The 72089-nt window shown below is 47.5% G+C and overlaps 1 protein-coding gene and 1 long non-coding RNA gene across 2 annotated transcripts; both read left to right on the top strand.

The window, feature by feature from the left end:
- The first annotated feature begins 31535 nt into the window (after positions 1–31535).
- Positions 31536–36618, top strand: LOC140736564 (uncharacterized). The gene is made up of 3 exons (XR_012100982.1): positions 31536–31649; positions 34900–34993; positions 36525–36618. It is a non-coding gene; the product is annotated as an uncharacterized lncRNA (long non-coding RNA).
- Positions 36619–36700: 82 nt separating this feature from the next.
- Positions 36701–54072, top strand: LOC140726059 (von Willebrand factor A domain-containing protein 7-like). The gene is made up of 13 exons (XM_073042008.1): positions 36701–36740; positions 37375–37555; positions 38227–38396; positions 39378–39490; positions 39961–40077; positions 40556–40732; positions 41901–42036; positions 42386–42538; positions 43287–43379; positions 44813–45081; positions 51457–51590; positions 52050–52203; positions 53632–54072. Exons 1-13 carry the CDS (start codon positions 36701–36703, stop codon positions 54022–54024), a joined length of 2130 nt encoding a protein of 709 aa, XP_072898109.1. The 3' UTR covers positions 54025–54072.
- Positions 54073–72089: the final 18017 nt, after the last annotated feature.

The following is a 72089-nucleotide window of genomic DNA, read 5'->3' as shown; positions in this document are numbered from 1 at the left end:
TGTAGCATATCACTGTTATAATCGGTGGGAATGAGAGTTACCTTTGCCTTCCTGTCAGCTTGAACCAGTCTGGCCACCCTCCTCCGACTTCTCTCATTAACAAGGTATTTTCACGCACACATCCAGTTTTTTTTTGTTTTTCACATAATTCCCTGGAAGCTCTAGAGAGGGTTACGTATGAAAATCTCAGGAGCTCAGCAGTTTCTGAGATACTCAAGTTACCCTGCTCGGCACCAATTATCATTCCACAGTCAGAGCACATTTCTTCATCATTCTGATGTCCTCCTTAAAAAAAATTTACCTTTCATCCTTAACTTACAGTTTTAGTCTCACCCAAACTCTGAAGAAAAACCTTGCATTCTCCCTCTCTACACTCCTCATTATTTTATATGCTTCTGTCAAAATTCCCCCCATTCTCCTACAATACAAGGAATAAAATTCTAACCTAGTCAACCTTCCCATATAACCCAGGTCCTCAACTCCTGGCAATCTCCTTGTTGTTTTTCTCTGTATTCTTTCAATCTTATTGATATCTTATCTATAGGTAGGTGACCGGAAATACACCCAATGTACCAAATTAGGCCACACCAAGTGATTATAGACCTTGTCTCTCAGTAACTTCCCTACAACAGAAGTCAGAGCATTCACTCCTTTAGAACAATAAATGTTGATTTCACTATTGACTAGAAATGAGTAATTTAAAAACAATGTGCACAGTCAGACTCTGTCATGCTTTAGGACATTTGCTTCGTGTTTTGGTTGGGTTGATGCAAATCGTTTTTGTCCTGCCGCTGATATTCTGCTGCTGCTGCAACTTATTTTCTGCTACTTATCTATTTAATACTTTTTTTTTTACTACTGTCTTGTTTTTACCTACCACTTTATATAATTGCCTGAGAGGAAGCTGAACAGAGTTTCATTGTACCTCTGTATAATGACAATAGAGATCATTCAATATAATTCAATTAATTTTTAGTCAAGGTCTTTCGAAGTTGGGAAGAACAATGAGCTCATGTGCTGTTGGAGGAGTCATTCCTCCTCTGTGAGCAATACAATGTCAAACCATAGGCAAAGCAAGCAGTGTTAGTTGTGTCCTTAGGTTTGCTGTGAAAAAGTCTTTCCCTTGGTGTTTAATTGAATCAATTTGCATGTTATTAATCAGAAGTTATTTTAAGAAAACTAATACAAGTATCTGGGAGTACAGTTAGACGAGAAGCTAGACTGGACTGCCAACACAGATGCCTTGTGCAGGAAGGCACAGAGGCGACTGTACTTCCTAAGAAGGTTGGCGTCATTCAACGTCTGTGGTGAGATGCTGAAGATGTTCTATAGGTCAGTTGTGGAGAGCGCCCTCTTCTTTGTGGTGGCATGTTGGGGAGGAAGCATTAAGAAGAGGGACGCCTCACATCTTAATAAGCTGGTAAGGAAGGCGGGCTTTGTCGTGGGCAAAGTACTGGAGAGTTTAACATCGGTAGCTGAGCGAAGGGCGCTGAGTAGGCTACGGTCAATTATGGATAACTCTGAACATCCTCTACATAGCACCATCCAGAGACAGAGAAGCAATTTCAGCGACAGGTTACTATCGATGCAATGCTCCTCAGACAGGATGAAGAGGTCAATACTCCCCAATGCCATTAGGCTTTACAATTCTACCGCCAGGACTTAAGAACTTTTTAAAAGCTATTATTAATGCTTTTGAGATAGTGATTTAGATGCATATCATATTTTTTACTGAGTTAAGTATTGTATATAATTAGTTTTGCTACAACAAGTGTATGGGACATTGGAAAAAAGTTGGAATTTCCCCATGGGGATGAATAAAGTATCTATCTATCTATCTATCTATCTATCTATCTATCTATCTATCTATCTATCTATCTATCTATCTATCTATCTATCTATCTCATTGTCAATGTTTTGTCCACTTTGCTGACTGAGGAGTTAAATTCACATATTGCTGAAGGGCAACATGGTACTGTGGTGGTTAGTATAATGTTTTACAGTGCCAGCGACTGGGGTTCAGTTCCTGCTGCTTTCTGTAAGGAGATTGTATGCTCTCCCCATGACTGCGTGGGTTTCCTCCGGGTGTTCCGGATTGCTCACAGATTCCAGGACGTATGGGTTAGGGTTAGTAAGTTGTGGCCATGCAATGTTGGTGACACTGGTGGGTTGCCCTCCGCACATCCTCGATAGTGTTAGTCTTCGATACAAATGACACATTTCATTGTATGCTTCGATATACCTGAGACAAATAAAGCAAATCTTTAAATTTTGAAGGCAGCTGCAAAGAGAGGAGAGTCTTTTTGAGGGTGAATGTCAGCTTTGCAGAAGACTATCTCTAACGACCATCTCTTTAATCTCTGTTCCTACAACAGAGGGAAAAAGCATACCAGTCATCTCATTGGCAGTTACAGCAGTAATTTTGTTCCTGATCATTACATCAAATGATTTGCTTCATTTGCAAAATGCGACAGAGAACTAACAGGTAAGTGGCTGAACAATGACCATGTCCATAATGTATTCTTCCATCTATTCTACTCTCTTTTCCTCTCCAACTCCATCTTTCCAATTGACACAGGATTTTCAATGCTCCATCATTACCTACAAAAGCCTAGACCAGAACTCCAGAATTTCCCAACCCTCTTCAACATCTCCTTTGTCTAAAATACACTGGGATCATTCCTTTGCACGATGATTCTATTAAGGGATCAACAGCCAGAGTTCTGCATCATTGATTCTCAGACAAAAGATCAAATCCCACCTCTGTGCTTGGGGAATTAAATTTTAAAAAAGAAATCTGTCTGGAGTTGATGAACAGTAAGAGACTTAGTAAGAGGGGAACATCATAAAACTCTGTCAGAGCAACTAAAGCTCTTCATGAAAGAAAATCTGTCATCTGTGACTGCGTATAACTCCAGACCCATCGTGTCGGTGACTCTGAACTGCCTCCTCAGCTCAGGGGTAGTTGGGCATGGACAATGAACACGGTACTGCCAGTAATGGTCACTTCCCTTGAGCAAATAAATAAAAATATCTGTCCTCAACAACTCATGTGACTCACAGATAAATTCCTCAAGTCTTCAACAACTGCTTATGTAGCTCACAAATAAATTCCTGTTTCACTTCTATTCCTAAGAAGCTCCTGGGATATTTCAGTAAATGTAAGAAGCAGAGAAAGACGTCTAGCATTTCAACTCTTTGTTTCATTAAAGTCTGATGAAAGAATGTTCCCCAACATGACTCTTTGACTCCAAGGATGATAAGATTGCATTCATCTTTATTCAAGATTCATTAATTAAGAAAGGCAGTAGAGATAGCCCAAGAAATTACACAGCATTGAGTCTTACTTCAGTGGTTGGTAAGTTGATGGAAAAGATCTTGAAAGGCAGGACTTATGAACATTTGGAGAGGCATAATATGATTAGGTATAGTTAGCATGGCTTTGTCAAAGGCAGATCGTGCCTTATGAGCCTGATTGAATTTTTTGAGGATGTGACTAATTACATAGATGAAGGTAAGGGAGTAGATGTAGTGTATATGGATTTCAGCAAGGCATTTGATAAGGTAAGCCATGCAAGGCTTATTGAGAAAGTAAGGAGGCATGGGATCCATGGGGAACTTGCATTGTGGATCCAAAATTGGCTTGCCCACAGAAGGCAAAGTGTGGTTATAGAAGGGTCATATTCTGCATGGAGGTTGGTGACTAGTGGTGACCAGCGGTGACCTGTGCCTCAGGGATCTGTTCTGGAACTCCTTCTCCTTGTGATTTTTACAAATGACCTGGCTAAGGAAGTGGATGGATAGGTTAGTAAATCTGCTGATGACACAAAGGTCGGAGGTGTTGTGGATAGTGTGGTGGGCTGTCAGAGGTTACAGCCGGACATCGATAGGATGAAAAACTGGGCTGAGAAGTGACAGATGGAATTCAACCCAGCTAAGTGTGAAGTGGTTCATTTTGGTACATCAAATATGATGGCAGAATACAGCATTAATGGTAAGTCTCTTGGCAGTGTGGAGGATCAGAGGGATCTTGGGGTCCAAGTCCATAGGACACTCAAAACTGCTGCGCAGGTTGACTCTGTGGTTAAGAAGGCATATGGTGCATTGACCTTTATCAACTGTGGGATTGAATTTAAGAGCCAAGAGGTAATGTTACAGCTATTTTGGACCCTGGTCAGACCCCACTTGGAGTACTGTGCTCAGTTTTGCTCATCTCACTACAGGAAGGACGTGGAAACTATAGAAAGGGTGCAGAGCAGAGTTACAGGGATGTTGTCTGGATTGGGGAGCATGCCTTATGAGAATAGGTTGAGTGAACTCAGCCTTTTCTCCTTAGAGTGGCAAAGGATGAGAGGTGACCTGATAGAGGTGTATAAGATGATGAGAGGCATTGATTGTGTGGATAATCAGAGGCTTTTCCCCAGGGCTGAAATGCCTAGCACAGGAGGGCACAGTTTTAAGGTGCTTGGAAGTAGGTACAGAAGAGATGACAGGGGTAAGTTTTTTTACACAGAGAGTGGTGAGCGCATGGAATAGGCTGCCAGTGACAGTGGTGGAAGCGGATACGATAAGGTCTTTTAAGAGACTCCTGGATAGGTACCTGGAGCTTTGAAAAATTAAGGGCTGTGGGTAACCCTAGCTAATTTCTAAAGTAAGTACTTTTGAAGGGCCTGTATTGTGCTGCAGGTTTTCTATGTTTCTATGTTTCTATCATTGCTCTTAGATCTCCAGAAGATGCATTAAGACTCACATCAGTGAAGGGATCTGGGAAGGTGCCCATGAGAAAGAATCAGAAGGGAAAGGAGCACTGTAAGAAGTGCCATGCACCATTTGGAAACCAGGTTACAAATGCAGTGAGTGTAACTATTACTCTATTTTCACCAAACATAAAAACACAAGACATTACCTCTAAAGCTAGGCAAACAAGGGTGCAGTATCAGCCCTTTCTCCAGTTACAATTACAATCAAACCCAATCCAAACCCTATGGCGCGAGATCTACAGCCCCTCTGGCAGTATAGTACTCCCTTTGCAAAGCACCACACAACAGCAGTCCCTCACTACTTCCCTGGGAGTATTGGCCTCAGTTTTTGCAGTTAGAACATGGCAGGTGAGTCTGAACTCAGAACCCTCTGTCCGAGACTCAGGAATGTGCTCTCCACTGGGTCCAAACACCACGCTCTTACTGAAGTCAAATTAAATCCTAACAGGACTGGAGGGTTTGAGTTACAAGAAGACTCTGGATCAGCTGGGCCTTTTCTTTAGGTGTCAGAGTCAAAGACAAAGAATTTCATGTCATATGTTGCTGATACTAATCGTGATTCTGATTCTAAGTGGTGACTTTTTAGAGGTTACATAGAACTGAGAGGGACATAAACATGAATGGTCACGGTCTTTTTCCACAGGGTATGGGAGTCTAATACCAAAGGGCACACATGAGAGGGAAGAGATTGAAAGGTGATGTGAGGGGTATGATCTTCACACAGAAGGTGGTGGGCATGTGAATGAGCTGCTAGAGGAAGTGGCTGAGGGGGTGCACTTGCAATGTTTAAAAAACACTGGGCAGGTTCCTGGATAGGAAAGGCTTAAAGGAGCATAAGCCAAATGCAGGGAAATGAGAGGAGCCCAGGTTAGCACTTCGATCAAAAAGGATGAGTTGGTCTACAAAGACTCTTTCTGTGCTGCATAACTCAATGACTCCAATAAATGACTGGTACAACTCCAATAATCAATAATGAGAGGAATATTCTATTGGGACTCAAACAAAACAAATCCTGGCCCTGCTCATATCACTTGATTCATTTCCATTCCTGTTTCAGGAGAAAGCACATAAGAATCTGGACACAGCACTGGACCAATATCAGATGGAAAATATTTATGAAAACTACCTGTTTGATGAATCCATATATGCCAATGTATAATCAGATAAGGAACATAAGATAGATAATCAGGGAATGAGTAAAATTCCACTTGTGAACAATTCATTCTCCAGTACAGTTTTTATTGCAAGTCAGAATCTGAGGCCATTCCCATAAGATCATATTATGAAGCGAAGGTGCTGCCAAATTGATTCTTCACTACCTTTACTTCCATGCATTCTCCTTCAGAACAATCCCTCGCTGTTGGAAGTAAGCTCCACACCTCTCCATCATCAATATCAGGTGACTAGGTTGGCCCCACTGGAACTAGGAGAGAAGAAGTTGCATGACCTGATGGATGGGAGAGACGTGTGGCCCCCTTGCCACCACCATACCTTTGTGATTGTGTGAGAACTTGGTTCTTTCACCGTCAGCCCAATTGGTCCATTACCCACCATCGCTCCCAGCAGCTGCACACTGGGTGACCCCCTATGGCGCGTGCGTGATGTTACGGTATGGCAACAATGAATATAGAATTGAGACAGGTTTTTGTAATAAACAAATAAGCAGTTTATTAAACTCTGCTCAACAAACATGAAAAGTAAACAAACGACTAACTTAACCGGAAGTTAATTGCTATACGGCAACTCGAACAGTGCTTAAAACGATAAATGCGAACACAGTTCTTAAAATGGTAAATGCGAAAGTCCAAATGATTTATACAGTCATTTAGGAGAGACTTTCCTGAAGTAACGAATTCCCCGACGACGTGACGTTAATGATGATCCCAGCCGAAATATGTCTTGCCTGGAAGACTCACGATGAAGGAAATAAAAACGGCTTGAAGAAACTGACCTTTTCCTTGGCGAATAATACTGCACCCAACCCTTTCTGCTCTCACAAGGCAGGGGCTATCTCAGATACAGGTTACTATTTCCTGAATGAAGATCCAGCAAGGTCGATCCTGTATTAAACCGCCAACGACACCAACTTTACTCGATCCCTCGGGTTTCCGTACTTCGGTAAATCTTCACTCTCCAACTTAGACTGTAAGATTAAATCAAAGATACATCAAACATAACTGGCAGTGATTTTCAAAACTGCTGGCACAACGATAATGTACCTTACAGTAGAAATTAAAACTCCACTTGAAAATAAAACTGCGTCATGAAACCAAATACGCAGCATAACGGAGTAACGGATGACTTAAACGACTTCCCAACAAAAACTCCTGCATCACAGCAGGCTTTCCCTGTTTTATACCTGTTGGAACAGGCCATCACATAACTCACACTGGCAGGGAAATACATCACGTGATGTCACACTGGTGGGAAAAACATCACCCCACCATCGCAAGACCATTACATCATGCTCATAAGACAGTCACAACATACCCACGGAGTATGTAAACACCTCCCTCCAAAAAAAATTGATCTGTCAAGAGCAAAACTTTAACAATTATTTACAAAAAAATATAAATGTATAAAATCTACAACATAGTATTATCATACAGCACCTTACAAATGACTATACAGTAGAAATGTTACAAATGTTAAAAAAATCACTCCACAAAAAAATTACATTGTACATTCAACATCTAGACAGTCAGCAATCACATTACCTTTACCTTTAATATGAGTAATCAAAATATTATACTCCTGTAACATCAGACTTTTGCTGCTAAATTGGAGCCTGATTTATTTCCTTAACCATTTTCTTTAACCAAGCCAGACCTACAACATAACTAGGGTAAGTCACAGTGGCATGTCCAAATTCACTTTTAGCTAAGTTAGTAGTTAAGTTAGCTTTTGAAAGCCTTTCAAATAGTTTCTCCACCGCAGTAATATGTGCTTCCCAAGTATCACTTCCTGTAACTTAATCGTCAATATAGGCACCTGTATCTTATAACCCACGAATCATAGAATTGATCATCTGCTGAAAAGTACCTGCAGCATTTTTCATCCCAAAAGGAAGAACATTTTATTCATATAACCCAGATGGGGTTACAAGTGCAGAAATCTCTCTACCTTTATCCATCAATGGAACACACCAATACACTTTTAACAAATCAATCTTTGTAAGGAACTTTGCTTTGCTGACTTTATCCACACAATCATCCACTCTAGGGATTGGAAATGCATCTGTTTTCATTACAATGTTCACCTTCCTGTAGTCAGTTCAAAACCAGATACTGCTGTCTGACTTAGGCACCATAACACAAGGTGAACTCCAATTCAAATTAGAAGGTCTAATAATATTATTCTCTAACATATATTTAATTTCTTTCTCAGCAAGTTCATATTTTTCCATGTTCATCCTGTATGGATGTTGCTTTATGGATCTGGCACCTCCAACATCTATATCATGTGAAGCTTCTGTGGGTCTTTTAGGAACGTCTGGAAATAAATCTCTATATCTAAGAATTAATTGCTTCATCTGTTGCTTCTGCTCTGGCTGTAAATGAGCTAATTTCTCATCAATATTTCCCAGAATTGTTGAGTTTGGTAATCTGGCAAAAATAATATTGGGTTTAGAATGAGTTTCAGATGAATCATCCATTAAGTTCCTTGTGAGATCAGACTCATTATTAACAGTCATAGTAGCAGACTGTTATATAGTCACAACAGTCATAGTAGCAGATTGTTTCTCATAATATGGTTTTATCATATTTATATGACAAAGCTGGGTTTGCCTTCTTCGATCTGATGTTTTATCACATAATCCATGTCATTAACTTTAGACATAATTTCATAAAGACCATGAAATTTAGCTCGTAAAGGGTTTGTTTCCATTGGGAAAAGAACCAACACCTTATCTCCAGGCTTAAAAGACCTCATTCTAGCTTCTTTATCATACCAGGTTTTCATTTTCTCCTGGGCCAGTTTAAAATTTTCCCTGGCCAAGCTACAAGCTTTATGTAATCGATCCTTAAATTTTAAAACATAATCCAGCAAATTGGTGTGTACCTCTTGATTAATCCATTGTTCTTTTAATAAGGCCAAAGGTCCTCTAACTCTATGCCCAAATACAAGTTCAAATGGACTAAAACCTAATGAATCCTATACTGACTCCCATACTGGAAATAAGTGTATGCTCTCATCCCAATCATTTTCATTTTCTACACAATACGTCCTAATCATAGTCTTGAGGGTAGAATGAAACCTCTCTAAGGCTCCTTGCAATTCTGAATGATATACAGATGAGGTAATCTGCTTAGCTCCCAATTTATAAACTATCTGTTGAAACAATCCAGATATAAAATTATTACCTTGATCAGATTGTATTTCCTTAGGCAACCCAAAATAAGTAAAGAATTTTATAAGAGCTTTTGTTACAGTTTTAGCTGTTATATTCCTAAGTGGTACTGCCTCTGGAAACCTAGATGCAGTGCACATTATGGTCAGCAAATATTGATGGCCAGCTTTAGTTTTTGGTAATAGGCCTACACAATCTACAATAATTTTTGAAAATGGTTTACCAAATGTGGGAATAGGTTGCAGTGGGGCCACTGGAGTAACTTGATTAAGTTTACCCACAATTTGGCAAGTATGACATGTTCTGCAAAATGTCACCACATCTTTTCTCAAACCAGGCCAGTAAAAATGTTCAAAAACCTTGTTTCACAGTGAACAACCTTCTATTCATCACTTGCAGGAATTGTAGGTGATCTCCACTTCCTCATCAACACTCCTTTCACAAAATAATATCCTACTGGCACCTTATCAATTTCACTGTCTAGGAGAGCTTGTTCCTTTAATTTGATAATCTCAGGTCTCTACTCTGCTCTGCTATCATCTCCTTCCAAGACAGAGACAAATCTTCAAGGTCAGACTTACTCCAAGAATCTTGATCAAACATTGAAGGTATGAAAGTTTCTGACACATCTTCAAAATTCGAATCCCAAGTTGAACAGTCATGGGTAACAACCTCATCCTCTACATCAAGCTTTTTAGCCACAGCTCGAAATACAACACAGGAGGAATCTGTGTTAGAATCCATCCGTGGTTCCTCTGACTTTATCACAAATGCACTTTAGGTAAAACTTGTCCATCTGCTAAGTCATTTCCTAACAACAGAGAAACGTCATTCACAGGTAAGCTGGGCTGTAGTCCTACTTTAACTGGTCCTGTAACTAACCTTGACCTTAAATTTACTCTATGCAAATGTACAGGCATAAGGGCACTCCCAACACCTCGTATATAGTTTACCTCACCAGTGTCAGACTCATCACTAAACTTTTTCACACTGTCTAACATTAGTGATTGAGAAGCTCCAGTATCCCTAAGGATTTTTATTGGCACCGGAGTGGATCCCTCTTTCAAGGATACAAATCCTTCAGTTATAAAATGATCATATCCACTCTTAACTTGGCCAGACACTGACAAAGCTTCATTTATTTTTATCAGACCCTGTGGATTTACAGGTATTTCAATATGTTGCACACAAGCATCTGGGACTACTTCCTTGTCCTTCTTCAATAGGAAACAGTTAGCTATTACATGGCCAGGTTTCTCACAATAGTTACGAATGGGACCAAACTGTCTTTCCTTCACATGTTTTCCTTCCTCCTTACCTTTCTCACTTAATTTCTGGTTTACCTTGATACTCCGTGCTATTTTTCCTTTTAAAAGTTCTACTCTGAGGAAATTTATTCTTATGGATTACAGCATACTCATCAGCTAATTTAGCAGACTCCTGCAATGTAGCAGCATCTCTCTCATTTAAGTATGTTCTTACTTCAACAGGGATGCTGCTTTTAAATTCCTCTTATAATTTATTATACTAGCCATTCACATTTTTAGAGGAAACCCATCTCTCAAAACACATAGTTTTATCGTAGGCAAATTTCACGTAAGTTTCTTCCATGGATTTCTTCAAATTCCTGAATGTTTCTCTATAAGCTTCTGGAACCAGTCCATATGCTTTCAGTATATGCTGCTTCATAATATCATAATTTAGTGCTTTCTCAGCAGTTAAAGCTGTGTAAACTTGTTCTGTCTTGCCTTTAATTACACTCTGTAACATCACTGGCCATTTCTCTTTCGGCCACTCTGAAATCTGAGCAGCAGTTTCGAAATGTTAGAAATATTTATCTACTTCTGTTTCATTAAATGGAGGAGCTAATATAACTTCTCGACTAGCAACAACCCGTTTCCTAGAACCAGAAGACTGATACTCAGACCTTAATTTCGCCATCGCAAGTTCACATTCCCTCTGTTTATTTGCAGCTTCTAACCGACTTAGTTCCAAGTCAGCTTACAATTGTTTCTGCTTCTGTTTTAACTCAGCTTCTATTCTAAGCATTTCTAATGCTTTACTTTGCTCTAATTTCATTTGTTCGATTTGTAACTGCATTTCCAGGTTACTTATTGGAAACATATCTACCACCGCTTCATCAAAATCACCTGACTCTACATAGTGTGACGAGATTTTTCTCTGAAATACAGGCTTTGTTGTAGCCTTCGAAATACCTTTAAGTTCCAACCTGCTAGCAATCACAGATACATCACTCTTTTTCACCTTCGCCAATAACTCCGCGTCTGGCGATGCCAGAAAGTCATCAATATTCATTGTTGCCGAATACCACCCACAATCCACTCAAACAAATGAATCAGGTATTTCCCTTTTCCAAACCTGATGGTTAAGAATATAGAATTGAGACAGGTTTTTGTAATAAACAAATAAACAGTTTATTAAACTCTGCTCAACAAACATGAAAAGTAAACAAACGACTAACTTAACCAGAAGTTAATTGCCATACGGCAACTCAAACAGTTCTTAAAGCGATAAATGCGAACACAGTTCTTAAAATGGTAAATGCGAAAGTCCAAATGATTTTTACAGTCATTTAGGGGACTTTCCTGCAGTAACAAATTCCTTGCTGATGTTATTGCTGATCCCAGTCGAAATATGTCTTACCCGAAAGACTCATGATGAAGGAAATAACAACGGCTTGAAGGAACTGACCTTTTCCATGGTGAATAACATTGCACCCAACCCTTTCTGCTCTCACAATGCAGGGGCTATCTCAGATACAGGTTACTATTTCCTGAATGAAGATCCAGTAAGGTCAATCCTGTATTAAACCACCAACGACACCAACTTTACTCGATCCCTCGGGTTTCCGTACTTCAGTAAATCCTCACTCTCCAACTTAGATTGTAAGATTAAATCGAAGATACATCAAACATAACTGGCAGTGATTTTCAAAACTGCCGGCACAACGATAATGTACCTTACAGTAGAAATTAAAACTCCACTTGAAAATAAAACTGCGTCATGAAACCAAATACGCAGCATAACGGAGTAACGGATGACTTAAACGACGTCCCAACAAAAACTCCTGCATCACAGCAGGCTTTCCCTTTTTTATACCTGTTGGAACAGGCCATCACATGACCTCACACTGGCAGGGAAATACATCACGTGATGTCACACTGGTGGGAAAAACATCACCCCACCATCGCAAGACCATTACATCATGCTCATAAGACAGTCACAAGATACCCACAGGGCATGTAACAGTGACTATTCACAAAACTACTTCTCCATCTTTCAGATATGCTTCTGCTACTATATGCATCTTCACTTCATAACATCTTTTGTGAGTGGCCTCAGATTTGGTCAGCCATCTGCTTGTTTGGCCTGATCTTCCACTCTCTCTTGCTTGCTGCTGCCAGAGGAAAGTGCAGGAGTCTTGGATTCCACTTTACAAGGAATGATCAGTGAATCTTGTGGCTTTGGACTCATTTTGGGGGGCATTGAGGTTCATGTTGCATGTATGTCTGGATTCTGGATACACTGTTTTTTTTTTGCTACTTTGAGTGGTTTCATCATGCTGTAGAAACCCACCAAATATTAAAAGGCTGTGATAGAGTGAATGTGGGAAGGACTCTTCGAAAAGTTAGAAAATCTACGTCCAGATGCCCCAGCATGAGATTATATGTTTTTAGAACAGAGATGAGGAGGAATTTCTTTAGCAGGAGTGTGGTAAATCTGTGGAATTTGCTGCCACAGATGCAGAGACCAGGTAATTGGGTATATTTAAATTGGAGGTTGGTAGGTTGATAGGTTTTTGGTTAGTAAGAATGTCATAGTAAGCAGAAGGTAAGACAATGGAGTTGAGATATTTCAGTCAAAATTGAATGGTGAAGCATACTTGAATGGGCTGAATGGCCTGATATGTGATGGATATTCACTGTCCATGGGACCATTTTGCCTAACTCAGCAGCTGACTCTTCAGAGAAACAATGAGTTGTTTGTGAGTAAGTTAAACTTTGAACTAATATTCTTTGTTCAAAGAGTACAGGACAGAAAAAGAGTGCTCAACCAGTTCTCCATGTTCATGGGGTTCAGCTCAGAGTTAACAACCCTGGCAGGTAGAACAAAATTGTTATAGAAACAGCAATGAGCATAACAGTATTCCTGAGGCTCCACCTGGGACTTGCATGACTCTGTATAGCAAAAACCAAGAGGAAGCTACTGACACAATGAAGGCAGCCCTGAACATCACCAGAGATGGAGGACCTTCATTACTGCCCTAAATGCCAGCAGTATAGCAGACAGTAATTCTGTTTCACTCTATTAAAAATAATCTCAAATTCAATCATACATTTCAGTCACAGAGGCATATTTCTACACATATTAGCTCAAACAAGATTGGTAGGAAACGACCACTGTTAGATGATCTCTATCTTTCACAGACAGACAGACACACACACACACACACACACACACACACACACACACACACACACACACACACACACACACACACACACACACACACACACACACACACACACACACACACACACACACACACACACACACACACACACACACACACACACACAGTCATTTTCACTCAATCTCAAAGAAAAACTCAACTGCTCTCCCAGACAATTGTGCAGGTTAGTGCCAAGGAATTTTAGCAGAGAACAGAGAACAAAGCTGTACCATTCTAATCATTGGAGAATCCTGATTGGTCAAGGTATTAGTTTGACCACTTTCACGGTGTTGCTGTCAGTCAAAGATGATGGTCCCCACCTTCTCCATTCTGATTAATGTGCTGTATAGTCAAGCTTGCTGTTTCATTCAACTCAGTTCCTACTAATTTGCCAGCACATTCAGGAAGTGTTGCAATGAACATAATCACAGGAAACAGGTTCTGCCTTTCCATTGCTTGATCCCAGAGAGTGTGCAATGGTGTTGATTTGACACAATGTTACATCCCTGGAATTGGAATCATGATGGTCTAGTCAGAAATACTGAGAAGACTGCAAACCCTAATAATTGCACTTTTCATTTCTTTTCTCAGATAAGGGGCCCAGAATTATTCACAATACTTAAAGTGCAGTCTGAAAAATGCCTATAAAGCCTCATTTTGCTGTTTGATTTTAATCTTCCTGAAATGAATGTTCATACGGAACTTGTCTTCCTTACCACTGACTCAACCTGTAAGTCAACTTTTAGAGAATCCTGCACCAGGACTTCCAAGTTCCTTTGCACCTCTGATCTTTGAATTTTCTCCCCATATAGAAAATACTCTTCATCTTTATTTCTTCTACCAAAGTGCATAAGCATACACTTCCTTACATTATATTCCATCTGCCACTTCTTTGCTCATTCTCCCTCTCTGTCTAAGTCCTTCTGCAGGCTCCCTGTTTCCTCAGCACTATTACCCCCTCCATCTATATTTGTACTGTCTTCAAAATTTGCCACAAGACTAACAATTCTGTCTTTCAAATTATTTACATATAACATGTAAATAAGTGGTCCCAACACCATCCATGTGGAACAACAGTAGTCACTGGCAGTCAATGACAAAAGGCTCCCTTTATTCCTACTCTTTGCCTCCTGCCAGTCAGTAAATCTTCTATCCATGTGTCATTCCTGTAATACCATTGGTTCTTATCTTGTTAAGCAGCATGTGTAACACCTAGTCAAAGGCCTTCTGAAACTCCAAGTGAACAACATCCACTGACGTTCCTTTGTCTATCTTGCTTGTTACTTCCTCAAAGAACTCCAACAGAGTTGTCATGCAGGATTTCCCTGAAAGAAACCATGATGATGGTACCCTGTTTTGTTATGTGCCTCCAAGTACCCCAAATCCTCATCCTTAATAATGGACTCCAACATCTTCCCAACCACTGAAGTCGGACTAACTGGCCTATAATTTTTTTTCTGCCTCCCTCCGTTGTAGTGTAGCAAATTTTGCTGGTGACACTAATACTGGAAAAGCAAATTGTACAGAGGATGTGGGGAGTCTGCAGAGGGATATAGATAGGTTAAGTGAGTGGGCCATGATCTGGCAAATGGGAGACAATGTTGGTAAATGCGAGATCATTCACTTTGGAAGGAATAGTGGAAGTGCAGATTATTATTTAAATGGTGAAAGGTTGCAGCATGCTGCTGTGCATAGGGACTTTGGAGTGCTTGTGCAAAAAGTTGGCTTGCACATACAACAGGTTATTAAGAGGGCAAACAGAATGTTGGCCTTCATTGCTAGAGGGATTGAATTCAAGAGCAGGGAGGTCATGCTGCAACTATACAGGGTACTGATGAATTGCATTTGGAGTACTGTGTGCAGTTCTGTTCTCCATACTTGAGGAAGGATATACTGGCTGTGGAGGCAGTGCAGGGAAGGTTCACCAGGTTGATTCCAGAGATGAAGGGGTTAACTTATGAGGAGAGATTGAGTTGCCTGGGATTATAGTCTCTGGATTTCAGAAGAATGAGAGGGGATTTTATAGAAACATAAAACATTTTGAAAAGGATAAGATAGAATTAGGAAAGTTGTTTCCATTGGTAGGTGAGACTAGAACTAGTGGACATTGCTTCAAGATTCAGGGGAGAAGATTTAGGACGGAGATGAGGAGAAACTGTTTTTCCTAGAGCGTGGTGAATCTGTGGAATTGTCTCCCCAGGGAAGCAGTTGAGGCTTCTTCACTAAATATATTTAAGATAGAGTTAGATAGATTCTTACATAGCAGAGGAATTAAGGGTTATGGGGAAAAGGCAGGTAGATGGAGCTGAGTTTATGGACAGATCAGCCATGATTTTATTGAATGGTGGGGCAGGCTCGATGGGTCGGAAGGCCTACTCCTGCTCCTATTTCTTACGTTTTTATGTTCCCTCCCTTCTTAAAGAGTAGAGTGAAATGCAAATACTCTCCCTGTATCCCTACATGCCCTGATCAATCAAGAATCTATCAACTGTAGAGGTTTCCATGAGCTGTGTCGACAACTCGCTGCAGAGGTCGATAGGTTCTTGACTAATCAGGGCATGAAGAGATGCTGGGAAAAGGCAAGTCATTGGGGCTGCAATAGAAATGGATCATCCATTATGAAATGGTGGAGCACACTTGGTGGGCAATATGGCCTAATTCTACTCCTTTATCTTATGGTCCTTTTTCCGTTAACCAGGGCCTCATTATGTCTTGAAACCCAGCCTTCCCTGATCCTGCTATCCTTGCCTTTTATTCAAGGAAAATCCAACCACAGCTCACTGCTGAGTTGTGACACCATACTATGATGGAAGATTCTGGACAGAACAGCAGGTTGCCTTCCCCTATGCTGATGAAAATCTTTACATTGTTAGGTAGTGATTAAGAGATGCTGTGGAGCATCTAAAAATAATTACAGATCTCTGACTGTGCACTGGTTGTGAAGCAGAAATCAGTAGGTCTGATATCAGTGCAAGTTCCTTTGACACAAAGCATTTAGTCAAGGAAATGACTTTGTTACAAGGCTGGGGAAGGGACAGGTAGTATTGAGGGAACAATGTACTCAATGGATGCAGTGAAAGGGCAGCCCCGTGGTGTTCTGTACTGCTGTTTGAAGCTGAGATGTCCTTTAGTGTACCAGTCCAAATGTGCCTGAATGTGGCAGCACATTTTGGAAGGGTGGTAAAGAAGCTGTATGGGCTGTTGAGGCTGGGCTTGAATGCTATCGCCTTCTAGCTGTAGATATACCCAATGAATTGGCCTCCACAGCATCTGTGGCAACAAATTCTCCATATTCACCATTTCTCAGCCTAACTGAACCCTAACGGATGAAAAATGATGAAACTTGCCAGATACTTAAAGACTGATGGAGCCAAAGTCACTCAAACACTGGCTGCTCTGCTTGCCCAAGACTTATTTGTATTTTCCCTTTTGAATAAATCCCATTCACTGATTCCACACAGACCAACTTCCAAACTCCGCCATGCTTGCAGGGGTAAGTGCCAAGAGGGAGATCAGTGGGGAGGAATGAGTGGACAAGGCAATAATGAAGGGAGCAATTCCTGTGGAAATCGGAGGGGGGGGGGGAGGTGTTTAGTGGTAGGAAGATGGATGAAGTTGCAGAGAATTATGAGCTGGATGCAGAGATCCAGGAGGCGGTAGGTAAGGACAAAAGGAACTACCTCTGATAAGGTAGCAGGAAGATGGGATGAGGGTGGATGAGGGCAGCATCAATGGTGGAGGAAGGGAAACATTGTTCTTTGAAGAAAGAAGATATCAGTGATGTTTTGGAAAGGGAAGTAGCATCCTAGGAACAGATAAGGCAGAGACTGATGGAGACGGAAGATTGGGACTATAAGCAGAGGTTGGACAAAGTTGGATTGTTTTATCTTGAATGTTGGAGACTGATGAGAGACCTGATTAAATTTTATAAAGTTAAGAAACTTTCCCAGTGTCTAAATGTCTCCTACGAGAGGACATTGACAATGTGAAAGAGGATCAGTTCAAAGAAGATGTGCAGGGCAAATTTTTCACAGAGACTTGTGGGGGCAGGGGGGTGCCTGGAATATGCTGCCAGGGGTGGAGATGTGATAGAAGTGTTTAAAAGGCTCTAGCTAGGCACATGAATGTGCAGAGAATAAAGCACATAGAGAATAAAGATTTGAGTACATTGTGTACTCAATGTTAGAGATTAGTTTAGTTGGGCATTTAATTACTGGTTTAATTTGATTGGCAAACCGTTTGGAGCCAATGGGCCTGTTGCTGTGTTGTACAGTGTGTGTTCTACATCCAGGTTAACTTTCTTCCCCCCTCTCTTATATCTACATTCTTAGTTTTGATAATGGCAGAGAGTCAGAAAGAGACCATTCAGCCCATCAAATCTGCTGAGGGCTAGATCTGTTGCATTTAAGACTGACAATCAAATTCTGTATAAGAAAACCAGGTAAGATTTGCAGAGGGTTATTTCAAGAGGCAGTTGAGCTCCACACTTTCTATGCAAGCTTTGCAGGGAGGGATCAAACCACAGCCATGAGGACTCCTGCAGCATCTGATGAACCTGTGATCTCTCGTCTTGCAGGCCAATGTCAGACTATCTTCCAAGAAGGTGAACCCTCGCAAGTCAGCAAAGCAGCAGTGCCCAATGAAGTACCTGGCAAGGTTCTGAAAACCTGTGCCAAGCAAATGGCAGCGGTATTCAGAGACATTTTCAATCCCTCAGTGCTATGGTTGAAAATTCCCACCTACTTTGAAAGGGCATCAATTATGCCAGTGCCCGAGAAGAGCAGCATGAGCTCCCTCAATGACTGTCGTCCAGTAGCACTCACACCTGTGGTGCTGAAATACTTTGAGACATTGGTAATGGCTAGAATCAACACCAGAAAGGACCTGGACCCGCTGCAATTCACCTATTACCACAATAGGTCCACAGCAGGCGTGCTCTCAATAGCTCTCCACGCAGCTGTGGATCACCTCGACAATACAAGTACCTGTGTCCAGATGCTGTTTATTAACCATAGATCATCCTTTAAAACAATCATTCCTACAGTCCTGATTGAAAAGCTACAGAACCTGAGCCTCTGACCCTCCCGCTTCAACTGGATCCTAATCAAAGGATCACAATCTGTGCAGACTGGAAATAACATCTCCACCTCACTGACAGTCAACAATGGTGCACCTGAGGGATGTGTGCTTAACCCACTGCTCTGCTCCCTCTCTACCCATGACTGTATGGCTAGGCACAGTCAAATGCCATCTATAAATTTACTGAAGATACAATCAGTGTTGGCAGAATCTCAGATGGTGATGAGAGGTCATTCAGGAGCAAGATATACCAGCTAGTTGAGTGGTGTCACTGCAACGACCTTACACTCAACATCAGCAACATGAAAGAGCTGATTGTGGACTTCAAGAAGGGTAAGATGACGGAACACATGCAAGTCCTCATGGAAGGATCAGAGGTGGAGAGAGTGAGCAATTTTAAGTTCCTGAGTGTCAATATCTCTGAGGACCTAAACTGGAAGAGACATATTGATGCAGGTATAAATTAGGCAAGACAGCGGCTATATTTGATTAGGAGTTTGAGGAGATTTGGTTTGTCAACTAAAACACTCGAAGACTTCTACAGATGTACCATGGAGAGCATTCTGACTGGCTGCATCCCATCTGGTATGGGGTGGTTGCTGCACAAGACTGAAGCAAGTTGCAGAAACTTGTAGAATTTGTCAGCTCCATCATGGGTACCAGCTTCCGTAATATCCAAGACATCTTCAAGGAGCGGTGCCTTAGGAAGGTGGCATCTGTCATTAAAGATTCCCACCACCCAGGACATACCCTCTTCACTCTGTTACCATCAGGAAGGAAGGACAGAAGCCAGAAGGCACCCACTCAGCCATTCCTGAACGGCTTCTTCCCCCCGCCATCTGACTTCTAAATGGACATTGAGCCCATGGAAACAACCCCCTACATTTTCTTTCTTTCTTTTTGCACTACTTAACTATTTAATAGACATATATATTCTTAATGGAACTCAGTTTCTTTTCTCAATATTTATTTATCATGTGTTTCATTGTACTGCTGTCAAAAGTCAACAGATTTTACAACACATTCTGGTGATATTTAATCTGATTCTGATGTCTGTCAACCAACACCACCCATTAACACGGATCCTTCAGCCAATTAACCCAGCTTTCCCCACTCCACGTGACTTCTTTGGAGATGTGGGAGGAGTCTGGAAGCCCCCAGGGAAATGTCGAGAAAGCCGGGGGAAATGTGCAAACTCCACACACACACACACGCACACGCACACGCACACGCACACGCACACGCACACGCACACACACACACACACACACACACCTCAGTTGGTTGCCTTGGCCTTGGTCAGCATGAACATGTTAGTCCGGAGGGCCTGTTTCTGTACTGAGTGTGTCACAAATAACTGTGGGTCAACTGTCTAAGAAGAATAACTAGATGGCTTGAGTTGCAAAAATAGATTGAGGTGCTTTTATTTACAAAAATAGTGAAAAAACAAAAACCTGGACGTCCACATCAAAACAAGAAAAAGAGTGGGAAAAATACAATACATACACAGCTTGCAATTGTCACCTGTCTGGTTAACAGCCACCCTCAGACCAAACAGAAAAAAAACCCAAAGCCTTGGTAACGCGAGGCTTGAAACTGCTAAGCCCCTCCCCCTAAACCAACCAAAAGCTAATTAACTCAATTATCTTCCATTTCACACAATCTGAAACTCTACTGCCGGTTCTCACAATAAACACATATACCTCATTATAGGGGTCACCATTTCCCGGTTAAATAACTTAAATAAACCCCAAAACTTTATCACAAGATGAGTAATTGGGTAACATAACCCTTGACCCAGTTAAAGATGGCATCCTCCACCATCAGCACACCTGTCAGGTTGCTGCTGCCTCTATATAAGACAGCTCTATGCAGCAGCTCTGTTTCAGACCCAGTGACTGTGGAGGAGAGAAACGTCAGATTATCATGACACTGGCAAAACACTTATTGGAAAGATGAATATGAATAAATTGACCCGAGATAATATAACTGTAACATAGTGCATTTCTTTTTTTTAATACCTGTTACTGCTGGGGATGTTGTGACTGTTGATTTATTGTGATGCGTGCGCTCACCACAATGACAGAGGGGAATAATGTGTGTGGATGACCCTTTGAGTGTTCTACTGAATGTGCCATGTGCCGTCTGTAATCAGTGACAGGCCTTCCTCACAGAGTGACTCTAACCAGAAGTTACTTCCCGTCATACTACCGGCCTTTGGGGGATAATGAAGATCCTTCAGGGCTTCCTTCATTGCCCCTGCCTCTCAGTTTTCACCAGTGTCAGTCATTTAAGTCCAGACTGGAGACTCAGGAATATTGTCACACACAGATGTAGAAGGATTCTTCATTACTGTTCCATAACAGTTTTGTTTGACCATTTGGGATTATTAGTCCCAAGCTGAACCTGGCAGACCGGTGGACCACTTTTAGTCTGTCCTCTACCCTTTGACCTGTTTGCGTGGGTGACCCTACCAAGAGACAAAGCATAAAGCCCTGACCTCAGCCGTCCTAGCTCTTTGGGTCACTGAGGCACACAAGCCTCCAAAGCACGACAGGGTTGTGGATGAGAGAGGAAGTGGCCAGTAGGAGGAGGGTGGGACAGGAGCCTGAGGTGATTGGTGGATGAGGAGGGGTGAAAGATAACATGTTTTGCGGGGGAATGGGCCAGCACATCACTACAAGAGTAACTTGGGGCAACATCCTGGATGCAGCCATCTTCAGGTGTCTCAGTGGTGACCTTCCTCCTGTCAGGAGGCCAGGACTGGCGATGATTGCTGATCACTGCATGAGGTTCATCCCATCCATGTCTGGGCTCCTGGGCCTGAATCTTGCTGGATTAGCAAAGGGAACGAGCTTCACATCCCCACTGCCCTGAACCTGAATCATGTTTTTCATTACCTACATCCGGTGTGAAATTTGTTGTGTTGTGGCAGCAGTTCAATGCAATTAATAAAATTTATATAAATTACATCAATAAATAAGTAGAGGAAAGAAAAAGGAATAATGATGTAGTAGTGTTCATGGGTTTATGGGTCATTCAGAAATCCGATCGGGGAGGGGAAGAAATTGTTCCTAAAACATTGAGTGTGTGTCCTCAGGCTCCTGTACCTCCTCTCCGGTGGCAGTACTGAGAAGAGGGCTTATTCCGGATGGTGAAGGTCTTTAATGTTGTATGCCAACTTCTTGAGGCACCTCTGCTTGAGGATGTCCTCGAGGATGAGGAGGGCTGTGTCTGTGACAGTACTGACCGAGTCTACAACCCTCTGCAGCCTCTTGTGATCCTGTGCATTGGAGCCTCCATAATGGGCAGTGACACAGCCAGTCAGAATTCTCTGCATTGGACAATTTGTGATCCTGTGTATTGGAGTATCTATACCGGGCAGTGACGCAGCCAGTCAGAAATCTGCACACCGGACATTCTGTTATTTTACATTTATTTAGAAATATGGTGTGGGACAGGCCCTTCCGGACCAATGAGCCCCACCACCCAGCAACACCCCCCCCCCCATTTAACACCAGTGTAATCACAGGGCAGTTTGTGACCAATTAACCGGCTACATCTTTGGAACGTGGGAAGGACCCGGAGCATCCAGAGGAAACCCACGCGGTTACGGGTTGAACATACAAACTCCTTACAGACACGGCCCATTCCCACACCGAGTGGGATTAGCATGAGGCTGACCGTTATGCCACTGTGGCATCCCGAACTCTGACATCTGCAGGCGTTTGCGAGAGTCTTTGGTGACAGAGCAAATCCCCTCAAACTCCGAATGAAAGTTGTTGTTTACTCTTATTTGCCTGATTTGATCGAGGCGTTTCAGTGGTCAACTGACCCTGCAGCTGAGGCCTGCAAGCATTGGGCTCCTGGACCCGCGTCACTCACCTCAGTGGCTCTGTGGCTGTGGACTCACAGTGGGGACTCTGCGGTTTGATAGTTAATGTTCTGTGTGTTATTTGTTTACCTTCTAATTGTGCAATTTGTTTTTTCCACACCATTTTCACACCACTGGGTGTTTGATGGCCTTTGTTGTGTGGGGTATTTTTCTTTAAACTGGTTCTCTGGTGTTTCTTTGGTTAGTGGCTGCCTGCAGTAGACAAATCTCAAGGTTGTATACTCGATACACACTTCGATAATACATGTAATCTGGACTTTGAACTTTGATTAGATCACTGTGCTGGACCCAGAATAGATCGTCTGAGATGTTGACGCTCAGGAACACGTCTACTGATGTGTTGACACCAGTCCACTGCAGATTAGATTAGTCTGGAGAGATTGCAGGTTTGAATGAACCAATGTGACAGTACCTAACCAGGACCTTGTATGGAAGTCACAGTTCACTGATGCAGAGTTCAAAACATATTTATAATTTTCTTCAAAGAAAGAAACTGAGAAAGGCACAAAAGACGTGTGAACATAATTTCACTTCCCCAGCAAGACATGAAGTCAATGTGGATGACGAAGAGGGCAGAATGCAGAACTCAAACCCCAGTCCCTCTCTTTCTCTATGAACCCCGGTGTCTCTGTGACCCCCCCCCCCACCTCCATCCTTACACCCCTTCCCATATCTGTGACCCCTTCTGGCCCCTACAACCCTCTCTGAACTTTGATTAGATCACTGTGCTGGACCCAGAATAGACCGTCTGAGATGTTGACACTCAGGAACACGTCCACTGCAGGTTAAATCAGTCTGAAGAGGTTGCAGGCTTGAATGAACCAACGTGACAAGATCCTGTTTCAATAGGTACATTTAATATCAGGGAAATGTCTACAATATGCACCCTGAAATTCTTTTTCTTCTCAAACATCCACAGAAACAGAGGAGTGCCCCAAAGAATGAAAGACAGTAAAATGTTAGAACCCCAGAGGCCGCCCCAGCTCCCCTCTCCCACCCACAAGCAACAGCAAAGCAAAGACCACCCCTCCCTCCCCACCAGCAAAAAAAGCATCGGCACCCCCCACCAAGCAGTCAAACATGCAGCAAAGCATCAATAAAGTTACAGACTTGCAGAACCCCAAAGACTACTCGATCACCCAGTATTTGACATACCACAGAGTCTCTCTTCTCTCTCTCACTAATAAGGGAAGAAGAGGTGTCCCCATTTCACAGGGAGAGGGGAGACATAACAAAACAACACTGATTTATGATGTTATAAGTCTGTTTTGTCACCTTTTTCTGAGCTCTGTACCTCTTGTTCGCCAGCCACATCAGTCAGCAGTGGCGGCACCACCAGCCTTGAATCAGCCCACCTCCAGAACCGCGGAAATCCGGAACCCTGAAGGCGCAGCTGTCTTCCAGTCCGCGTCCTTGGCATATCAAAAAGTGGCCGGTCGTGAGGCCCTGGGAGCAGGTCCCATTCCAGCAAAGAACCAAACTCAGAGAGTAACTCCAGGTCAGGGTCTTCAAAAGAACCTGAGAGGGAAAAGAGGAGATATCAGAGATAGAAATAAAGCTGTTTCCGAAGATGCAAACAAAGGACTCGCCGTTTACAGTTACTGTTCTATAGATTTTCTAAGTAGGCCTGCAGAAACAGAATCTCAGAGTTGTAGGTGGTGAAATATATGTACTCTGATAATAAATTATACTTCAAACTTTTTTTAAAAATCAGTTTGGATTTAATTTTTTCTTTATGGAAAATCTGAAATCATTAAACTGTCTAACTATTACAGTATTTTCAGCTAGAAAATCATGATATTTTAGACATAAGCCATTAACTTGTTAATCGTCAAATGTGAAGTCACAATCTGCAATTGGGGAAAAATCAAAAGCTGACCATTCTTGTACCTCATCTTCAGAAAAACTTTCTTCTCAATGACTACAAAGACTATTTATAAAAGTCAACAGCAAACTTGTATCTACTGTGACGTTTTCTTCACGTTGTTGGATTAGCAGAACTTTAACTTTGTCACTCCACAAAACATTGTCTCCCAGATACTGCTTTCTTATCTTGTTAATTTTGCCTCGCGCAAAATGAAGTGAATCAATTGGTGTCAGGCCACTATTTTGCAGAACCTTGAACAGTGCAGCCAGTTCATCAAAGGCATCACTTAAAACCTGTAAAGCTACTTTGTATGTGATGTTTATCAATTTCTTGTGACAGTGTAGCCACAGGGTCATTTGACTGATCTTCTTCAAAGTATGTGACCAGTGCCTCATAATTTTTTGTTATTGCTGTCCAAATGTGAAATAAAGCTCTTTGAACTTTAAAATCCACCTTCCTCCCCATCCTTCCCCCTTCCTTGTTTATGGATCATCATTGCAAATTCCAGAACTGCTGGATGGGGGAATGTGGAAAGAGGGGGGTTCCTGAGAATTGTGATGGGGAGGGGATATTGTTGAGCAGGGGAGTGATTTCAGGTACTGAAAGTGTATGTAGACTTGTTTACCACCATAGGATATGGAAAATACGAAGCAGAGTCAACAGAGTAGAGAGTATCCCTACCCATTGTAAAACTACACATGTTCATTTGTGTCTGTCAGGTTGAGAGTGTAACAGGAACAGCCCTTCTGTCATCTCACTGCCACACTGCCTTCCAGCTCAGCCACACGTCTCTGTGACTCTAACCACCAGGAGTGGGGATTTCCGAGATTCCTCCCACACGGAGGAAGTACTCCCCACCCCACCCCCAATCCATATAAACCCTCCGGATCCCACAGCAGGATCAAAGCCAACATTTCTTGTCTCCTGACGAAGGGTCTCGGCCCGAAACGTCGACAGCGCTTCTCCCTATCGATGCTGCCTGGCCTGCTGTGTTCTACCAGCATTTTGTGTGTGTTGTTTGAATTTCCAGCATCTGCAGATTTCCTCGTGATTTCTCGTCTCCGTTTGCCCAAATCAGATCAGGAAGAGGTGAATCAGATCTCAGACTGCTGGTGAGAGACATGACCGTTGGGGTTGAGGGGAGGCACGATTGGGTGTGGGGCGAGGGGGGGGAGAGGTGGGGAGACTCTGTTACTAATTTAACTCTGGCTTCTGTTGGTACTTGCAAAGTTACCTCATCATTGACTTGGATTTAAGAAAGGGAAGCAAAGTTCGTAAAAGTTTCTTGGAGTTTTCTGTTTGGTGTTGTCACAGACAGAGTTGTGGAAAGGCAAACTGTAGTGGTTGAAGTGTACACGGCTTAAAATCAAGTGATCATTAAGCAGAATTAGAACATGCATGAGCTGTATGTGTGGGGATTAATGGACAGAGAACATTTTTGGGTTTGTATTAGTTATGAGAACAGAGAACAGAGTCACTTCATGAGTTAGACCTGGGGAGATCATCTGTCATATCCCCAAGCCTATGGCTGATGTGATGCTTGGAGGGTGGTGAGAACGATTTGTAGGGATCAAGAAAGGAGGGCGAAGGAAAATCCGGTGGGACATAGCGAGGTCGTCTCCAGAGAGAGGGAAACAAAAAAGTAACACTGACATTTAATGGTGAGGGACTGTGAGTCACCAGAGTCCTGAGGTTTGGCTGTGACAGCCAACACAGAACATAGAGCATAGAGCATCAAACATGACAACACACTAGAGCACTTCATCCCACAATGCTGTGACATTATTTTAACTTACTCCATTATTATTGTAACCCTTCCCTCCAACACAAATAACCTCCATTTCTCTTTTGTGCATTTAACTGTGTAAGACTCTCTGAAATGATGATAATGTATCTACCTCTGCCACCTCTCTGCTGGTGTGTACCGTGCACTCACAACACTCTATGAAAAAAGCTTACTTCTTGCATCCACCGATCACTTTAAAGCTATGCCCTCTTATAATCATCATTGCTGCTTTGGAAAATAAACTGCTTGCTGTTCTCTGTGACTACGCATCTCATCATTTTATACCACGCTCTCAAGTCGCCTCTCATCCTCCATTACTCCAAAGAGAAAGCCCTCGCTCATTCAATCTTTCCTCATAAGACATCCTCTCTAATCCAGGCAGCATCCTGGTAAATCGAGACATGGCAACATCCTGATAAATCTTTACAGTTTAACAACATTGTTCTATTATCAGGTCAACCAAACCAGAACTCAATGCTCCAACTGAGGCCTAGCCTGCCCCACCAGTCCTTCAAGTCCTGGCAACATTCTTGTAACCATTCTTCAATTTTTAAGTAGATGATTGCACATTATATTGAAAACAGGCAGGTAGGTAGAGGAACTCTGTTGGTTAAAAAAATAAATCCTTAGAAAGAGGTAACATAGGATTGGAAGATGTATAATCCTTGTGGGTAGAGAGAATAAACTACAAGGGTAAAAAGACACTGATGGGCCTCTGAACAATTGGCAGGTTGTGGTACAAGTTACAAGAGGAGTTAGAAAGGGCATGTAAAAAGGGAAATGTTACAATAGTCATTGGGGATTTCAATCTGCAGAAAAATTGGGAAAAACAGGTTGGAGTTGGATCCCAAGAGAGAGGATTTATAGAATGCCTATGCAATGGCTTTTTAGAGCAGCTCGTGGTTGAGCTCTCTAGGGACAATGCAATTCAGGACAGTAATGAACAAGATTTGATTAGGCAGCTTAAGGTAAAACAGGGGATCCCAATCTGTTTTATGCCACGGACCAATACCATTACGATGGTCCATGGAGAAGTATTCTACCTGGAGGATGAGGCAACCGTGGCTGACGAGAAGTCAAAGACAGCATAAATGCAAAAGAGAGGGTTCAAAGTTCAAAGTACATTTATTATCAGAGTATGTATACCATATACAGCCTTGAGATTCTTCTTGCAGGTAGCCACGAAACAAAGAAACACATTAGAACCCAGAGTCACTTCAGCCCTGAGCCAATGGTTACAGCCACAGCTACAGTCAGTTCAATGCTGAAGCAACTTGATTAAATTGCATTAATAGTAAAAACAAAGTAAACAAAAAGACTTTGAATACAAACTGCAGAGTCCCCAAATGTGAGCCCTGCACGGAGCACTAAGGTGACTGAACCTTGCCCAGGAGCTCGGTAGCTTCGGGGTTTGCTCCTGAAACCCAAGGCTCCTGCACCTCCCAGCAGACAGCAGCAGAGAGAAGACAGAGACACCAGTCAAACAGACAGGCAGTGCTGAACACCTGTTCATTTTCTGCTCTCAACCCCGACAGTTTAATTGAAGTGTCATAGTTGAGCCGATGATGAGTTCGTGCTCCACCATCAGGAAACAGAGTCCCTCCAGCATTTTGTGTGTTACTCTGGATCTCCAGCACCTGCAGAATCTCGTTTGTTTGTATTAGAGGAAGACTGGACTTGTCAGCACCGAGACAAGCATTTCAGCCCAAAATACTCTGTCTAAATCATTATTGATCAGCAGTTCTGGTCACCCAATTACAGGAAGGGTGTGGAGGATTAGAGAGTTTCAGCTTTAAGGCAAGGTTGGACACACTTGGGCTGTTTCCTCTGGAGTCTGAGGATGGACTTGGAGGCAGATATTAGATAGACTATGGCATTCCAGATCTAGAGAATAGGTACATGGAGGGGTGAGGCAGTTTGCAGCTTTATACAACTCTGGTTAGGCCACATCTGGAGAATTGCATTCAGTTGTGGTCACCCCATTACTGAAAGAGAAATGAACCACTTCACACTTATCTGGCTTGAACTCCTTCTGCCACTTGTACCAAGATACAGTGAAAAGTTTATTTTGTATATAGGACAAGGGAAAACAATAAGAGAATGCAGAATAAGCATATCAGCTCCACAGAAAGTGCAGTGCAGGCAAGAAAAACAGTTGTTTATTCATTGATTATGTGCCGTTTAGTATGATATAGGCAGTGATGGTCTTGTGGTAGAAATTGTTACAGCTAGTGTATGATGGGATACTTGACTATTCTGGAGCAGCGGGGCTTAAGACTGCTGATGCATGTCGAGAATAACGTTGGATGATAAGCATAGTACCAAGAACTCCAATAAATAAGATATTAGGCCCCTGGAACCAGGAGGGAGGATGTGTCTGGGGGTAAGTTATGAGACTGATAACAGAAGGCAAGAAGAACTGTTAGCCGTGCTGAGAGATAATTGACATGTCTTTTAAGCAGTTGCTCATGTACTGACCATGGGATGCCAAACAAGGTTATGTGAAGTTGTTCGTCTTGCTGTATAAATGAGCTTGGTTTCACCGAAAAATCAGTTTTGGTGGCGGTGGAGACTGCTGCAGACTCTCCATGATATATGGCAGAATATAGTATTCATGGTAAGACTCTTGGCAGTTTGGAGGATCAGAGGGATCTTGGGGTCCTAGTCCATAGGACGCTCAAAGCCGCTGTGCAGGTTGACTCAGTGGTTAAGAAGGCATACGGTGTATTGGCCTTCATCAATCATAGAATTTAATTTAGGAGCTGAGAGGTAATGTTGAAGCTATATAGGACCCTGGTCAGACCCCAATTGGAGTACTGTGCTCTGTTTTTGTCGCCTCACCACAGGAAGAATGTGGAAGCCATTGAAAGGGTGCAGAGGAGATTTACAAGGATGTTGCCTGGATTGGGGAGCATGCCTTATGAGGATAGGTTGAGTGAACTTAGCCTTTTCTCCTCGTAGCAAAAGAGGATGAGAGGTGACCTGATAGAGGAGTATAAGATGTTGAGAGGCATTGATCATGTGGATAGTCAGAGGCTTTTTCCCAGGGCTGAAATGGTTGCCACAAAAGGACACAGGTTTAAGGTGCTGGGGAGTAGTTACAGTGGAGATGTCGGGGGTAAGTTTTTTACTCAGAGAGTAGTGAGCATGTGGAATGGGCTGCCGGCAACGTGGTGGAGGGGGATACAATAGGATCTTTAAAGAGACTTTTGGATAAGTACATGGAGCTTAAAAGAATAGAGGGCTATAGGTAAGCCTAGTAATTTCTAGGGTAGGGACATGTTCAGTACAACCTTGTGGGCTGAAGGGCCTGTATTGTGCCGTAGGTTTTCTATGTTTCTATATCATGTTAAAAATGAAACTCAGAGTCACTCCGGGGGTTCTCAGTTAGTGTTTCCATGACAATGACCATGATTGTTCTTGGCAAACTTTTCTACAGGAAGTGGTTTGCTATCGCCTGCTTCTGGGCAGTGTCTTCACAAGACTGGAGAGCTCAGCCATTATGTGCCCAGAACCAGAACTTAAGATATGCCTCAGATGCTCTGACAGACAACCACCATCTATTCCCATGGTTTCAAGTGACACGGATCAGGGAAACCTGAGTTTGAAGGGGAGATTGGACAAATGGTAGTTTGGAATTATTAATAAATAAATACATATTTATTTTCCTCTCAGGGTAGCATATGGTGACATAAACGTTCTTTGATAATAAATTTCCTTTGAACTTTGAATGTCAGCTACTTGAGGACAGATTGAGGTGAGAGGAATGAAAGTTTAAAGGAGAAGTACAGGGCATTATTTTTTACACAAAGAGTGCTGGGTGCCTGCAATGTGCTGCCAAAGATGGTGATGGAGGCAGAAGCAATAGGCGTGATTGAGAGGCTCTGAAATAGGCAATTGAATGTGTAGATATTGTCCATGTGCAGGTAGATGGGATTTAGTTTAATGCAGCATAGTGAACAGCACAGACATTGTGGGCTGAATGTCGATCTCCCATGATGTTTTAAATAGAATTATCTGTTTTAAAGTGAGCAGGAAACGAGTTGGGAGATGGAGATTGTCAGTTGAGAGTTGTGATGAAGCAGTAGGGTAGCACCGATGGGCTGAGTAGCCTTGTCAACATTCCCATTTGTTCTGTGTTACAGGGGAGAGCTCAAGATGGTGAGATTCCTTCCGCAGGTCTTCCTACTTCTAGTAGCTGCCAGGCACATCTGCTGCTTCATGCCAAACTTCGGAAGTGGTAGCCGAACACATTACAATATTACCAAGACGGCAGCCCTCCAAGCCATCCTCACGGTCTTCCAGCAAGTTCCCAGTCCACGAGGAAACGTTGTGCCCCAGGGTACCTTCCAGGCTGACGTAAGTGAGGGTGCATTAATCTGTGCTCAGTTCTTCAATTGTAAGGTGGGTGGGGAGGCTGTGTAGGGGAGTGAGAGTGGATTACACAAAAGGATTCTGTATTTGCAGTCTGTTTCCCAGAATACATGTGACAGAGACGTTGTTGGGAATGTCATCAATGATGCTTCCATCCAAAGTGGGGATATGAGACTATTAAATCAGATGTGGTCTGACCCAGGGACTGGAACCGTGCACGATGCTCCCGGTGGGGGTCTGACCCAGGGATACGGAGACTGGAACCGTGCACGGTGCTCCCGGTGGGGGTCTGACCCAGGGATACGGAGACTGGAACCGTGCACGGTGCTCCCGGTGGGGGTCTGACCCATGGATACAGAGACTGGAACCGTGCACGATGCTCCCGGTGGGGGTCTGACCCAGGGATATGGAGACTGGAACCGTGCACGGTGCTCCCGGTGGGGGTCTGACCCAGGGATACGGAGACTGGAACCGTGCATGGTGCTCCCAGTGGGGGTCTGACCCATGGATACAGAGACTGGAACCGTGCACGATGCTCCCAGTGGGGGTCTGACCCAGGGATATGGAGACTGGAACCGTGCACGGTGCTCCCGGTGGGGGTCTGACCCAGGGATACGGAGACTGGAACCGTGCACGGTGCTCCCGGTGGGGCTCTGACCCAGGGATATGGAGACTGGAACCGTGCACGGTGCTCCCGGTGTGGGTCTGACCCAGGGAAACGGAGACTGGAACTGTGCAGTGGTCTGGCCCAAGTGCAGAACATTAATACAAGGCTTTTCCTCCACAGGGCCATGACCTGACAGCAGAGAGACTCTTTGCCATATACTATGGAGAGCCGGTATCTGTCCGACGGTTCAGTCAGTGCATGACGGTGATGGGGGCGGCCAACACCTTGGTGGACGTGGTGTATGTGCTGTCCAAGAGGAGGCATTTTGATTCAGAGGCAATCCTGGAGGGCAAGAAGCTGCTACTGAGGGGCAAGGCCAGTGTGGTGAGGGCTATACTGGAGGACAAACGATTCTCTGCACTGTTGTCCATGGGCTCCACTCTCCACACACTACAGGTAGGTCCAGCCCTCGGAGCGGTGGGGAGGGAGCACTGTGGCAGGGGCAGTAATGAGGAGGTTCCATGGGAGGGGGTGAGGAGTGAGCACTGTGGAAAGGGTGGTAAGGTGGGAGCACTGTGGGAGGGGCAGTGCAGAGGGTGCACTGTGGGATAGAAACATCAAAATCCTACAGCACAACACAGGCCCTTCGGCCCACAAAGCTGTGCCAAATATGTCCCTATTTTAGAATTACCTAGGCTTTACCCATAGCCCTCTAGTTTTCTAACCATGTACCCATCCAGAGTCCCTTAAAAGACCCTATTGTTTCCGCCTGCACCACTGCCGCCAGCCCATTCCACGCACTCACCACTCTCTGCATAAAAAACTTACCCCTGACATCTCCTCTGTATCTACTTCCAAGCACCTTAAAACTATGCCCTCTCATGCTAGCAATTTCAGTCCTGGGAAAAGCCTCTGACTATCCACACGATCAACGCCTGTCATTATCTTGAACACCTCTATCAGGTCACCTCTCATCCTCCTTCGCTCCAAGGAGAAAAGGCCGAGTTCACTCAACCTATTCCCATAAGGCATGCTTCCCAATCCAGGCAATAATCTGGACAGTGAGGGGGAAATGCTCTGGGGGGTGGGAGTGAGGTGGGAACACTGTGCGACGGCTGGTGAGGTAGGAGCACCGTAGGAGGGGGGTGGAGAGGAGCGAATCCATGGGAGGGGCTGAGAAGGGTGTGCTGTGGAAAGGGTGGTAACATGGGAGCACTGAGGGAGGGGTGTTGAGGAGGGAACAGAACGGGAGGGATGGTGCGGATGGTGTGCTGTGGGAGGGGCAGTGAGGGGGAATGCCTGATATGGGCGGTGAGGAGGGAGTGTACAGGAAGGGTTATCAATGAGAGAGTGCTGCCACAGGGACGGAGAGGAGGGAGAATGTTGTGCGGAGGAGGGTGGCAAGGAGGGAGTGCCACATTATCATCACAATATTGTGTTGTGAAATTTAAATGATATTAAACCTGCCCATGTTGATAGAAATAAAATGATTCAATTTTAATGTAATTTAATAAATTTTAATTTAATTCAACATGGACCACTCCCTGATGGGTCACTGACCTGGTTCCACCAGCACTTTTTCACCCCTGTCCTCAGGATAATAAGAGTCACAGTGCAATACAGAATAGATACAGACCCTTCAGCCCAACCAGAACATGCTGACCCAGCTAGTCCCAGTTCCCTGCATTTGGTCCATATCCCTCCAGGCCCAGAACATATGTGTCTTAGGCACATATCTATAGTTAGGGTGCCTAAGATCTTTCCAAAGTACTGTATTTGTCAGCGTGGAATGGAATGTGAGTTTGTAAACCTGGATGTTGGGAATGGCCGGGGTGGAGTGCCACAGGAGGGAGTGTAGGACAGGTGGCAGAGAAGGAATGCCAGGGGCAGTGGGTGCATGGGTGCAAACATACCCAGCCCTGAGACATCAGGCAAGGTCATTTGATTCTATGCAATTGGTTTATTGATCTCTCTGGTGCTTCCTGCTCCCTCCGCTCTCCCTTCCCCTTTCCCCAACCATGACCCCCCTCTCCCTGCCCCCTTCCCATTCTCAGTCTACAACAGAGACCCATATCAGAATCAGCTTTATCATCACACACATATGCAATGAAGTATGTTTTTTCGTGGCAGCATTACAGTGCAATATATAAAATTATTGCAGGGCTGTACAAAAGTCTTTAACACCCTAGCTATATATACGTGCCTAAGACTTTTGCACAGTCCTGTACCTACCTGTCCTAGTGCTTCTTCGATGATACTATTCTACCTGTCTCAACCACTTCCTCTGGCAGCTCATTCCAAATACTTGGATTAAAAATTAGCCCTTTGGTCCCTTTTCAACCTTTCCCCTCTCACATTACACACAGGTTTAGTCTGCCCTAACCTGGGGAAAAGACTGGAACCACCCACCTTATCTCTGGCTCTCCTCATCATAAACATCTCTTAAGGTCACCCTCACTCTCCGATGTCTCCTCCTTCACCCTTAACCCCTGTTCTCCTGTTCTAGACCAACACACACAAAATGCTGGTGGAACACAGTGATCTAGGAATAATGGTGCATAGTTCCCTGAAGGTGGAATCTCATGTGGATAGGATGGTGAAGAAAGCTTTTGGTATGCTGGCCTTTATAAATCAGAGCATTGAGTATAGGAGTTGGGATGTAATGTTAAAATTGTACAAGGTATTGGTAAGGCTGAATTTAGAGTATTGTGTACAGTTCTGGTCACTGAATTATAGGAAAGATGTCAACAAAATAGAGAGAGTACAGAGAAGATTTACTAGAATGTTACCTGGGTTTCAGCACCTAAGTTACAGGGAAAGGTTGAACAAGTTAGGTCTTTATTCTTTGGAGTGTAGAAGGTTGAGGGGGGACTTGATAAAGGTATTTAAGATAATGAGGGGGATAGATAGAGTTGACGTGGATAGGCTTTTTCCATTGAGAGTAGGGGAGATTCAAACAAGAGGACATGATTTGAGAGTTAGGGGGCAAAAGTTTAAGGGTAACACGAGGGGGAATTTCTTTACTCAGAGAGTGGTAGCTGTGTGGAATGAGCTTCCAGTAGAAGTGGTAGAGGCTGGTTCGGTATTGTCATTTAAAGTAAAATTGGATTGGTATATAGATAGGAAAGGAATGGAGGGTTATGGACTGAGTGCGGGCCAGAGGGACTAGGTGAGTGTAAGCGTCGGCATGGACTAGAAGGGCTGAGATGGCCTGTAATTGTTATATGGTTATATGGAACTCAGCAGGCCAGGCAGCAGCTATGGAAAGGAGTAAACAACTGATGTTTCGGGCTGAGACCCTTCATCAGGACTTGACGCGAAACATCGACTGCTTCATCCTTTCCATAGATGCTGCCTGACTTGCTGAGTTCCTCCAGCATTTTGTGTGTGTTGCTATGGATTTCTAGCATCTGCACAATCTGTCATGTTTACATTAGTTCTAGTCTCACCCAAACCCAGTGCAAAAAGCCTGCTTGTATTGACCCTATCTAAATCCTCGTAATTTTGTATACCTCTATCAAATCTCCTTTCAATATCCTGTGCATCAGGAGGTGAAGTCCTAATCTATTCAACCTCCTCCTGGAACTCAGGCCTCCGAGTCCCGGTAACGTCCTTGTAAATCGTGTTCTTTCTAGTTTAACCTTGTCCTCCTCACGACGTGCTGAACAAAATTGTCCACGTCACTCCAAGTGCCATTTTCCTTCAGGATTTCTACAGCCACAGCAACTGGGTGGAGCTGGGCTATAAAAGTCCGAACAGGAACCTCATCGATCCCAGTGGGACGATCGGGAATCTAGCAGGTGAGGGGGCCGCGGCCTTTCGGATTAACGCTTGCCGACGACGGTGAATGGTTTCTCACAACTAGCGCAGCAGTTTGGGACATCTAGAGGGTTGAGTTCAATTCCAGTGCCGGCTGTACGTTCTCCCTGTGACCATGTGGGATTCCTCCGGGTATTCCGGGTTCTTCCCACAGTCCATTGACACGGGTTAGTAGGTTAACTGGACATTGTAAATTGTCCTGTGATTCGGCGAGGGTTAAATCGGTGAGTAACGAGTTAGTGTGTTTCGGTGGACTGTTCCGTGCTGTATCTCTAAATGAACAGTAAAGTTAGAATGAGCAAGAGTAAATCCGTGAATGAATCAGGTTTATCATCACTGATATATGCCGTGAAATGTGTCGTTTTGCAGGAGCAGTACAGAGCAATAATGAAGAATTATGATAGATTACAATAAGAAATGCAAAAATAAATAAATAGGATAATAAAGGGAGCAAAATAGAAACTGCTGTTTATGGGTTCATGAACCGTTCAGAAATCTGACAGCAGAGGTGAAGAAGCTGCTCCTGAAAAGTCGAGATTGTGATCTTCTCCCTGATGGTAGCAATGGGAAGAGATAGAGTGGATAGTGCTGACGAGGGGTCTCGGCCCGAAACGTCGACAGCACTTCTCCTTATAGATGCTGCCTGACTTGCTATGTTCCACCAGCATTTTGTGTGTGTTGAGTGGATAGTCAGAGATTTTTTTTCCCAGAGTGGAAATAGCCAATACAAGGGGGCATACTTCTAAGGTGACTGAAGGAATGTACGGCGGGGGGCAGGAATGAATCTATCAGAGGTATGATTTTTACACAGGGAGTGGTGGGTGTGTGGAATGAGCTGCCAGGGAGGGTGGGAGAGGCCAATATATATTTTTACAATTTTATTTAGAGATGTAGCATGGATCAGACCATCCCAGCCCATGAGATGCACCACCCCAGCAAATCAACACATTTGAAGTTCTGGTCTCATTCTCGGGAGGATGTGGAAGCTTTGGAGAGGGTGCAGAGATTTTGCCAGCACAATGCCTGGATTAGAGAATACGGAACTGTTGAGCGAACTAGGACTTTTTTTGGAGCAAAGGAGGATGAGAGGTGACAAGATAATGGCTAACAGCAGAGGACATCCCTTCAAAGTGAGTCGAGGAAAGTGTAGGAGGGATGTCAGAAGTACACCGAGAGTGGTGGGTGCTCAGAATGCACGGCCAGGGTGGTGGTAGAGAGGGAAACATTAGGGGTGTTCAGAAACACGCGGATAAAAGAAAAATGGAGGGTTATGTGGGAGGGGAGGGTTAGACTGAACAAAGTAGGTTACAGGGTCAGCACAAGTTTGTGGGCCAAATGGCCTGTGATGTAGTGTTCTTTGTTCTGGAGAACATTGGTGAGGCCACACTTGGGACGTTGTGGTCACTTAGGGTCTGAGCATGGGGATGAGGGGGACTTGAGGAGGATGGTGAGAAAGGGGGAAATTTGCACATTGAGAGGGCAATGGAGCCAGTGTTCCTGTTCCTGCTGCAGGGAGAGGTGACAAGACCTGCCAGAAATGCTCCAGCCCAGAAAGCTGCCAGGAAAATATCCTGCCCAACATCATCAGTCGCAAACTCATCACCACCGGCTACTTCAGTCTCAACCCCTTCAGCAAGCTCCCGGAAGGTAACAGGGGCGACAGACAGCAAAACCCCAGAGGTGGAACAATGTGGCAGGGGACAGCCGGTCGTAGAAATGGGGAGACGTGTAGGGCCTGGACAGGGTCATAGAGACAGGGAGGGATGTAGGGGCTGAGGGGCGTCAAAAAGATGCAGACGGGTGTAGGGGTCAGGGGTGTCACAGAGAAAGAGGGGTGTAGGAGCCAGAGGGGATCAGACTGCGAGGGGTGTAGAAGCCAGGTGGGGGAGTTATAGAGATGGAGAGGGATGTAGGAGCTGGAGGAGGGTCACAGAGACATGGAAGGGTGTAGGAGCTGGTGGGGGGTTATAGAGATGGAGAGGGATGTAGGAGCTGGAGGGGGGTCACAGAGACATGGAAGGGTGTAGGAGCCGGTGGGGGAGTTATAGGGATGGAGAGGGATGTAGGAGCTGGAGGAGGGTCACAGAGACATGGAAGGGTGTAGGAGCTGGTGGGGGGTTATAGAGATGGAGAGGGATGCAGGAGCTGGAGGGGGGTCACAGAGACAGGGAAGGGTGTAGGAGCCAGTGGGGGGGCGGTTACAGAGACGGGGAGGGATATTGGCATCAGAAGGGGGTCACAGAGATGGAGAGGGGTAAAGGAGCCGAAGGGGGTCACAGAGACAGGGAGAGCTGTGGGTGTCAGAGAGATAACTCTCAGCAGCTAAGAATGTGGTGAATTCCCAGGATTTTCCTCTTTCCAGGCAAGTGCAGTCACGGTGGGAAATGGGATCAGACTGTGCGTGGGTTCGGTGGGATTAACAAGGATACACTCTCGTCTCCTCATGGACACGAACACCTGCGGGCAGCGGCAATCGCTACACAGGCCTCCCTTGAACTCTTCCTGGATATTCGAGATGCAGTCGGTGACCTGAAATTCCTGCAGTACGGATCCGTCTCCTGGGAATATCAGAGCGAATCGGAATGTAGAGGCCAGAGTGGTCACAGAGATGGGATCGGGTGTAGGGGCTGGTGGGGTTCACAGAGACAGGTTGGGGTACAGGGGCCAGAGGGAGTCCCAGTGAGGGCTGTATGGATCAGAGAGATGGGGAGGATGTAAGGCTGAATGGGCTACAGAGAAATCAGGAGTAGTGTAGGGGCTAGAGGGGGTCACTGGGAGGGTTGAAGGGGTGGAGGGCTCACAGAGATGGGGAGGGTGTAAGGCTGGGGGGTGGGGGGGTCACAGAGACAGGAATGGGTGCAGGGGACAGAGAGGGATCACAGAGATGGAGATGGATGTAGGGTTGGAGGGTGGTCACAGACACAGGAATGGGTGCAGGGGACAGAGAGGGATTACAGAGATGGAGATGTGTAGGGGCTGGAGAGAGTAACGGGTGCACGGGACAGAGAGGGGTCACAGAGATGGAGATGGGTGTAGGGTTGGAGGGTGGTCACAGACACAGGAACGGGTGCAGGGGACAGAGAGGGATTACAGAGATGGAGATGGGTAAGGGCTGGAGAGAGTAATGAGTGCACGGGACAGAGAGGGGTCACAGAGATGGGGAATGGTGTAGGGCTGGCTATGGACCTGGGTGAATCTCCCCTGTTCTCTGCAGGTTCCTCTGCGTGGACCCTCCCTCCGGCATCTCTTTCGTCATTGACACCACAGGCAGTATGCGAGACAGCATTGAGGCAGCCAAGCAGAGGACAATCAAAATCGTGCAAAGGACCCGGAATTCCCGATTCCAGCCCTCCTCCTACATCCTGGTACCATTCAACGATCCGGGTGAGTCCAGTGCAGTTCCACCTCTCCCTGCTCACTGAGTGTGTTAAGATGAACTTCTTGCCCCATAATGCCACAAGAATGGTAGAATTAGGCCATTCGGCCCTTTTAGTCTCCTCCATCATGGCTGATTTATTTTCCCTCTCAATCCACACTCACACAGGTTTAAGGTGCTGGGGAGTAGGTACAGAGGAGATGTCAGGGGTAAGTTCTTTTACTCAGAGAGTGGTGAGTGCGTGGAATGGGCTGCTGGCAACAGTGGTGGAGGCGGATATGACAGGGTCTTTTAAAAGGTTTTTACAAACGTTTGTAGATAGGTACATGGAGCTTAGTAAAATAGAGGGCTATAGGTAAGCATAATAATTTCTAAGGTAGGGATGTGTTAGGCACAACTTTGTGGGCCGAAGGGCCTGTATTGTGCTGTAGGTTTTCTGTGTTCTATGTTCTTCTCCCTACAACTCTTGACTAATCAAGAACCGACCAACAACCTCTGCTTTAAATATACTCAATGACATGATTGAAGGGAGGGATGAGGAACGTGCGTGAGCAAGAGAGAGGGAGAAGTAAGAGTGGTAGTGAGGGCGAGGAGGTCAGATGATGTGGTGAGGGTCAGTGAGAGAAGGGACAGGGAGGCTTCAGTGAGGGAAGTTGAATAGTAGCGAGGGGACGAGGTAGTGAGGGTGGGTCCTTTGGGAAGGAGGGAGGGAAGGTGAAAGGAGGAGGGTTGATAGGAAGGTGGTGAGGGGAGAGGGGGAAGAAGAACCGATGTGGAGGGAGTGGGGAGGAGGGTGTGAGTAGGAGGGGTTAAGGACGGGGTGAGGAAGGAGTGAGGAGGAGGGGGTAAGTAGGAGGGAGGTGGGAATGAGGAGGAGGGGTGAGGGGGACTGGATAAAGAGGGAATGGGGACAACCCCCACACTCCCATCCTCATCCCCCCACTACCCCCGTCACTCTGTTCCTGTCACTGATGCTCTCTGTTCCCCAGAGTTCGGGCCAGTATTTGAGACACGCGACCCCGATCAGTTCATTGTCCGTCTGCAGCAGTTAACGGCCGAGGGAGGGGGAGACGTACCGGAAATGTCCCTGTCCGCACTGCAGGTGTGTCCGTGTGTGTGTCTGAGTGTCTGTGTGTGTCTGTGAGTGACTATAGTGACTGTGAGCGTCTCTGTGTGTCTATGGTGAGTGTGAGTATCTGTGAGTGAAAGTGTCTGCGAGCGACTGTGTCTCTAGTGACTGTGAGTGTCTATAGTGACTGTGTCTGTGAATGTCTGTATCTGTGAGTGTTTGCGGGTGACTGTGAGTGAAAGTGTCTGTGTCTATAGTGACGGTAAGAGGCTGTGAGTGACTGTGAATGTCTGTGAGTATCTGCGAGTGTCTATGGTGACTATAAGTGACTGTTACTGTCTATAGTGACTGTGAGTGCCTGTAAGTGACTGTGAATGTCTGTGAGTGTTCTGTACATTTGGGATGTGTGGGTTCAGTGTGTGTAATCATGGGGTTTCTCTATGTATGGGATCTCTTCCTGTCGTCCATGCCCTCTAATCCTTGACTTCTGCCCTCTCTTGCAGCTGGCCCTCACCCACTCGCTGCCTCTCTCCTACATCTACGTCTTCACCGACGCTCCAGCCAAAGATTTTCATCTGGTTTCCACCGTCCAGGCGCTGATCGAGCACACCCAGTGTAAGGTAACCTCTCTGCCAGAGAATGCTGTCCTGTCCTCCCAGTCAACTGCATATCGGCACTGGCCCTGTGGGCCAGGCCCTGGGGTGGGGTGAAGCTTCACCCGCCGTGCTCAACATGAGGAGATGGGGCCAGGGTGGGTCGGGTGTGGATTGATGAGTTACCAAGTGCCTTTGATATGTAGTATCGTGTCCACTCTACAATATGACACTGTAGGTCAATGCCATGATGTCATATCGTGTTTCAATTGCCTGACGTGGTATCATGTGCTGTGATCCTTTTGTATATCCATATATGGACATGAAGTTACATATTGTATCAAGATTGAAGTTTGTGTCAGCTGTACGTAGACTGAAATGTATTCTCCGTGACATCGTGTGCAGGATGCATGATATGGAAGCGTGACCAATGTTCCCGTGATGATGTCACGTGCGTGTTGTATGTTCTGACCCTCTGGGACTCACCCCTCACTTCTCCCCCTAGGTTTCCTTCCTCCTGACCAACGTCCTGTCCCGCAGACGGCGCGGCACTGAGCCCAATCCCGAGATCGCACTGTACCAGGGTCTGGCCCGGGACTCGGGGGGGTTGGCGGTGCAGGTGAGCAGGAACCAGATTATGGACCTGACCGCCATCGTCGAGGGATCCATCACGGGAGAGCTGGTAACATCGAGTCCCCTTTTAGTGACTCCCTACCTCAATCTCTCCTCATTCCTACATCCCTCTGCCCCCTCACCCCGTCCTCACTCTCCTCCCTCATCCTCAGCCTTCCTCCTCACGCATTCCTCACCCCATGTCCTAAACTCCTTCTCCTCACTCCACATTTGTTCCTCTTCCACTCTTCCCTCACTGCCTTCCTATTCAAACCTCCATCACCTTTCACCCTCTCCTCGCTCCTCCCAATGTACACTCCTTCACCTACTCCACTCCTTCCTATTCCCTCCTCCCTCTCATCCAATCTTACTATACCTTCCCTGTCCCTTCATTCACTAACCCTCAAAACTTTCCTCCTCACCTTCACCACCATCCTTACCTCTGTCTCCCTCTCCCTCACCTCATTGTTACCCTCTTCCCTCCTTTAATCCCAACCCCATCCTATGCCTCTCAGCCCACCTCTATCTCCCCATTCTTTCTTACCTTCCCTCTCCTCCACTCTCTTTCCTTCCCTGTCCCATTCCCCCTCCCCCTCCTCTCTATCCCCTCCCTATCCACTCTGCACCCTTTGCAGAATGGAGGAGAGTGAAGCTGTTGTTGAGAATCATGGGGCAACAGGGAGAGATTGTCCCATGGCACAATGAGCAGCCCTGGAGGTGAGACACAGCTGTCTCATCAGGATTCTCGGGATCAGGGTCTGACCAGGAATTGGGAAAACGGGAGATGCCCCTATCAGGAAATTGTGTGGAATTGGCAGGCGGGTGGGAATATGCGGCTAGAGTACACAGAGAGGCCAGAACCAAAGTTGGCAAAGTCACAGTATACGGAGTTGGAAATCCCAGAATGGAATTTTGTTACTCAGCCGTGAGATTGGGAAGGGAGGGAGGGTAGCTTTGGGAGTCCCTGTTGGGACACTTATTCCAAGGTGAATGGGTGGCAGTGTTGGTAATTAATGGGTATAGTGACTTGAGAGATTTCCAGAATCATCTGCAGGGCAGAATGGCCTGGTCCTGATGGGATTGTTTCCCGGAAATGGAGTCACAGCAAAACTCTTCTTTACATTTCCCCCTACTTGAACAGATTGGATTGGTCAGTTTGAGGTTAGTTGGAGGAGAGAGTAGTTGAAAGGGACTGGGTCAGAGGGCAAAGGTCGGGGTATCATGGTATCCTGTTTCAGGTCACCATCCTTCAGCGAGACGGAAACACGGATCACCTCACAAACGTCTTCCCCTTCCATGTGGACAGAGCACTGAGGAACGTCACCATCTTCCTGTCTGGTAGTCCGGCCAACTTCCACATCTCCAGTCCAAGAGGTGAGGAGGGACTCAGCCCCTACACCCCTCCACTCCCCATCTCTGTGACCACTTTTGGCACCAACACCCCTCTCCATTTCTGTGTTCACCTATTGCCTCTACACCCCTCTCTCTGGGTCTCCCTTCTTCAGCTCCTACACCTTCCCACCTCTGTGACCCCCTCCAGCCCCTACACCCCTTCCATTCACGATAATCCCCCACTGCCATCCATACCCTCCTACATCCCTCGACATCTCTGTGACTCCCTCTGGCCCTCACACCCTCTCCATCTCTGTGACTCTCCCTGAATGATCCTGTTCCAGTTATGAGTGACCTGTCCTGCTGATGACTGACTGGCCTCTCTCTGCAGGTATTCAGCAGCCTCACACTAGCTCCACGGGAGCACTGGCAACTATTGAGTGCCTGGGAGACCTCTTCATCGTGATGCTGAACGTAGCGCCCGAGCTCGGAGAATGGAGCCTCACTGTACAGTCGGGGACCCCGTACACGGTGAAAGTGACAGGTGTCTGCACTCCACCCTGTCCGATCCGGTCTGTCTCTCTTCTGAACTTCAGTGTCCTGATTTAACTCCATTTCCAGCCTCTCTCTGACTCCTTACCTCTCTCTCGCCTTCCTGTCACTCTCCCTGACCCTCTCTCACTTTTCTCCTTTCTGCCTCTCCTTCTCTCTTCTCTGCTTTTCCACATTCTTTCTGTATGCTGCATCACCCTTTCATGTCTCCCTCTTCCTCTCTCTCTTTCACCCCATCTCCCACTCATCCCCTCTGCCCCTACACCATCTCCCTCTTTCTCCCCTTCACTCTCACCCTCCCTCTTTCTCATTTTCATTTCTCTCTTTCTGTTGCTCTGCAGCTCTTTATCCTGATCTTTCTTTCCCTCCAGCAGGGAGTGTTGGAGGGATTACAGTGTGCAAAGAAGACTGTAATGGGAGTATAATGGACTGCCATGTGACTGTAATGGGGAATGGACAGTGTAATGAGGAATGTAATGTGGGTGTACAGAGGGACTCTAATGGGGAAATAACAGATTCCATAACAGGGATATAATGGGGAAAGTATGAGAGTGTATAAAGGGGTTATAATGAATCTGTTACAGGACCTATAACGGGGAGTTACTGGGACAATGAGAGTTTGGTACATCCTGTAATTGGGATGTAAATAGGACAGTAATAGGAGTGTAACAGGAACTATTACAATACCTGCTCTGAAAAAACAACAATATTTAAAATATTATACTATATTATACCCCCAGGTCAGAGTGTCGTGGATTTCCTGTACGAGTTTGTGGAGGCTTTCGAGGGTCCCCACCCCGGGTTGGTCACCGTGACTGGCCGACCCTTGGCAGGTAACCAACAGCGCCATGCCGAGATCCCCTGCTGCTACTCCACCCCACCCACACACGCACTGCTCCCCTCCCTCACACATCCTATCGCCACACACACGTGTTTACTCCTGACATCCCGGGATGAGAGCTGTCGTCAGCTGTTCCCAGAGCAACTCTCCACCCTTGTCCTCTTCATCATCTCCTGAGAGGGAGAGAGAGAAAAAAGGGAAAGAAAGAGGAGGAGAGGGAAGGAGAGGGAGAGAGAAGGAGAGGGAGGGAGTGGTGAGTAAGACAGAGAAAGATGGGACAGGTAGGGTGATGAGAGAGAAAGGGATTGAGAGATGGGGTGACAGGGAGGGAGGGAGAGAGAGAGAGAGAGAGAGAGAGAGAGAGAGAGAGAGAGAGAGAGAGAGAGAGAGAGAGAGAAGAGGGGTGGGGAATGGGGGAGAGACAAGGAAGAGACTCCCTGTCCTTTTATACCAGGGGTTCTTAACCTTTTTTATGCCATGGAGCCCTTTGCCAGTCCGCTGAAGACTATGGACCCCTTCTCAGAATCAAGTACTTCAATATTTAATGTAAAATACACAAGATTACTAAAGAAACCAATTCTATTGAAATACAGTCATCAAAATATATAAAACTCTAATCTGTGATATAGTAATTTTTGTGTCTCTATTAACACATTAAATACAGGAGTATACATTTAAAAAAGCACTATTTTAAATAGTATACTCTACAGACAGGAAGACGATGATCACGTTAGATCTACCGTAATTTCAGTGAGAGGTTAGTAAATATAACAACGTAAAATTTTCCCAAGTTCACAGAACCCCTCAGATCTGTCCAGGAACCACTGAGGGTCCATGAACCCCACATTAGGAACCCATGCTTTAAACTCACTAGGACTCCAAATGCCATTCATGGGAAGGTTTGTGATACCCATAACACTTCAACCAGGACGTGAATGAAAAGGAATTTGAGAAGTTCACCAGACATTCGATAAGCCAGGGTCTGTGCTGGTCCGGCATGAAACCCTGTCACCCCAGTCATGGAGATGAGGATGGAACTCAGTGTCAGACACAGTTCCAGGGATCGAGCACTGGCTTGGACCGAGACAGAGTGTCACAGTGGGTGGAGAACCCGGCTCTCTGGTACTGTGTGTATGTGTGAGACCAGTCGCCCCTGATGGTCTGTGTGTGTGTAGGGGGCAGGATGGGTGGTTAATCAACAACTGTGAATTCCACCTGCCCCCGGAGTGTGAGGGTGAGGGATACAACCGAGGGGGGAGGAGTTGATAGGAAAGTGGGGGTTATGAAACACGATTAAGCATAAATGGGCAGTTAATGGTCAGCAGGGATCCGTTGTGCCCAATGTCTGTTGTCGTACAGGGCATCCAAGCCGAAGGGAATTGGTGTCAATGGGTGTTTAATTATTGTCTCTGGTCCTTGGTCCAGGTGAACCAGCCACACTCAGGGTCACAATGACGGGGTTAGAGAACTACCCATCCCACCAGCCCAAGAACATCTCCCTGCTGGACTTCCAGGGGAGGACGCTCAGTAAGGAGGCCCTGACTCCAACCTCAGAGACCGGCACTTTCCTAGGAGAGTTCCTGAGCCTTCCATCGCAAGCGTTCTTGGTGCTGCTCGCAGGGACGGAGGAGGTTGGGAGGATCTTCCGGAGGCAGAGTCCATCTGTCACCTCCATCAGCAGTACCAAACTCACGGTGAGATCAAACACAGGGTGAGGTTCCCTCCACACCGAGCCATCACACACTCCCGGGGTCAGGCACTGAGTGAAATTCCCATCACACACTCCCAAGCTCAGACACAGAGTGAAGCTCCTCCACACTGTCCCTTCACACACTCCCGGGGTCAGACACAGAGTGAATCTCCCTCCACACCATCCCATCACACACTCCCGGGGTCAGACACAGAATGAAGCTCCTCCACACCATGCCATCACACACTCCCGGGGTCAGACACAGAGTGAAGCTCCCTCCACACCGTCCCATCACACACTCCCGGGGTCAGACACAGAATGAAGCTCCTCCACACCATGCCATCACACACTCCCGGGGTCAGACACAGAGTGAAGCTCCCTCCACACTGTCCCATCACAGACTCCCGGGGTCAGACACAGAGTGAAGCTCTCTCCGCACTGTCCCATCACACACTCCCGGCGTCAGACACAGAGTGAAGCTCTCTCCGCACTGTCCCATCACACACTCCCAGGGTCAGACACAGAGTGAAGCTCCCTCCACACTGTCCCATCACACACTCCCGGGATCAGACACAGAGTGAAACCTCCTCCACACCGTCCCATCACACACTCCCGCGGTGAGACACAGAGTGAAGCTCCCTCCACACCGTCCCATCACACACTCCCGGGGTCAGACACAGACTGAAGCTCCCTCCACACTGTCCCATCACACACTCCTGGGGTCAGACACAGACTGAAGCTCCCTCCACACTGTCCCATCACACACTCCCGGGGTCAGACACAGAGTGAAGCTCCCTCCACACTGTCCCATCACACACTCCCGGGGTCAGACACAGACTGAAGCTCCCTCCACACTGTCCCATCACACACTCCCGGGGTCAGACACAGACTGAAGCTCCTTCCACACTGTCCCATCACACACTCCCAGGGTCAGAAACAGAGTGAAGCTCCTCCACACACTCCCGGGGTCAGACACAGAGAGAAGCTCCTCCACACCATCCCATCACACACTCCCGGGGTCAGACACAGACTGAAGCTCCCTCCACACTGTCCCATCACACACTCCCAGGGTCAGAAACAGAGTGAAGCTCCCTCCACACCGTCCCATCACACACTCCCAGGGTCAGACACAGAGTGAGGCTCCCTCCACACCGTCCCAACACACACTCCCGGGGTCAGACACAGAGTGAAGCTCCTCCACACACTCCCGGGGTCAGACACAGAGTGAATCTCCCTCCACACCATCCCATCACACACTCCCGGGGTCAGACACAGAATGAAGCTCCTCCACACCATGCCATCACACACTCCCGGGGTCAGACACAGAGTGAAGCTCCCTCCACACCGTCCCATCACACACTCCCTGGGTCAGACACAGAGTGAAGCTCCCTCCACACTGTCCCATCACGCACTCCCGGGGTCAGACACAGAGTGAAGCTCCCTCCACACTGTCCCATCACACACTCCCGGGGTCAGACACAGAGTGAAGCTTCCTCCACACCGTCACATCACACACTCCCGGGGTCAGACACAGAGTGAAGCTCCCTCCACACTGTCCCATCACGCACTCCCGGGGTCAGACACAGAGTGAAGCTTCCTCCACACCGTCACATCACACACTCCCGGGGTCAGACACAGAGTGAAGCTCCCTCCACACCGTCCCATCACACACTCCCGGGGTCAGACACAGAGTGGAGCTCCCTCCACACCGTCCCATCACACACTCCCGGGGTCAGACACAGAGTGAAGCTCCCTCCACACCGTCCCATCACACACTCCCGGGGTCAGACACAGAGTGAAGCTCCCTCCACACCGTCCCATCACACACTCCCGGGGTCAGACACAGAGTGAAGCTCCTCCACACCGTCCCATCACACACTCCCGGGGTCAGACACAGAGTGAAGCTCCCTCCACACCGTCCCATCACACACTCCCGGGGTCAGACACAGAGTGAAGCTCCCTCCACACCGTCCCATCACACACTCCCGGGGTCAGACACAGAGTGAAGCTCCCTCTACACCGTCCCATCACACACTCCCGGGGTCAGACACAGAGTGAATCTCCCTCCACACCGTCCCATCACACACTCCCGGGGTCAGACACAGAGTGAAGCTCCCTCCACACCGTCCCATCACACACTCCCGGGGTCAGACACAGAGTGAAGCTCCCTCCACACCGTCCCATCACACACTCCCGGGGTCAGACACAGAGTGAAGCTCCCTCCACACCGTCCCATCACACACTCCCGGGGTCAGACACAGAGTGAAGCTCCTCCACACCATGCCATCACACACTCCCGGGGTCAGACACAGAGTGAAGCTCCCTCCACACTGTCCCATCACAGACTCCCGGGGTCAGACACAGAGTGAAGCTCTCTCCGCACTGTCCCATCACACACTCCCGGCGTCAGACACAGAGTGAAGCTCTCTCCGCACTGTCCCATCACACACTCCCAGGGTCAGACACAGAGTGAAGCTCCCTCCACACTGTCCCATCACACACTCCCGGGATCAGACACAGAGTGAAACCTCCTCCACACCGTCCCATCACACACTCCCGCGGTGAGACACAGAGTGAAGCTCCCTCCACACCGTCCCATCACACACTCCCGGGGTCAGACACAGACTGAAGCTCCCTCCACACTGTCCCATCACACACTCCTGGGGTCAGACACAGACTGAAGCTCCCTCCACACTGTCCCATCACACACTCCCGGGGTCAGACACAGAGTGAAGCTCCCTCCACACTGTCCCATCACACACTCCCGGGGTCAGACACAGACTGAAGCTCCCTCCACACTGTCCCATCACACACTCCCGGGGTCAGACACAGACTGAAGCTCCTTCCACACTGTCCCATCACACACTCCCAGGGTCAGAAACAGAGTGAAGCTCCTCCACACACTCCCGGGGTCAGACACAGAGATTAGCTCCTCCACACCATCCCATCACACACTCCCGGGGTCAGACACAGACTGAAGCTCCCTCCACACTGTCCCATCACACACTCCCAGGGTCAGAAACAGAGTGAAGCTCCCTCCACACCGTCCCATCACACACTCCCAGGGTCAGACACAGAGTGAGGCTCCCTCCACACCGTCCCAACACACACTCCCGGGGTCAGACACAGAGTGAAGCTCCTCCACACACTCCCGGGGTCAGACACAGAGTGAATCTCCCTCCACACCATCCCATCACACACTCCCGGGGTCAGACACAGAATGAAGCTCCTCCACACCATGCCATCACACACTCCCGGGGTCAGACACAGAGTGAAGCTCCCTCCACACCGTCCCATCACACACTCCCTGGGTCAGACACAGAGTGAAGCTCCCTCCACACTGTCCCATCACGCACTCCCGGGGTCAGACACAGAGTGAAGCTCCCTCCACACTGTCCCATCACACACTCCCGGGGTCAGACACAGAGTGAAGCTTCCTCCACACCGTCACATCACACACTCCCGGGGTCAGACACAGAGTGAAGCTCCCTCCACACTGTCCCATCACGCACTCCCGGGGTCAGACACAGAGTGAAGCTTCCTCCACACCGTCACATCACACACTCCCGGGGTCAGACACAGAGTGAAGCTCCCTCCACACTGTCCCATCACACACTCCCGGGGTCAGACACAGAGTGGAGCTCCCTCCACACCGTCCCATCACACACTCCCGGGGTCAGACACAGAGTGAAGCTCCCTCCACACCGTCCCATCACACACTCCCGGGGTCAGACACTGAGTGAAGCTCCCTCCACACCGTCCCATCACACACTCCCGGGGTCAGACACAGAGTGAAGCTCCTCCACACCGTCCCATCACACACTCCCGGGGTCAGACACAGAGTGAAGCTCCCTCCACACCGTCCCATCACACACTCCCGGGGTCAGACACAGAGTGAAGCTCCCTCCACACCGTCCCATCACACACTCCCGGGGTCAGACACAGAGTGAAGCTCCCTCTACACCGTCCCATCACACACTCCCGGGGTCAGACACAGAGTGAATCTCCCTCCACACCGTCCCATCACACACTCCCGGGGTCAGACACAGAGTGAAGCTCCCTCCACACCGTCCCATCACACACTCCCGGGGTCAGACACAGAGTGAAGCTCCCTCCACACCGTCCCATCACACACTCCCGGGGTCAGACACAGAGTGAAGCTCCCTCCACACCGTCCCATCACACACTCCCGGGGTCAGACACAGAGTGAAGCTCCCTCCACACAGTCCCATCACACACTCCCGGGGTCAGACACAGAGTGAAACTCCCTCCACACCGTCCCATCACACACTCCCGGGGTCAGACACAGAGTGAAGCTCCCTCCACACCGTCCCATCACACACTCCCGGGGTCAGACACAGAGTGAAGCTCCCTCCACACCGTCCCATCACAGACTCCCGGGGTCAGACACAGAGTGAAGCTCTCTCCGCACTGTCCCATCACACACTCCCAGGGTCAGACACAGAGTGAAGCTCTCTCCGCACTGTCCCATCACACACTCCCGGGGTCAGACACAGAGTGAAGTTCCCTCCACACCGTCCCATCACAGACTCCCGGGGTCAGACACAGAGTGAAGCTCTCTCCGCACTGTCCCATCACACACTACCGGCGTCAGACACAGAGTGAAGCTCTCTCCGCACTGTCCCATCACACACTCCCAGGGTCAGACACAGAGTGAAGCTCCCTCCACACTGTCCCATCACACACTCCCGGGATCAGACACAGAGTGAAACCTCCTCCACACCGTCCCATCACACACTCCCGCGGTGAGACACAGAGTGAAGCTCCCTCCACACCGTCCCATCACACACTCCCGGGGTCAGACACAGACTGAAGCTCCCTCCACACTGTCCCATCACACACTCCTGGGGTCAGACACAGACTGAAGCTCCCTCCACACTGTCCCATCACACACTCCCGGGGTCAGACACAGAGTGAAGCTCCCTCCACACTGTCCCATCACACACTCCCGGGGTCAGACACAGACTGAAGCTCCCTCCACACTGTCCCATCACACACTCCCGGGGTCAGACACAGACTGAAGCTCCTTCCACACTGTCCCATCACACACTCCCAGGGTCAGAAACAGAGTGAAGCTCCTCCACACACTCCCGGGGTCAGACACAGAGAGAAGCTCCTCCACACCATCCCATCACACACTCCCGGGGTCAGACACAGACTGAAGCTCCCTCCACACTGTCCCATCACACACTCCCAGGGTCAGAAACAGAGTGAAGCTCCTTCCACACCGTCCCATCACACACTCCCGGGGTCAGACACAGAGTGAGGCTCCCTCCACACCGTCCCATCACACACTCCCAGGGTCAGACACAGAGTGAGGCTCCCTCCACACCGTCCCATCACACACTCACGGGGTCAGACACAGAGTGAAGCTCCTCCACTCACTCCCGGGGTCAGACACAGAGTGAAGCTCCTCCACACCATCCCATCACACACTCCCAGGGTCAGACACAGAGTGAAGCTCCCTCCACACTGTCCCATCACACACTCCCGGGGTCAGACACAGAGTGAAACTCCCTCCACACTGTCCCATCACACACTCCCGGGATCAGACACAGAGAGAAGCTCCTCCACACTGTCCCATCACACACTCCCGGGATCAGACACAGAGTGAAGCTCCTCCCCACCGTCCCATCACACACTCCCGGGATCAGACACAGAGAGAAGCTCCCTCCACACCGTCCCATCACACACTCCCGGGATCAGACACAGAGAGAAGCTCCCTCCACACCGTCCCATCACACACTCCTGGGATCAGACACAGACTGAAGCTCCCTCCATACCTTCCCATCACACACTCCAAGGGTGAGAAACAAAGTGAAGTTCCCTCCGCACGTCCAATCACGCACTAAGGCACAGGGTGAAGATCCCTCTTACAGGGGTGTCAAACTCATTTTAGGTCACGGGCCAGATTGAGCAAAATGCAGCTTCATGCGGGCCGGATCAGTCGGACGCGTGCAAACGCAGCTTTCGTTGCCTCCGTTTTTTCAGCCTGCTCTCATGTGTCTCAGTCTCTGCCATAACTACAAAGTGTTTCACTTTCCAAATTCCGTTTCTTATGAAGAAGACTGCCGAATAAACACTAAAAACCCTGAAAACCTGGTACCTGAATAAACTCAGCATTAGCCATATCATATGCCATAGGCGCTTCGATTACTGGGGCCAGCTTTAATAGTAATTAGATATTATCTCGCGGGCCAAAGATAATTCCACCGCGGGCCGGATTTGGCCCGCGGGCCTTGAGTTTGACATATATGCTCTACAAAGAGCTTGCTGTGATTGGTGATAGATTATTGATTTTCGATCAATGTTGGTGATTGGTTATTGATTTATGATGTTTCTTCCTCTGGTGTCTCAGGTCATGTTTGATCCCAGCTTTATCGCAGGTGAAAACATTACCATCCGTTTCAACATTACCAATGCTGGTCCGGGATCTGTGTACAGTATCTCTCTGGTTGACGATCAAAATGTCACAAGTGGAAACCCTCTGAGGTGGGAACGTAAATCACACCCATTAGCCCCAACCCCTATTGTCGTGTCTGTGAACGAGCGCCACACTGCATGAGGGTGGAACCAATTGAGTGCCTTTGTTAGGAGGGAGTTCCGCACTGTGGGAGGGGCACTGAGAAGTGCACATGCTGCCGTCAGCCATTTTGGAATGGTGGTGCAGTCTCAATAGTCTGAATGACAGAATTCTGCTCCTATGTCTCTTGGCCTTATGGGGGGGGGGGGGGCACAGGGTGGTGAGTAGGGAGTGCTGCGGGAGGGTCGGTGAGGAGGGAGCATTGTGCTGTGAGGGGGCAGTGAGGTGGGGCACCATGCTGTGTGTGGGGTGCACGTGACTGTCCCATGAAATCTCATCCCCATGGGCATGGCAACTGTTCTGTCCACGGTTGCTTGGATCAGGAATTGTGGAGGACATTGAGGTGATGGAACTTCATTCCCCTGTAGACTGTACGTCGGAAAGAACCAGTCTGCGGAGGGTAACCTGACTACCTCCACCCCCACCGACATGGAAGCTGGAACCCTGGTCACAGTGACGCTCGAGGCCAAGTCCGACATCGACTTCACCTACGCCGTCCTCCAGCTGACAGTCACAGAGCGGGTACGTCCCAGGGTGAAGGGATTTCCACAACATCAGCACCCTCGTCCCACCAGTGGGGGGAATTGAGGGATGTAGATGAAGGTGCTGACACCAAACACACCAGGGGTCTGAGCACAGGAGGAATGTCCTCCTGACACAGGATGGTCCTCCAGACATGGGAAATCCCCCAGATACGGGGACATCCCCCAGACACAGGGACATCAGCGGAGGTCCTTCAGCTGGGGGGTCAGTCCCGAGACAACACCCAAACCATCTGGGGGATTGGGAAAGATTTGAATCAATGAATTCACCCTGGCCCCCACCCCTAGTTCTGTCTCCCATTCATTCTGACTCCCTCATAGACACACTCTCCCTCTATTCTCCCTGTGACTCCTTCTCCCACTATCTCTCTCTCTCTCTTCCACTCTCTTTGTACCCCTCTTCACCTCACATCTTCCTTTCTCACTGTCACTCTCCCACTCTCTGTACCCCTCTTTATCACCTTCCCTCTGTCTGTCACTCTCCACTCTCTTTGTACCCCTCTTCATCTCTCCCTCCTCGCTCTCCTTCTCTCCATCTCTCTTTCTCTGACCTCCCGTGCTCACTGTACTCCTCTCTCCCTCATTCTCTCACTGTCTTTCTCCGTCCTTCTCCTACTCTCTTTGTATCACACCTTATCACTCCCTCACTCCCTCTCCCACTCACTGTACCCCTCTTTATCATTCCCTCCCTCCCTCTGTCATTCTCTCACTCTTTGTACCATTCTTTTTCATCCCCTTCCTCTACCTCCCCCTCTCTCTGACCCTCTCACACTCTCTGTATCCCTCTTCATCTTTCCCTTTCATTGTCTCCGATTCTTGATCTTTTTTTCCCCTTCCTCTATCCACCCATTCCTTCTCTCCTTATTATGGCCTTGTTACCCCTCTCTACCTCTCCCTCTCTCCTTCCCTCCTTCTGTCCCTGGTTCCCTCTCCTTCTCTCCTTTCCTCTATTTGTCACTTCCTCTTTCTCTTCCTGTCCCTCTCTTCCTCATCTTCTCCCATTTTCTCCCCCCTTCTCTCCCTCTGCACCCTTCCTCTCTCCACTCTTTTCTCTTTCTCGCCCTGTCTTCCTGTTGCATTCTCTCCATCCCCTGCTCTTGTTCCTTTTCTATCATTCCATCTCTCTATCCATGTCAACCTTTTCACCAGGGATGGTCGGCAAGGAGGGAGCTCTACTCTGTGGGAGTGGCGTTGGGGAGGAACGTTTTGGGAGTGATGGTGAGGAGGAACATTTCAGGAGTGGCGTTGGGGAGGAACATTTTGGGAGTGGTGTTGGGAGGAACGTTTTGGGAGTGGTGTTGGGGAGGAACATTTTGGGAGTGGTGCTGAGGGAAGGGCATTGACACGTGCCGTGTGCCCACTGAACGCACCCCACGTTCCCTTATTAATCCTGACTCTACACCCACAGAATGTGGACACAGACCCTCCTACCTGCCGGACCACCGCACTGACTGGCCACTGCCCTGCGAAGAAGGAGCACGAGGTGGACTGCGCGAAGCAGACCTGGGGCCTCCACGCTGAGTTCTCCGAGCGAGGCGCTGACTGGGCCAGTGTCCGGGCTCGCCATGACAAAGGGAACCTGACCACCGAGCAGGAGCAGAAAGGGGAGTTCCGTCTGACGCTGGTGGAGTACAACTCCACCTGCTGTCACCCCTCCATCACCCTGCTCGGGGTGGACGCCTCTGGCAATGTGGGCAGCTGCTTCATCGAGGCCCCGAGTCAGGCCGGGCCCTCCACCGCTTCCGGTGGGGCCGCTGCTCTCCTCAGCCTCTCTATCATTGCCACTTCTCTGCTGCTCTGAATGTAGGATCTGCCCAACCTGCTCCCTGGGCACTCTGTCTGGACACCCCTCCCCCACCAGACGCATCCCTCAATCAAAAACTCAGGGAGAAATTCCCTCTCCCACACCTTCCAGAGGTCACAGTTGTTGAGCTGGGTAAGGCAGAGGGACTCAATGGGCTGAATGACCTAATACTGCTCCCGATTCTTAAGGAAACAGATGCCTCGCATTTGGTCACATCGATCTGTGCATCTGTCCAATTTCATAGAGCCCTACACAATAGAAACAGGCCCTTTGGCCCATCTGGTCCACGCTGACTGAGATTTGCCCCATCCCTCCAGACCTTTCCTTTCCATGTGCCTGTCCAAGTGTCTTCTAAATATTGTTAATGCTCCTGTCTCAACCCCTAGGTCTGGGAGCTTGTTCAATGCACCCACGTTCTCTGCATGGAAATACTTGCAAATCAGGTCCCCTTTAAATTGTTCCCCTCACCTTAAATCTGTGCCCTCTAGTTTTAGACTTTCTTACCTTGGGAAAAGGCTGTGACCATCTACTGTGTTTCTGCTCCTCATGGTCTTATAAAACTCTATAAGATCACCTCTCGGCCTCCTTTGCTCCAGGGAAAACAGTCCCAGCCTGTTCAGCCTCTCCTTATAACTCAGGTCTCCAGTCCCAGTGACACCCTCAGGAATCTTCCCTGCACCCTCTCCAGCTTAATGACATCCTTCCTACAGCTGGGTGGCCAGAACTGCACACAATACTCCAAGTGTGGTCTCACCCATGTCCTGTACAGCTGATAAACAGAAGAAATTCTGCAGATGCCGGAAGTCCAAAGCAAACACACAAAATGCTGGACCCTTCTCCAGGACCAGCAGGGAAGGGGGAAGATGCCAGAATGAAAAGGAGGGGGGAGGGAAAGGAGGATAACTAGAAGCTGATAAAGTGAAGAGCTGGAGAGGAGGGAATCTGACAGGAGAAGAGAGTGGACCACAGGTGAAAGGGGAGGAAAAAGGCCCAAGGGAAAGTGACAGGCAGGTGAGAAGAGGTAAGATGCCCGAGTGCGGACTAGGTTGGAAGCTACCCAGATGGAATCGAAGGTGTTACTCCTCCACCCTGAGGGTGGCCTTATTGTGGCACAAGAGGCGGCCGTGGGTCAACATGGTTAGAATGAGAATGGAAATTGGAATTAAAATGTTTGGCAGTTGGTCTGGAGGTGCTCGATGAAACAGCCCCCCAACTTACAGCAGGTCTCACCAGCAAAGAGAAAGCTGAATCGTGAGCACTGGGTCTGATCGATGACCCCAGTAGATATGCAGGTGAAGTGTTATAGCATACCAATTCCTGTACTCCGAGCCCTGACTGATGAATGTCTGTGTGTCAAATGCCTCCTACACCACCCCGTCTACTCTTACAGTCAAGCATATATCTACACCCCAGGTCCCGCTACTCGACACCATTCTCTGTTAACCATGTAGGTTCAGTGCTAATTTAACTTCCCAAATTGAGGCACCTCGCACTTGTCCATGTTAAGTGGTTGAATCACCCCCTTACTCCCCACAAGTCTCTGCGTTTGCGTATGATTGAAGATTATCTGTCACCAAAAGTCTAACACCCTCTCCAGCTCTGAAACTAGAGCACAAATTTGAACTCCTGGTTGGCTGTGGTTGAAAATGATTGACAAATTTATTTCGGTGCATTAACTTTATTTTTGTGTTCTGAATACTCAGTTTGAATATTCTGAATATTCAGTTTGTTATTGAAGTCAGAAGTCCAAAATAAAACACCTGTTTTCCAAAATGCCCTGAAGGTGCTGCGTTAAACTTTTATTCTAAGCAGGAGATCTCCAAGTGCATTGGCAGTCAATTGGGCAACATTTGCCACGTTTTTCCTGTAACCCTCTAACCTTTTCTCATCCATGTACCTGGCCAGGAATCTGCTAGTTTTATTAATTTTAAAAAAACTCTTCGTTCAATTCTTTTAAAATGCTTCTTCAAACCTCACTAATTCACAATGGATGGTTTCATCTTATCTCGCAAGGATTCCGTCTAACCACCTCACTGGCTCTGAAAATATAATGTCGTGTCTCTGATAATTATTGATCTTGGGAAATGAGATGAAACATTTATGTATTTTCATCATCTAGGTCGAGTCATAGAGAAACAAAGCAAAAAATAGGCCCTTTGTGCCATCAGATCAATGCTGAATAAATCATCCCCACAGTCCCATTTGCCCGCGTTTGGCTCAAAAACCTAACCTAAACATGTACCTATCTGCTGGATTTATTAATTTTAAAAAACTTTTTTTTTAATATGGTCCTTCTTACCTCCCTAGTTCCATTAGTGAGACAATTGGACTTTATCATCAGATTCATAAGTCCATTTGTGCAAAGGTGCAATGCAAAACTTACTTGTAGCAGCATCACTGGCACACTGAATCAGAGACACAACATTCACAAGAAAAAAATTACCGTAAGTTATCTAAAATTATACAAGGAGGAACACAATTAGGACACAAAACACAAATTTGACTGATGGAAGCTGAGACAATGGAATGGTGGTGTCTTTGATTATGGACATTGCCTTCCTCAGGCAGTGCTTGCTGTAGACAGTACCGATGATGGGAGGGATGTGGCCATGATGATGTTGCAAGGACGTGGCTGCGGAGGGAACCCAAGGGCTGGACAAAGGTATGAAGGCAGGATCGAGAGGTGTTAGCACAGTCGCAAGCATGGAATAGATATCCAGGAGAGTCTTGGCACGGAGACAAGAGTCACGTAGAGAATCCAGGAAACAATGCAGAACTTAGAACTGATAGTCCTAACGAACCATTAAATGAGGTTACTCATACAAGAGTTGACCAATGAACTGGCAGCTCCTTGTTGTGATTCCAGGGTTTTTATCCTGCAGTTACTGATGGAAGGCAGGTGTGTGTGTAATTAGTGGAACTGGAAATGATAGGAAATTAGGCGAAGGGATTGAAGCCCAATTACTGAGGTAATAGCAAGGTGGGGAATTGCCAGAAGGGACCATGACAGTATCCCACCCCCTCAACAGGAGCCTCCAGGTTATCCTCCAGGCTTGTCTGGATGGTCCCGATGAAAGTCCTGGATGAGGGAAGGGTCCAGGATGAAGGAGCGGGGAACCCAGGATGCTCTTCTAGACCATACCCTTCCCAGTCTACCAGGTATTGGAAACTCCTGCCCTGATGGCACACATCCAATAGTCATTGGATGGTGTATACCGGATGATTGTCGATGATAAGGGCAGGTGGAGGAGTCTCGGTTGGAGGACACAAGGGGCTGATGGAAACTGGCTTTAAGTGGGAAACATGAAAGGAAGGGCGGATGCGCATAGATCTTGGCAGTTTAAGTTGGACTGCAGTGGGATTGTTGACACTTTCGACCTTGAAAGGTCCCAGGAAACGAGGGATGAGTTTCCTAGGCTTGTTTTTTGAGCTAGTTTTTCCGGAGCAGAAGGGAGTTTAGGGAGGGCTACAAAGTGCACCATTTTGGAGAACCGGTCTACCACAGTGAGGACAGTGGTGTTTCCGCAGGAAGGGGGTAGGCCGGTGACGAAGTCTAGGGCGATGTGCGACCAGGGACATGTAGAGGATGAAGTAATCCCGCCGGTGACCGATGGGAGGCTTTTCCACAGGCACAGCCGGAACATGCCGAGACATAGGAATGTGTATCTGCCTCCATGGAGGGCCACCAAAAGTATCTTTTCAGGAGAGCCAGGGTCCGATCACTCCCGGGGTGGCAGGCGAACCGAGATGTATGCCCCCACTGGAGAACGTGGGATCTGACGGAATCGGGCACATACAGGCGATCGCCAGGTCCATTGCCGGGGTCAGGGTCGTCCCATTGGGCTTCCTTTACTCGATAGTCTCTGGGCTGGAAGTGTCCTCCTTGGAGTTGTATTGGTGGGAGAGCGCGTCAGGCTTCCTGTTCTCAGACCCTGGACGGTATGTGAGGGAAAACTTGAACCTTCCAAAAAATAATGCCCAATGGGCCTGGCGGGAGTTCAAACATTTGGCGGTCTGAAAATAACACAGGTTCTCTCCAACTCCTTGCCAGTTCCTCCATTCTTCCAATGCTAGTTTGACTGCCAGTAGTTCCCGATTCCCCATGTCGTAATTCCACTTGGTGGGGGACAGCCGGCGTGAAAAGAAGGCATGGGGTGAAGCTTTTCGTCTGAACTTGATCGTTGGGACAGGACTGCTCCTACCTTGGAGTCAGAGGCGTCCATCTCAACAATGGATTGATGGGCTGGGTCCGGATGGACCAGGATGGGAGTGGTTATGAAACGCCTCTTCAGGCCAGTGAATGCAGAGTCAGCTTCAGAGTCCCAACAAAAAGGGGTGGTAGGTGAGGTAAGCCGGGTAAGGGGAACCGCCGCTCAACTATAGTCCCTGATAAATTGGCGGAAGAAGTTCGCAAACCCCAGGAATAGCTGAAGTTGCTTGCAGGTCGTGGGCCTAGGCCATACTTCCACTGCCCGGATCTTCTCGGGGTCTGCTCTCACCTGCCTGCTCTCAATGGAGCTCGGTGAGGAACAGAGGGGAGAGAGAGGTTAGTGCTGTTAGAACATGGTAAGGTGGGACGTGGGCTGACCCAAGGAGCGGGGCGACCGGTCTTTTCTCTCAGACGCTCTCTAAGTCAATTATCCAGTCTGGTGGCTAGAGAGATCAGAGAGTCCAGGCTGTCTGCGTCATCCCTTGCTGCCAATTCATCTTTTATTTTATCTAAGAGGCCCTGTCAGAACACCTCCCGCAGGGCCTCGTCATTCCACCAAGTCGGCCGCTAGGGTTCGAAACTTGATGGAGTACTTCGCTAAGCTCCGCGAACCCTGACAAAGAGTCAGCAAGTGCCTTGCGGCGTCTGTACCGCGAATTGCACTGAATAGAGCTTTAGCATTTTCAGAGCAAAAGAAAGCTAATGGCAGTTCCAACGTAAATGCTATGTGGTAGGTTCTAAAATTCAGCTTTATTTTGGAATTTCAGAGACGAAAGAGGGGAAGAAGGAGCCAGCCTCTGGTCAGTTATCCCATATCGCGGTGGCCTATGCCAAGGCATCCCCTTGTAACAGCCCCATGATGCACACGATCTTTGATCTGTCAGAAGTGTACGTACGTGGCTGTAGCTCAAAGACCAAGGAGCATTGTAATAGGAAGGCCCGGCACCTCCCTGGGTCCCCAGCGTAGGGTTCCGGTTCGGGTACTTACGGCTCTCAAGGAGAATGTGTTGCCAATCCCAGGCGCGTAGCCATCCCAGGCTGTGCGGTTTGGTCAGTCAGGGTTCTTGGAGAGGACGGAGTAAGGGAAGCGAATACCCGATCCACCTGTTCACTGACCTTCCTCACATTCGTGGATGGCGTACGAAAGTTCTCCGTGACCTCCCTGAGCAGTCAGTCGTGGGCAACCAGTAAGTAGTCTTGGCTGGCGAGGGCCTGTTACACAGGTTCCATGTCCACTGGGTTCATTCTTGACCAGTTTGTTATGTCTGCGGGGGGAGTTATCAGATTCATAAGTCCATTTGTGCAAAGGTGCAATGCAAAACTTACTCATAGCAGCATCACAGGCACACAGCATCAGAGACACAACATTCACAATAAAAAATTAAAATTTATTGGAAATTATCTAAAATTATACAAGGAGGAACACAATTAGGACAAAAAACACAAATTTGACTGATGGAAGCTGAGACAACGGCATGGCTCGGATAGTGGTGTCTTTGATTATGGACATTGCCGTCCTCAGGCAGTGCTTGCTGTAGACAGTACCGATGGTGGGAGTGATGTGGCCATGATGATGTTGCAAGGACGTGGCTGCGGAGGGAACCCAAGTGCTGGACACAGGCACGGAGGCAGGATCGAGAGGTGTTAGTGCAGGATCAAGAGGCATTAGCGCAGGATCGAGCGTGGAACAGATATCCAGGAGAGTCTTGACACGGAGACAAGGTCTACGGAGAGAATCCAGGAAACGATGCAGAACTTAGAACTGACAGTCCTAAAGAACCATGAAATGAGGTTACTCATACAAGATCCGACCAATGAACTGGCAGCTCCTTGTTGTGATTGCAGGGTTTTTATCCTGCGTTTACTGATGGGAAGCAGGTGTGTGTAATTAGTGGAACTGGGAATGATTGGGAATTAGCCGAGGGGATTGAAGCCCAACTACTGAGGTAATAGAAAGGTGGGGAATTGCCAGACGGGACCATGACAGATGAATGTACTGGGCTGAGTCCACTACTCTCTGCATTTTCTTACCTACTTATGCATTTGAACTGCTGTACCAGACCATGATGTAACCAGTCAGAATACTTTCAAGAGTACATCAGTAGAAGTTTGTTAGTGTTTGGTGACTAGTTTGTAACCTCGCAGGGAGCTGCAAGGAGATGTCATGGCCCAGATGGTGGGAATCTATGATTTTCTTTCACTATGAACTGTATGCTGTACATTGCCTGATATTGAATTCAAAACTCCAAATTAAAATTCTTGTTTTCCAAGTCAAATCTTGAATTTGCTGTTTGATTTTCCTGGGCGATTATTCCAATCTGGGAGATCCTCCACTACTTTTGTTCTTTTTTTTTGCCATGCACACCTTTTACTTTGACATTGTTAAGCTAGTTAAAGGCACATGATGTGGGTGAAGTTAACAATACAATGATACAGCAATACATATATCTTCTACTCCTTCACAAAATGGTGGGGGAACCGAGCAGGCCAGACAGTAAAAAGTACAGTTGACATTTTGGGCCAAGTACCTTTGGCAGGACTGGAGAAAAAAGATGAGGAGTAGACTTAAAAGGTGGGGGGAGGGGAGAGACACATGCCAGGTGATAGGAGAAACCTGCAGGGGGTGGGCTCAAGTAAAGAGCTGAGAAGTTGATTGTTGAGACAGATACCGGGCTGGAGAAGGGGGCGTCTGACAGGAGAGGACAGAAAGCCATGGAAAAAAAAAAGTGGGGAAGGAGCACCAGAGGGAGGCGATGGGCAGACAAGGAGATGAGGTGAGAGAGGGAAGAGGGAAAGGGGAATGGTGAAGGAGTGGGATCATTACCAGAAGTTCGAGAAATCGGTGTTCATGTCATCAGATTGGAGGCTACCCAGATGGAATATAAGATGTGGTTCCTTCAACCTGAGTGTGGCCTCATCACAACAGTAGAGGAGGCCATGGATAGACATATTGGAATGGGAACGGGAGATGGAATTAAAATTGGTGGCCACTGGAAAATCCTGCTTCTTCTGGTGGACGGAGCATAGATGCTCGGTGGAGTGGTCTTCCAATCTACATTGGGTGTCATTGATCTACAGGAGGCCACACCGGGAGCACCGGACACGGTATATGATCCCAGCAGACTCACAGGTGAAGTGTCGCCTCACCCGGAAGGACTGTTTGGGGCCCTGAATGGTAGGGAGGAGCAGCAGTGACAGGTGTAGCACTTGTTCTGCTGGAAAGGATAAGTGCCAGGAGGGAGATCGGTAGGGAGCGATGAATGGACAAGGGTGTCATATAGGGTGCCATCCTTGCAGAAAGCAAAGTGGGGGGAGGGGAGTAGGGAAAAATGTGCTTGGTGGTGGGATCCCGTTGGATACAGCAGAAGTTGCAGACAATTAGGTGTTGGATGTGGTAGGTGAGGACAAGAGGAACCATATCCCTGCTAGGGTGGCGGGAGGATGGGGTAAGAGAAGACGTGCATGAAATGGAAGAGATGAGGTTGAGGGCGGTGTTGATGTTGGAGGAAGGGAAGCCCCTTTCTTTGAATAAAGAAAGATGCTCCTGGTGTAGCCTCCTGCAAATCGGTGAGACCTGACGTAGTTTGCGAGACCGTTTCACCAAGCACCTACACTTCATCCATCAAAAGAATGGGATTTCCCATTGGCCACCCATATTAATTCCACTTCCCATTCCCATTACAATATTTCAGTCCATGGCCTTGCCTTGTGTCACAATGAGGCCACACTCAGGTTGGAGGAAAAATACGTCAACCTGATGACAGGAACATCAATTTCTCAAACTTACAATAATGGCCCCCCTTCACCATTCCTCATCCCCTTTTGCCTCTCTCACCTTATCTCTACTTGCCCATCACTTCCCTCTCATGCTCCTTCCTCCTTTTCTTTCTTCCATGGCCCTCTGTATCGGACTCCCCTTCACCTGCCCTGTATCTCTTTCACCAAATCAACTTCTCAGCTCTTTACTTCATCCCCACCCCTCCCAGTTGCACGTCTCACCCTGTGTTTCTCTTTCCTCTCCCCCACCCTTTAAATCTATTCATTACCCACCCCACACCCCCACCCCCCGTCCTGCCAAAGGGTCTCGGCCTGAAACGTCATCTGTACTTTTTTCCATAGATGCTGCCTGGCCTACTGAGTTCCTTGGATTTCCAGCATCTGCAGATTTTCTCTTGTTTCTAATCATTCATCTTATTTTGATTCCCACAAATTCATATTATATAAAACACACTAATGCTGTAGCATCTGCCTGTAATTTACACTATGTTTAATATGTTTCAGAATCAAAGTCTGGTTTATTATCAGTGACTAATGCAAAATTTGTTTTCAGTAGCAGTACCGTGCAAAGACAAATATCAGTGTAAATTACAAATTAGTGCAAAAGAGGAGTCATGAGATAATGTTCATGGACAGTTCAGAAATCTGATGGCAGAGAGGAAGCTGTTCCTGCATTGTTGAGCGTGGGTCTTCAGGCTCCTGTACCTCCTCCCTGATGGCAGTAATGAGAAGGTGGTGTTGGTTGTCCGTCCTATCTGATGAAGCCTGGGCAGGAGAGGTTTTCAACTGGTGCAGTTCCATTTTAACACTGGAAACCAGGGTCCAGTGAGACAAGCAGTGATCACAGACTGGAGTCTTCCTACTTGCAATGGATGACCATGACCCCTTCTGCACCTTGTCATGCCCTTTGCTCTCTCTGAAACACTGCAGAACTGTCATCCTCGCTGTCAGATCTCACCGTTGATCTCATCGGCCCAGTCCACCAGAGCTGACTTCACCTGCAAGGACAGGTATACACCAGGGTGTATCAGCTGCACAGGGAGGGGCTTGTTGAGTCCATTCTGGGGCAGTTCCCTCACCTTTGGCCCCCACCAGGCACTCAGCTCTCAGCTGTGGCTGAGTAGCTGTTTGCATGTGATAGCAGCCACACCCGGTGCACCCCTACGACGGGCAGGCTAAACCAGGTGAGGGTCGCTGGCAGGCTTCATAACCTGGTGAGGTTACGCACACTTCACGTGTAAATACACACTTACACATTCACACTTGCAGCACAGTATGTCTCACACACAACCAGTGCATTTCCACACACACAAACATGTGCAGGGCTCCAGGAATACTCACAAACCAATACAAACACACAACTGTAAGTTAACACGACACTATTACAGACCGGGGCGCCAGGGTTTTCCGCCTTGAATAACCTCAGCAAACCAGCCGTCGGACCGTTTAAGCCCTCTACAGTCTGTTTTTTTTCATACTATCTGAGCACTGCAATTCACCCAGTAACTGAGATGTCTACCCAGCCCAAGCCTCATTCTTCTTCCCCATCAGGTGCCAGCCTTAGTCAAGAGAACATTCGCAAGCCTACGATAACTTTGGCTCTCCACCGTTATATTTCTACATTTATCAACCAATGTAGTAATAGCCAAAACCAGCTCAGAATTTAAATCAATCCTTTAAACCTTTCACATCAACTTTTCCCTCGCTTTGCAGAAACGAGAACAACTTGCTAAAAAGAAATACCTAGAGCATAGCAGTAGAAATCTTCACCAGGGCATTTCAGGTGGCTCTCTGTAGAAGCTCAAATGTAGACGACATCAGTGGGAGAAGATAACAATTCTTAATGGTAATTTTATTGAGATCTCAATAGTTAATATAGGGATGAAGGCCAATGTCTATCTTGGAAATAAGGAAGAAACCAGCACTGGCTGGTGAGGTGGAAGGGTGAATGAAGCTAATCTAAGCTTTCGTTTATGGGGTAGAGAGAGAACCGAACTGACCTCTAGAGGAAACAGTCACAGGGAGAAGTTCAAAGGCACTGAGTGTAAACTCAGTAGCTCATTCTTCACCAAGTACCTCTCTCCGATCATGATATTCAGGGGTCACATGCGCAAGGTCCAATGAGTAGTCAACATTGGTTGAGGGTCTCACCCCATCAACTGATGCAGCAGTTTCTTGGTGCCTCACAGACACTGGGGACGTAGGAGAGGTGCAGGACTCCAACGAGGAAGAGATCCAGTGTGAACTGTGGGTCACGAAGCCACAGCCAGGGATAGCCAATGAGCAGAGGGCCTTGGGAGGACTCGAGGAGATACAGAGTAATTGCTTCATGGTGGTTTGCCCTTTGGTCAAACAAAGTGGCTTTATTGGGTATTTGATTACTCCAGAACTGATGGTCTTCCCATTTAAGGATATAACCTTTCAGGGCAGGGGACAGGCCTCAAAGGGAATGCACAGCTCCTGAGCCAATTTGATGTCGAGAAAGTTATCAACTGCTCCAGATTGCATACATGCGCACAGCACAATTGTTTTCTTGTTGGGTTTCTTCCAAATGAAGGTGGCTGGTAGTAGCAAGCTTTGACTTTTATTGCTAGCTCTGGGCAGGAGACACAAGTGGCCAATAGCTACACAGTAAAGGCAAAGCTCCTGTCTCATGTGTCTCTCCCTCTCCTCGGGTATCAGTTAAGTGCATTGGGTGATTTTCTGGCTTTTGAGTAGAATGGACAAGCTCAGGAGCTGGTGATCTCAGTGACTGACTTGGAGTGGCATGAGGAATACAGCATTCCCTCCTCCTTGCACAAGCAGTTGTCAATCCAGTTAGCCATGGTAATGAGCTCCTCCAGGCTGCACCCCCTCTCGCTACTGGCAAGTTCATCCTTCACTTCTTTAGAGAAGCCACAGTGAAAGGTTATGAGGAATGCTTCTGAATCCCAGTTGCTTTCAGAGGGCAGAGCCCAGAACTCTATTGCAAAGGTTACAATAGATCGGACCCTCCCCTGGTCGCCCAGCCACTGACTGGTTAGTCAGAAACCTGTTCAAAGGTGGCCGCAAACATCTTTAGATCACAGCAAATTGGAGATTGCTGGAACATAGGGCAGTTGCCCACTCTAGTGCACAATCTGACGACGCAGATATAATGTAAACAATCTTGGGTTTATCAGACTGAAGGACTGAGGGCTGGAGCTCAGAGACAAGGGTACACAGAGTCAGAAAGCCTTTGCAGCTACCACGATTGCCATAGTAGTACTGGGAAGCAGGGATCTTGGGCTCTTTGGCTGGCACATTCACAGCTGGCAGAACCAGTCAGGCATTGGCATTGCACCAGGACAAGGATCTTGAGGAAGGCATGATGCAATTGCTGAAGAGACTCAGCTAACCGCTTAGGAGCACCCATAATCTGCTGTGGCTGCTCTTGATGTGTACCAAGCAAGGCTCCCAGCTCAGCAACAGCAGCACAGAACAGTTCCTTCTCTGCCGGGTCCAGCCTGATGGAGCAGTCTTGCTGTCACAACTGACCAGGTGACTTCAGTTTTAACTTCCCTCATCCTGCTTTCTACCTGGCTCCCTAAAATCTCTGCTGAGGACCTCCTTGCTTTTCCTACCTATGTCATTGGTACCAGTATGCACCATGGCTGTTCACCCTCCCCCTTTGGAATGCTATGAAACTGATCCAAGACATTCCTGAACTTGGCACCCAGGGGGCAACATACCATCCGATGTCTTTATCGTGCCCACAGAATCTCATCTCTATTCCTGTATGGAATCTCCTATCTCCACTGCAGTCCTCTTCACCTCTCTGCTCTTCTGGGCCACAGTGTCAGACTCAGTGCCAGAGACCCGGTCACTGTGGATCCCCTTGGTAGGTTGTCCCCCCTCCCACAGTATCTAAACTTGAATACTTTTTAATCGAGGGATTTGTTTTTTCCACACCGTTTTCACACCACTGGGTGTTTGATGGCCTCGGTTGTGTGGGTTTTTTTTCTTTAAACTGGTTCTCTGGTGTTTCTTTGCTTAGTGGCTGCCTGCAAGTAGACAAATCGCAAGGTTGTATACTGGATACACACTTTGATAATACACGTAATCTGAACTTTGATTAGATCACTGTGCTGGACCCAGAATAGATCGTCTGAGATGTTGACACTCAGGAGCCAGAAGCTGTTTACCCTTTCCACCCTTAGTGAGGCCTGGTGTGTGTGTTTGCCAGAATTTAAGGAAAGCACTTGTTCACTGCAGATTAAATTAGTCTGGAAAATGTGTAGGTTTGAATGAACCAATGTGACAAGAATCAGCAGAAAGCCTTGTACAGAAGTCACAGCTCGCTGATGTCAAGTTAAAAATATATTTATAACTTTCTTCTAAGAAAGACACTCAGAAAGGCAACATGACTCATGTGAACACAATTTCACTTCCCCCAGCAGGAGATGAAGTCAATGTGGATGGGGAAGAGGGCAGAACCCCATCCTCCCCTCCAGTTCATGTATCATCGTTGCAAGTTTCAGGTCTGCTGGATGGGGGAATGAGGGAAGAGGGAGGTTCCTGGGAAGCATGACAGGTTCAGGGGGTTATTGTTGAGCGGGGGAGTGATTTAAAGTAATAACAAATGTGTGTAGACTTGTTAACCAACACAGGAGCTAGAAAATATGAGGCAGATTAATCACCACCCCACCATTTGCAAACCACATTGATGCATTTGATTCTGTCCAGTTGAGGGTGTAACAGAAGCAGCCCTTCTGTCATCTTGCTGCCAAACTCCCTTCTGTGTCTCTAACCACCAGGAGGGGGATTTCCGAGATTCCTCCTACATGGAGGAAGCCCTCCCCCTCCACTCCATATACCCCCTCCAGTTCCCATAGCAGGATCAAAGCCAATAAATCTCACCTCCGTTTGCTGGAATCAGATCTAAGGCTGCCAATGGGAGATGGGACAGTTGGGGTTGAGGAGAGACACAACTGCGTTTGGGTTGGGAGAGAGGTGGGGAGACTTTGTTACTAATTTAACTCTGGTTTCTGTTGGTACTTGCAAAGTTACCCCATCATTGACTCGGATTTAGGAAAGAGAGGCCAAGTTCGGCAAAGTTTCTTGCCGTCACAGACAGAATTGTGGAAGGGCAAACAGTAGTGGTTTAAGTGTCACACATAAAATGCTGGTGGAACACAGCAGGCCAGGCAACATCTATAGGAAGAAGCACAGTCGATGTTTCGAGCCCAGACCTTTCGTCAGGACTAACTGAAAGATATTAAGAGATTTGAAAGCAGGAGGGGAAGGGGTGAAGCTAAGAGCTGGAAAGGTGATTGACAAAAGGGATACAGAGCTGCAGATGGAAAAGATCATGGGTTGGGAGGCCTAGGGAGAAAGAAAGGGGGAGGGGAGCACCAAGGGGAGATGGAGAACAGACAAAGAGTGATTGTGAGAGGGGCAGAGAGAGAAAAAGGGGGGAATAAATAAATAAGGGATGGGGTAAGAAGGCGAGGAAGGACATTAACGGAAGTTAGAGAAATCATTGTTCATGCCATCAGGTTGAAGGTTACCCAGACTGAATACAAGGTGTTGTTCCTCCTGAGTGTGGCTTCAACTCAACAGTAGAGGAGGCCATGGATAGATATATCAGAATGGGAATGGGATGTGGAATTAAAATGTGTGGCCACTGGGAGATCCTGCTTTCTCTGGTGGACAGGGTGTAGGTGTTCAGCAAAACGGTCTCCCAGTCTGCGTCAGGTCTCACCTATAAAAGGCCACACCGGGAGCACCGGACGCAGTATACCACACCAGCCAACTCACAGGTGAAGTGTCGCCTCACCTGGAAGGACTGTCTGGGGCCCTGAATGGTGGTGAGGGAGTAAGTGTAAGGGCAGGTTTAGCACTTATTCCACTTACAAGGATAAGTGCCAGGAGGGAGATTGGTGGGAAGGGATGGGGGAGAGGAATGAATGGACACTGTAGTCGCGTAAAGAGCGATCCCTGCGGAAAGCAGAAGGGGGGGGAGGGAAAGATGTGCTTGGTCATGGGATCCCGTTGGAGGTGGCGGACTGACACAGACCTGATGCGGACTGGGAGACCATTTCGCTGAACACCTACGCTCTGTCCGCCAGAGAAAGCAGGATCTCCCAGTGGCCACATATTTTAATTCCACGGTCCCATTCCCATTCTGGTATATCTATCCATGGCCTCCTCTACTGTCAAGATGAAGCCACACTCAGGTTGGAGGAACAACACTTTATATTCCGTCTGGGTAGCCTCCAACCTGATGGCATGAACACTGATTTCTCTAACTTCCGTCAATGCCCCTCCTCCCCTTCTTAACCCATCCTTTATTTCCCCCTTTTTTTTCTCTCTCTGCCCCTCTCACAATCACTCTTTGCCTGTTCTCCTTCTCCATCTCCCTCTGGTGCTCCCCTCCCCCTTTCTTTCTCCATAGGCCTCCCGTCCCATGATCCTTTCCCTTCTCCAGCTCTGTATTCCTTTTGCCAATCACCTTTCTAGCACCTAGCTTCACCCCACCCTCTCAGGTCTTCTCCTATCATTTCGCATTTCCCCCTGCCCCTCCTACTTTCAAATCTCTTACTCTCTTTTTTTCCAGTTAGTCCTAACAAAGGGTCTTGGCCCGAAACGTCAACATTGCTTATTCCTATAGATGCTGCCTGGCCTGCTGCATTCCACCAGCATTTTGTGTGTGTTGCTTGGATTTCCAGCATCTGCAGATTTCTCGTGGTTGAAGTGTACAAGGCTTAAAATCAAATGATTGTTAAGCAGAATTAGAATATGCAGGGGTGTATGTGTGGGGATTAATGGACAGAGAACATTGTTGTGCTTGTATTAGATGCGGGATCGAACAGAGCCACTTCACGAGTTAGACCTGGGGAGGATCGTCTGTCATATCCCCAAGCCTGCGGCTGATACGATGCTGGGCAGGTGGTGAGAATGGTTTGTAGGGATCAAGAAAGGAGGGTGACGGAAAATCTGGTGGGAGGTAGTGAGGTCATCTCTAGAGAGAAACAAAAAGTAACATTGACATTTAATGCTGAGGGTTTGCCTGTGACAGCCAACATAAAACAAGCATAGAACAGCGAACATTGAATTCAGAACGTTGAACAGAACAGAGAGCATCTAAAATGACAACACACTACTACCCTCCATCCCACGATGTTGTGCCATTCTTTAACCCGTCCCTCCAACCTAACTAACACTCTTTCATCCATATGCCTATCAAAGAGTCTCTTAAATGATTCTAAGGTATCTGCCTCTGCTTCCACCCCGATGGTACGTACCATCCACCCCGATGATACGTACCATCCACCCGTAACACTTGTGTAACAAAATCTTACTTCTGACATCATCCAATCACAGTCTCTGAATTGTTTCCATCCTCCAATCACCTTAAAGCTATGCCCTCTTATAATAGCCATTGTTGCTCGGGGGAAAAGTTATTGGCTGTTCTCTGTGACTACGCATCTCATCATTTTATACAGCTCTCTCAAGTCGCCTCTCATCCTCCTTTGCTCCAAGAGAAAGCCTTCACTCACTCAACCTTCCCTCATAAAACATGTTCTCTAACCCGGGCAGAATCCTGGTTAATTTCTACTGCACTCTCTGTAAAGCTTCCACACCCTTCCCATAATGAGATGGACAGAATACAATACAATACAGAATACAGACATAATACTCCACGTGGTCTAACCAGGGTTATATTTATAGAGCTGCAACATTATCTCGCATCTCTTGAACTCAATCCCCCAACTAATGAAGATGAAAACCCCATAGGATTTCTGAATAACCCTCTCAGCTTGCCCGCAGAGTGATCTATAAGAATAGACTGTCCATGTGCAGGTACAGAGAGCAGTCAGTGGAGGAAATAATACATGGGTGTTAATCACCAAACGGTTCGAGGTGGAGAGGAGTGACTTACCCCTATCCCCACAGTGGGGACTGTCCCTAGGATACTGTGCTCAGTTACAGTCTCTGTCCCTGAGGAAGGTCCAACTCCCTTCCGCTGGGGGAATGGTGAAAATTCGTCAGACCGATTGCCGGGATGGTGGTGTTGGGTTGGGCGGGCTGTTGTTTACAGAGATCAAACAGACAGGACATGGGGCCCCTAGAATACGGAAGGAGACTGGGGTCAGGGGTGGTCTCTTTGTTCTTACAGGAAAATAACAGGGTGTTTACACCAGGGATAAGAGGTCAGATTGAAGGGTAAGGCATGGGAAGAGGTTTCTTCACCCCAGCAGTGGGGAGTCTAGGAAATTTCTCCTCCCACCAACCCCAGAGCTTGGTCAGAGGGGAGATGCTAAACAAAAAGAGTAGGGAATGAGGGAGAGATTTAGTATGGGGGTGTGGGCTGATCACCTGGGAAAAACAGTGAGGAGGACTGGATGGTCTGCTGACAGTTTCAGTTCCTGATCTTTTAGCACCCTCAAGAGGGGAGAGGGGAGGGTGCTGGAGGAAAAGGTAGGGAAAACAGATAAATCTACCTCCTCTGTCCACCAATCTGACCCTCTCTCTGCAGTGGCACCCCCTCCCTCTCTACGCCTGTCCCTCCCCACAATCTGATCCTCCCCGGGCAGCGGCTCCCCCTCCCTCCACCCCATCCCTCCCCCTCTCACAGCCTGACTGCTCTTGTGCAGTGACTCCCTGACACTCTCTCCCCTCCCTCTCTACCCCTGCTCTCCCTCCCCTCAAACACACCCTTAGCCTCACACCTCCCTCCCTTACTCACCCCCATCCTCTCCCCCATTCTCTCCACATCCCCTCACACTCCCACTCTCACACACACACCTCCTTCTCTCACCCTGCTCTACCTCCCACACTCTAACCCACCCTCTCCCCCACACTCTGATTCCTACAACTGCATGACAATGTGCTGTGTGCTGTCATGTTACATATTGTATCAAGATTTAAGTTTACGTGTCAGCTGTACGTAGACTGAAATGTATTCTCCGTGACATCGTGTGCAGGATGCATGATATGGAAGCGTGACCAATGTTCCCGTGACGATGTCACATGTGTGTTCTGACCCGCTGGGACTCACCCCTCACTTTTCCCCCTAGGTTTCCTTCCTCCTGACCAACATCCTGTCCCGCAGATGGCGCGGCACTGAGCCCAATCCCGGGATCGCACTGTACCAGGGTCTGGCCCGGGACTCGGGGGGGTTGGCCGTGCAGGTGAGCAGGAACCAGATTATGGACCTGACAGCCATCGTCGAGAGATCCATCACGGGAGAGCTGGTAACATTGAGTCCCCTCTTAGTGACTCCCTACCTCAACCTCTCCACATTCCTACATCCCTCCTCACTCTCCTCCCTCCCCCTCACCCATTCTTCCTCACCCACTCAACCCCTCCTCATACCTACATACCCTACTCACTCCTCATCACCTCATCCTCCTCACACCCTCCTCCTCATTCCATCCTTCCTCCTCAAAACCCCCTCCTCTACCCCTCATCACTCCCTCCTCCTCACTCCCACAGTTCCTCTTCATCAACCCCTCCTCACCCCCTCCTTCTCCTCAACCCATTAAACACGCCTCATCACCCCTTCTCCTCCTCATCCTCTCCTCACTCCCTTATCATTTGTTCCTTTTCCACTCTTCACTCACTGCCTTTCTATTCAACCCTCCACCTCCTTTCATCTTCACTTCCAATGTACAATCCTTCACCTCCTCCACTCCTTCCTATTCCCTCCTCCTCATCATCAAACCTTACTAAACCCTCCATGTCCCTTCATTCACTAACGCTCAGAACTGTCCTCTGCACCCTTACATCTCCCTCTTCCTCACCTCACTGTTACCCTTTCCCTCCTTCAATCACAACCCCCTCCAATGCCTCTCAGCCCACCTCTAGCTCCCCAACACTTCAGCCCCATTCTTTCTTCCCTTCCCTCTCCTCCCACTCTCTTTCACTCAGTGTCTTATTCCCCCTCCCCCTCCTCTCTATCCACTCCCTATCCCACTCTGCCCCCTTCACAGAGTGGAGGAGAGTGAAGATGTTGCTGAGAATCACAGGGCAACAAGGAGAAATTGTCCCAGGGCACAATGAGCAGCCCTGGAGATGAGACACAGCTGTCCCATCGAGATTCTCAGGATCA

Source organism: Hemitrygon akajei, chromosome 1 (genome assembly GCF_048418815.1).
Source record: "Hemitrygon akajei chromosome 1, sHemAka1.3, whole genome shotgun sequence".
Classification (NCBI taxonomy): domain Eukaryota; kingdom Metazoa; phylum Chordata; class Chondrichthyes; order Myliobatiformes; family Dasyatidae; genus Hemitrygon; species Hemitrygon akajei.
Note: the sequence above shows the minus strand (reverse complement) of the source record. Positions and strands in the feature narration are given on the sequence as shown.

Coding starts and splice junctions, on each gene's coding strand:
- LOC140726059 (XM_073042008.1), top strand. CDS start 36,701: ATGTGGCAGGGGACAGCCGGTCGTAGAAATGGGGAGACGT. Junction 40,078..40,555: donor TCGAGCACACCCAGTGTAAG/GTAACCTCTCTG, acceptor TTCTCCCCCTAG/GTTTCCTTCCTCCTGACCAA. Junction 42,037..42,385: donor CCACATCTCCAGTCCAAGAG/GTGAGGAGGGAC, acceptor CTCTCTCTGCAG/GTATTCAGCAGCCTCACACT.